This window comes from Hordeum vulgare, chromosome 7H (assembly GCF_904849725.1).
Source record: "Hordeum vulgare subsp. vulgare chromosome 7H, MorexV3_pseudomolecules_assembly, whole genome shotgun sequence".
NCBI classification, from domain to species: domain Eukaryota; kingdom Viridiplantae; phylum Streptophyta; class Magnoliopsida; order Poales; family Poaceae; genus Hordeum; species Hordeum vulgare.
Window position 1 is genome coordinate 107,362,884 of NC_058524.1, and position 72,089 is coordinate 107,434,972.

The 72,089-nt window shown below is 42.5% G+C and overlaps 2 protein-coding genes and 1 long non-coding RNA gene across 8 annotated transcripts; 2 read left to right on the forward strand and 1 right to left on the reverse strand.

Moving 5' to 3' along the window:
- Positions 1–36,934: 36,934 nt before the first annotated feature.
- LOC123409182 (heme-binding-like protein At3g10130, chloroplastic) lies at positions 36,935–39,360 on the reverse strand. Its single transcript, XM_045102150.1, has 7 exons — positions 38,970–39,360; positions 38,799–38,869; positions 38,569–38,670; positions 38,357–38,461; positions 38,072–38,207; positions 37,196–37,305; positions 36,935–37,108 (listed from the first exon to the last, which is right to left on the reverse strand). Exons 1-7 carry the CDS (start codon positions 39,343–39,345, stop codon positions 37,028–37,030), a joined length of 981 nt encoding a protein of 326 aa, XP_044958085.1. The 5' UTR covers positions 39,346–39,360; the 3' UTR covers positions 36,935–37,027.
- Positions 39,361–39,520: 160 nt separating this feature from the next.
- On the forward strand, positions 39,521–46,094 carry LOC123408425 (tRNA threonylcarbamoyladenosine dehydratase 2). Of its 5 annotated transcripts, XR_006612744.1 has the most exons (12): positions 39,521–39,694; positions 39,794–39,864; positions 40,130–40,208; positions 40,551–40,698; positions 41,008–41,220; positions 41,766–41,900; positions 42,024–42,155; positions 42,328–42,543; positions 44,951–45,075; positions 45,497–45,554; positions 45,667–45,852; positions 45,947–46,094. XR_006612744.1 is itself a non-coding variant. In XM_045101538.1 (11 exons), exons 1-11 carry the CDS (start codon positions 39,591–39,593, stop codon positions 45,775–45,777), a joined length of 1,392 nt encoding a protein of 463 aa, XP_044957473.1. In that variant the 5' UTR covers positions 39,521–39,590; the 3' UTR covers positions 45,778–46,094. The 5 variants fall into 5 exon arrangements, 4 of the variants coding, with proteins under 4 accessions (XP_044957473.1, XP_044957474.1, XP_044957475.1 ...); XM_045101538.1 differs by having other exon boundaries at positions 45,667–46,094; XM_045101539.1 differs by having other exon boundaries at positions 39,522–39,694; positions 39,794–39,852; positions 45,667–46,094.
- Positions 46,095–64,566: 18,472 nt separating this feature from the next.
- On the forward strand, positions 64,567–66,183 carry LOC123411782. Of its 2 annotated transcripts, XR_006613326.1 has the most exons (3): positions 64,567–65,283; positions 65,367–65,558; positions 65,788–66,183. It is a non-coding gene; the product is annotated as an uncharacterized LOC123411782 (long non-coding RNA). The 2 variants fall into 2 exon arrangements; XR_006613325.1 differs by lacking the exon at positions 65,788–66,183 and having other exon boundaries at positions 65,367–65,748.
- The last annotated feature ends 5,906 nt before the right edge of the window (positions 66,184–72,089 follow it).

Sequence of the window (72,089 nt, forward strand, 5' to 3'; positions counted from 1 at the left end):
TGATCTTCTTGTTACGATGATTTTCCACTTCACGCTGAAATTGCTTGAACTTTTCAAATGTTTCAGACTTGTGCTTCATCAAGTAGACATAACCATATCTACTTAAATCGTCAGTGAAGGTGAGAAAATAACGATATCCGCCGCGTGCCTCCACGCTCATTGGACCACACACATCGGTATGTATGATTTCCAACAAGTCACTTGCACGCTCCATTGTTCCGGAGAACGGAGTCTTAGTCATCTTGCCCATGAGGCATGGTTCGCACGTGTCAAGTGAATCAAAGTCAAGTGACTCCAAAAGTCCATCAGCATGGAGTTTCTTCATGCGCTTTACACCAATATGACCCAAGCGGCAGTGCCACAAAAATATGGCGCTATCATTCTTTACTCTAACTCTTTTGGTCTCAATGTTATGTATATGTGTATCGCTATCAAGATTCAATATGAACAATCCTCTCACATTCGGTGCATGACCATAAAAGATGTTACTCATAGAAATAGAACAATCATTATTCTCAGACTTAAAAGAGTAACCGTCTCGCAATAAACAAGATCCAGATATAATGTTCATGCTCAACGCAGGCACTAAATAACAATGATTTAAGTTCATCACTAATCCCGATGGTAGTTGAAGTGACACTGTGCCGACGGCGATTGCATCAACCTTGGAACCGTTTCCTACGCGCATCGTCACTTTGTCTTTCGCCAGCCTTCGTCTATTCCGCAGTTCCTGCTTCGAGTTGCAAATGTGAGCAACAGAACCGGTATCGAATACCCAGGCACTACTACGAGAGCCGGTTAAGTACACATCAATAACATGTATATCAAATATACCTGATTTTTCTTTGCCCGCCTTCTTATCTGCTAGATACTTGGGGCAATTGCGCTTCCAGTGACCCATACCCTTGCAATAGAAGCACTCTGTTTCAGGCTTAGGTCCAGCCTTGGGTTTCTTCGGCGGATTGGCAACAGGCTTGCCGCTCTTCTTCGAATTGCCCTTCTTGCCTTTGCCGTTTCTCTTGAAACTAGTGGTCTTGCTCACCATCAACACTTGATGCTCTTTACGGAGTTCAGACTCTGCGACTTTCAGCATCGCAAACAACTCGCCGGGAGACTTGTTCATCCCTTGCATGTTGTAGTTCAACACAAAGCCTTTATAGCTTGGCGGCAGTGATTGAAGGATTCTGTCAGTGATAGCTTCTTGCGGGAGTTCAATCCCCAGTTCAGCTAGACGGTTTGAGTACCCAGACATTTTGAGCACATGTTCACTGACAGACGAGTTTTCCTCCATCTTGCAAGCATAGAATTTATCGGAGGTCTCATACCTCTCGATCCGGGTGTTCTTCTGAAAGATAAACTTCAACTCCTGGAACATCTCAAATTCTCCATGACGCTCAAAGCGACGTTGAAGTCCCGGTTCTAAGCCATACAAGACTGCACATTGAACTATTGAGTAGTCCTCCTTACGTGCTAACCAAGCGTTCTTAACATCCTGATCAGCCGTAGCGGGTGGTTCATCTCCTAGCGCAGCATTAAGGACATAATCCTTCTTTCCAGCTTGTAAGATTAGCTTAAGATTACGAGCCCAGTCTACAAAGTTGCTTCCATCATCTTTCAACTTAGCTTTCTCTAGGAACGTATTAAAATTCAGGATGACACTTGCGTGAGCCATGATCTACAACACAAATATATTCAAAGTGGACTTAGACTATGTTCAAGATAATTAGAGTTCAACTTAATCAAATTATATGCTAAACTCCCACTCAAAAAGTACATCTCTCTAGTCATTTGAGTGGTTCATGATCCACTTACACTATCCCAAGTCCGATCATCACGTGAGTTGAGTATAGTTTCAGTGGTAAGCATCCCTATGCTAATCATATCAACTATATGATTCATGATCGACCTTTCGGTCTCATGTGTTCCGAGGCCATGTCTGCACATGCTAGGCTCGTCAAGCTTAACCCGAGTGTTCCGCGTGCGCAACTGTTTTGCACCCGTTGTATGTGAACGTTGAGTCTATCACACCCGATCATCACGTGGTGTCTCGAAACGACGAACTGTAGCAACGGTGCACAGTCGGGGAGAACACAATTTCGTCTTGAAATTTTAGTGAGAGATCACCTCATAATGCTACCGTCGTTCTAAGCAAAATAAGGTGCAAAAAGGATTAACATCACATGCAATTCATAAGTGACATGATATGGCCATCATCACGTGCTTCTTGATCTCCATCACCAAAGCACCGGAACGATCTTCTTGTCACCGGCGCCACACCATGATCATCCATCAACGTGTTGCCATCGGGGTTGTCGTGCTACTTATGCTATTACTACTAAAGCTACATTCTAGCAAAATAGTAAACGCATCTGCAAGCACAAACGTTAGTATAAAGACAACCCTATGGCTCCTGCCGGTTGTCGTACCATCGACATGCAAGTCGATATTTCTATTACAACATGATCATCTCATACATCCAATATATCACATCACATCGTTGGCCATATCACATCACAATCATACCCTGCAAAAACAAGTTAGACGTCCTCTAATTTTGTTGTTGCATGTTTTACGTGGTGACCAAGGGTATCTAGTAGGATCGCATCTTACTTACGCAAACAACACAACGGAGATATATGAGTTGCTATTTAACCTCATCCAAGGACCTCCTCGGTCAAATCCAATTCAACTAAAGTTGGAGAAACCATCACTTGCCAGTCATCTTTGAGCAAAGGGGGTTACTCGTAACGATGAAACCAGTCTCTCGTAAGCGTACGAGTAATGTCGGTCCAAGCCGCTTCAATCCAACAATACCGCGGAATCAAGAAAAGACTAAGGAGGGCAGCAAAACGCACATCACCGCCCACAAAACCTTTTGTGTTCTACTCGAGAAGACATTTACGCATGAACCTAGCTCATGATGCCACTGTTGGGGAACGTCGCATGGGAAACAAAAAATTTCCTACGCGCACGAAGACCTATCATGGTGATGTCCATCTACGAGAGGGGATGAGTGATCTACGTACCCTTGTAGATCGTACAGCAGAAGCGTTAGAGAACGCGGTTGATGTTGTGGAACGTCCTCACGTCCCTCGATCCGCCCCGCGAACAATCCCGCGATCAGTCCCACGATCTAGTACCGAACGGACGGCACCTCCGCGTTCAGCACACGTACAGCTCGACGATGATCTCGGCCTTCTTGATCCAGCAAGAGAGACGGAGAGGTAGAAGAGTTCTCCGGCAGCGTGACGGCGCTCCGGAGGTTGGTGATGATCTCGTCTCAGCAGGGCTCCGCCCGAGCTCCGCAGAAACGCGATCTAGAGGAAAAACTATGGAGGTATGTGGTCGGGCAGCCGTGAGAAAGTCGTCTCAAATCTGCCCTAAAAGCCCCATATATATAGGAGGAGGGAGGGGGACCTTGCCTTGGGGTCCAAGGGACCCTCAAGGGGTCGGCCGAGCCAAGGGGGGGAGGACTCCCCCCCCAAACCGAGTTGGACTTGGTTTGGTGGGAGGAGTCCCCCTCCCTTCCCACTTCCTCCCTCTTTTTTTTCTTTTCCTTTGATTTCCTTCTCTTGGCGCATAGGCCCCCTTGGGGCTGTCCCACCAGCCCACTAAGGGCTGGTGTGTCTCCCCAAAGCCTATGGGCTTCCCCGGGGTGGGTTGCCCCCCCCCCCCCCCCCCGGTGAACTCCCGGAACACATTCGTCATTCCCGGTACATTCCCGGTAACTCCGAAAACCTTCTGGTAATCAAATGAGGTCATCCTATATATCAATCTTCGTTTCCGGACCATTCCGGAAACCCTCGTGACGTCCGTGATCTCATCCGGGACTCCGAACAACATTCGGTAACCAACCATATAACTCAAATACGCATAAAACAACGTCGAACCTTAAGTGTGCAGACCCTGCGGGTTCGAGAACTATGTAGACATGACCCGAGAGACTCCTCGGTCAATATCCAATAGCGGGACCTGGATGCCCATATTGGATCCTGCATATTCTACGAAGATCTCATCGTTTGAACCTCAGTGGCAAGGATTCGTATAATCCCGTTTGTCATTCCCTTTGTCCTTCGGTATGTTACTTGCCCGAGATTCGATCGTCAGTATCCGCATACCTATTTCAATCTCGTTTACCGGCAAGTCTCTTTACTCGTACCGCAATGCAAGATCCCGCAACTTACACTAAGTTACATTGCTTGCAAGGCTTGTGTGTGATGTTGTATTACCGAGTGGGCCCCGAGATACCTCTCCGTCACACGGAGTGACAAATCCCAGTCTTGATCCATACTAAATCAACTAACACCTTCGGAGATACCTGTAGAGCATCTTTATAGTCACCCAGTTACGTTGCGACGTTTGATACACACAAAGCATTCCTCCGGTGTCAGTGAGTTATATGATCTCATGGTCATAGGAATAAATACTTGACACGCAGAAAACAGTAGCAACAAAATGACACGATCAACATGCTACGTCTATTAGTTTGGGTCTAGTCCATCACGTGATTCTCCCAATGACGTGATCCAGTTATCAAGCAACAACACCTTGTTCATAATCAGAAGACACTGACTATCATCGATCAACTGGCTAGCCAACTAGAGGCATGCTAGGGACGGTGTTTTGTCTATGTATCCACACATGTAAATGAGTCTTCATTCAATACAATTATAGCATGGATAATAAACTATTATCTTGATACAGGAATTATAATAATAACTATACATTTATTATTGCCTCTAGGGCATAATTCCAACAGCTCTAGCACAAGACACTCCTCTCTCCTCTCCTACAACAATTGTATCGATGAAAGCTTCCAAGTCCCATGGACGAGGTTCATGAATATCCCCAACAAAAGGCAATTTGCAAACATTGCAAAAATCCTGGAGTGACATGCGCTGGAGGTGGCGGCGCCTCCGTATCGTAAAACGCGATGAACTCTTCTCCTTCATTTTTTTTCCGGGCGAGACGGACTAAATAGAGCTGGATTTGAAGGCGGTGGAGCATTGTGGGCCCCACAAGCCTGCCACCCGCGGCGAGGGGGGGAGCGCCTAGTGGGCTTGTGGGCTCATGGCTCCACTTACTCCGCTGATTCTTGCGCCAGTATTTTTTATATATTCCACAAAAATTCTCTATAAATTTTCAGGTCATTCCGAGAACTTTTATTTCTGCGCAAAAACAACACCATGGCAATTCTGCTGAAAACGGCATTAGTCCGGGTTAGTTCCATTCAAATCATGCAAATTAGAGTCCAAAACAAGGGTTGAACTCGTTGGAGACGTATCAGTGATGGAGTCACAAGGGTTGAACTCGTTGGAGGAGCATTCGACAATGGAATCTCAAGCCCAGTTTTGGCTCGGGACGAGTCACCAAATTCTGAAGGCAACTCAGCAGTCGACCGCTGCTGTTTTTCATCGTCCTCCAAGTGGATGACGTGTGTAGCTGTCGATCGATGATGTTTGTTTATCCAGTCAACGAATTAAATTCAGAAAATAGACCAGAGTGAAGTTTTGTTATACCTTGTTGGGAAGTTACCACGTCTGCAACATCCATGTCCATGTGATCCTCTTCATCTCCAGGAGGTGACGTCACCGAAGTTTCAGCTCTGACAAGCAAATTCCACTCGTACATCAAAGGCATGAAATTCCACAACAACAAAAAAATTAAGTAAACACTCACGCTGAAGCGACTAGTACCACGATCCTCATTTGGGGCAAAGCCTTCCAAGGTTTGGGAGCGTCGGATTTGGGCTATTTGACAGCCTTCTCTGTCGACTCAGTTATTGTGGTTCTGTCACGCTTCATATTTTTGGTGCTTGACACCAGGGTCTTGCTTGGGGTAGCCGCCGGATCTTGACAATGCTTGGATCGAGACTTGTTGCATGGAGGAGACTGAATCTCCTCTTCACTCTCCTCCAAGCCATTTTTGTTGTCTTCACTGTCCTCGGCATAATCGTTGTCCGCGCTGCCACCTTCACTATCTCCACCGACATCAAGCTGCTCCCCGTTCGGCACGGGTGAATACATATTTGTCAACTCATGCAAGATATAAAAACAACAAAGTCAGTCGGCTGGAGATTCAATCACTCGACAAAGATATGAAAATACTCGGCAACGACATAACTGACCACATTCGGCGGCTTATTCTCAGTAGAGAAGGGCAGGACTCGTTTGGCTCCCAGCGGATTGTCGCAAGCTCCAGTGATGCTTCTAAGCCACTGCGTCACAGTTTCCTCGGATACCTCCTCTGTGTGTGACCGAGTGGAGCCCTTGGGACCTGAATAATGCCACATGGCATGGTCTCTTGCTTGAAGAGGTTGAATACGCCGCCTGAGGAATGTCTCCAATAGGTCTATCCCAGTCACCCCGCCACGAATCAGATCGATTAACGCATTCACCAGAATTCCTACCTGGACCTTCTTCCCCTCTAACACAGTCAGCGTTCTAGGAGCAGTAGGTCGCTCCAAAGTGAAGGGGGGAAGACCAGTCGACATATTCGGGGCTGCAACGTCCTTGCAATAAAACCAAGTCGATTGCCATCCCCATACGGATTCAGGAAGAGTCATTTGTGGGAACGCACTCTTACTCCCCTTCTGGATCCCCAAGCCACCACACAGTTGGATTACATTGGTTCTACTATCCCAAGGATTGGCTTTCTTTACTGACTGAGAATGTACGGTGAAGATATGTTTGAACAGTCCCCAATGAGGAGAGCAGCCCAAGAAACACTCGCACAATGTTATGAATGTGGCAAGGTATGTGATAGCATTTGGAGGAAGATGGTGGAGTTGAGCACCGAAAATGTTCAAGAATCCGTGGATTAATGTATGAGGAGGCACAGAAAAGCCTCGCTCGATGTGGGTGAGGAGGATGACTCTTTCACCTTTGCATGGCTCTGGCTTGACTTCCCCCTCCGGCAACCTCCATGATTTGGCAGCTATCAGCTCGTCGCTGACAAGGTTTAGGACATCCACCTCCTTAACGGTTGACGGGAGGAAATCCCCCTGGATCCATCCCGACGACCGCGCAGATCGAGCACCCAACAGCTTCTTGGCATTACCTCCTTTCTTGGCCGCTCAAGCTTCCTTCTCTTCCCTTTCGTCATCTCGACGGTGGTGGTAGAGACGGATCTAAGCGGTGCTTGTGAGCCAGAGGTGATGGAGAAAAAGAGAGGAACTGAGGAGGAGCACTGTTTCAACCCTAGCGCTGACTCATCTTATAGCCACCCGAGTGAGTTGCTCACATGTGGGTCCGCAGATCTCTTTCTATACCGATAAAAGAGGAAACGCGATACGTGGCGACAAATGCGGTGCAATAATCGAGGCATCGTGCTCCCACTTGCCCCAGTCGTTGCTTCATCACCACAGAGCGCACGCTTACCAAATTTTTGAATCCCGTGAAATTCGGACCTGACGAAGCGACCGGTCACATCAAAAGATCATGTTGATCACTCGGACCAGTTTTCACTTTCAAATTCACTTGCATGTGCTTCAAGGTAGAATCTATCGGGGTGAGCGACAAAGACTTCAATCGATGGACGCTTATGCTAAACCTTGTTGTGCACTCGGATGTGGCGCATCTTATCCGAATCAGCAACGACCCTTTTCCCACTCGAACCCCCATCCATTCGGGGTCTAATGATGGGGATATGTACCTAGGGTAGGGTCATAGGCCTGACCTACATGTCCTACCCAAGGACACAACATTAAGGACTTAAACATTTCAAGGAAGACTCCGACTGACTCCCCATGGGCCACTCGGTAGAACATCCACTCACAGACTTTCTCCCTCCACTCGACAGAAGTCTTTCACTCGGAAGAACTAGAAGCCAGTCGACTGCAGAAGTTCAGAAACCACTCCAGGGAGGCCAACAAGCGGGCATTCGACTCGTCGTCATAAGTAACATTTATTACGTATGTTATCTACACCTTTGTCTTTATTAATCGAACCCTTGGTTGCCTGGGCCTTGATGAGGGGTACCACACTCTATATAAGCCACCCCTCCCCTCTGGCACAACGGTTCGCACCCCGTGTAATACACACATTCCACACGACAAGAGCTCCAGAGCATTGAGACGTAGGGTTGTTACCTCCACGAGAGGGGCCTCAACTCATACATCGTGTGTACAAGCTTGCCGTAGCTAGGACTCTGCCTCTCCTTTCTTACCCCTCACCTCTACTGTCAGGTTCGTTCCCACGATAGTGACTGTGAATCATTTTTACCAGCTTCTCTCATGCAATGACAAATGAATAAGCACTCATCATGAGAATAACCCACTTAGCATGAAAGGTATTAACCGCCCGATAGCTCCATGAGAGGTACGGGCACACAAAACAGATGTTTATTTGAAGGTTTGAGAGGTGGTTGATACGTCTCTATTGTATCTATAACTTTTGATTGTTCCATGCCAATATTATACAACTTCCACATATTTTGGCAACATTTTATATGATTTATTGGACTAACATATTGATCCAGTGCCAAGTGAGAGTTCTTGTTTGTTGCATGTTTTTTGTTTTGCATAATATCCATATCATACAAAGTCCAAGCACGATGAAAAATTACGGAGAACTATGTTGGAATTTATGTGATTTTTGGGAGGTGCAATCAACGCAAACGGAGGCCCACAAGCTCCAGTAGACACCAGGGCACGCCTGGAGCCCCTAGCGCGGGGTGGTGTCTAGTGGGCACCCCTTAAGTCAGTTGGGTCTCTTATTCAGGCGCAAGAAAGCTAATTTCTGGATAAAAGCCCCTCAAAATTCATCTCGGTTGGAGTTACGGATCACCGGGAATTTAAGAAATGGTGAAGGGCTAGAAAACAGGAACGTGAAACAAAAGAGAACACAGAGTAGGATCCAATCTCGGAGGGGCTCCCGCACCTCCACCTCCATGGAGGCCATAGACCATAGGGGGAACTCTCCTCCCATCTAGGGGGATTCCAAGGAGCAAGAAGGAGGAGGGGGCTCTCTCCCCCTCTCTCCCGGTGGCGTTGGAGTCCCCCGGGGCAAGGAGCGTGATGGCGATCTACATCAACAATCTTGCCGCCGTCAACGCCAGCTCTCTCCCCCTCTATGCAGGAATGTAACACCTCTTTTCCCACCTAACTCTCTACTTAAACATGGTGCTCAACACTACATACTATTTCCCAATGATACGTGGCTATCCTATGATGTTTGAGTAGACCTATTTTGTCCTACGGTTAATTGTGATATAATGTAATTCATAAGAGTTGTTTGTTGATATGGTGTTGTCCTATGGTGCCTTCTGTGATGCGCACACGTGAAGGATACACGCTGGAGGGTTTATAATATATTAATGATTCGCTTACAGTGGGTGGCGAGAGTGAGAGAAGCTTACACCTGAGTAACGGAGTTGTGCGCGTATGGGAGTAAATAGGACTTGCTGTTTAATGTTATGGTTGAGTTTACCTTAATGATTTCTAGTACTTGCGGATGCTTGCTAGAGGTCCAATCCAAGTACATAAATTGTGTAAGTGTATGCTTCTCCCTCATTGCACATAATAAGTATCTATCATGATATGTTCAATTTCCCATGGACAATCTTTTTCTTGCGTTACACAAAAAGATTTCTACTAAATAAGCCCAAACTTTTATTTACTTGCTCTTTATTTTTCCCGCAAAATAGTTGCATACTTGTTCTAGGTAAAGCAAATGTTAAGTGTGCGTAGAATTGTATCGGTGATCGATAGAACTTGAGAGAATATTAATTCTACCTTTATCTCCTCGCTGGGTTCGATACTCTTACTTATCGAAAAAGGCTACAAACAATCCCCTACACTTGTGGGTTAGCAGTAGCACGTGCAAATTTACTTGAAATGATAGTGAAATACGATATATAGGTAGGTATGGTGGCGTCTCATGGAAGAAACTTAGCTCAAGGATTTGTATGCACAACTAGTATCCCTACTTAGTATGAAGTTTTAGCTAGCAAAAGGTTCTAAAAAAGCACCACATGTTGGAGGATCCATAACAATATAACTTCTATGAAAATATACCCATACATAACCATTACATTTTTCTTTGTTGTCCAACTTCAACAATTTGATCAAGGTTCTAAATAATTAATGGGTATTCACAATCATGAAATATGTCCAAGATAATATATTTGCATGTGAAAGTTCTCTTTATTATACTAGTCATTCATGAATTTCTTGTATGACCAATATCGTGATTGTAAAACTTCAATAGATTTTACTTTCTAAACCAAATGCGAAAATACTACTAAGAATAAAGCACATTGATAATTTCAGATTTATGATATTTCATTCATTCACAATTTACTCTTAGGATATAAGTGAAGCACACGAGTAAACATCAAACTTCTCTCAGAAGGTATAAGTGAAAATCAATGAGTAGTCAAACAATTAAGTAGTTATGTGAGGACTCTCTCTCAATAAATATTTTTAGATCTGAGATTTGTTTAAATAGCAAAAAACAAAAATATAATCCAAGAATAGCACATATCATGTGAACAAATCAAAACTTAGGGTCAACATAGGCTATCTGATAATTGTTTCATGAAGAGAGGTGGGATGTGTAGCATCCCCAAGCTTAGCTACTTGAGACTTCTTGTAATATTTACTGGGGGTTCCTTGGGAATCCCCAAGCTTAACCTTTTGTATCTCGTTCAATCCTCTCATATCATGGTTTTACCTAAGTCTCAAAAACTTCATCCACACAAAACTTGAAAAAAAACTCGTGAGATAGGTTAGTACACATAAAAAAAACCAAAACTTCATGAACTGACAATACATGTTGCATAATAATTTTCAAACCTTAGGTATTGTATACCATCATTTCCCCAATTTATATCTACCAATATAAGCCATGAAAACTCTAGGATAAGTAGATAACAAAATTATGACAACAATCTGTCCAAACAGAACAGTTTGTACCAATCTATTTAAAAACTTTACTTATGTATCTCCAAGAATTATTAACATTTAGGAAATGATAAAGAATTTGTATGAAAGTACTGTGTAAAAATTTCGGAAACTTTCCACATTCTTGTAAAATGTGATTATTTAAATACTATAAAAAAAGTTTTTGTTTTTGTGCAGCACACATCACACATGCAATTCAAGCATTCTCAAGGCAATTATTGGAACTTTTTTATTGAAAAACAAAATTATAAATAACATAAAACAAATACTAACAAAATAAAATGATGATCCAAGCAAAACAAATACTATGTGACGAATAAAAATATAGCTCCAAGTAAGATATACCGATAGTGTTGGAGACGAAAGAGGGGATGCCTTCCGGGGCATCCCCAAGCATAGATGCTTGAGTATTCCTTTATATTACATTCAGGGTGTCTTGGTTATCCCCAAGCTTAGTTTCTTGCTTCTCCCTATTTTCCTCATATCGGTATCTCACCCAAAAATTGAAAACTTCAATCACAGAAAATTTAACAGAACTTTGTGATATAGGTTAGTGTAATAAAGATAGATCATTCACTTAAGCACTGTCAAGACAAGGTTAATAATTGTTCTCACATAATACCTATTGTACTCTATCACCTCAATGATTTATATCACTAAATATAATCTATGGAAACACTAAAACACGCACCATGCATGCAAAATAGAATCTGTCAAAAACAGAACAGCCTGTAAAGATCTTAACTTAAACCATACTTCCCTTTCTCTGAAAATTCTGAAGAATTAGGAAAACTCACAGAATTTTCATATATAAACTGTGTAAATTTTTTAGAAGTTTTTGACGCTCCAGTAAAATTAGAGAAATTATGTACTTGACGTAAAAGTTTTTGGTTTTGCGCAGAATCAAACAAACAAGTATCCACACTATCCCAAAGGCTATACTTGGCACCTTATTAAAATAATAAGAAACAAAACATGATTAATAAAATATCTTAATCATGTGAACACACAAAAGTAGAAAGTAAAAGTGTTGTGTAGTCTCCTAACAAGTGTTTTTCTTTAATGCATTTTAGCTAGGCATGATGATTTCAATGATGCTCACATAAGAATAGTAATTGAAACATGCAAAAGAGCATCATGAATCACATGGAAAGCACATTTAAGTCTAACCCACTTCCTATGCATAGGGAATTTGTGATCAAATAATTTATGGGAGCAAGAATCAAGTATCGTAGGAAGGCCAAACAAGCATATGTTCAACATTTTCAACATATAGGGAGGAAATTTGATATATTGCAATTCCTACAGTCATATGTTCCTCCCTCATAATAATATTCAGTAGAATCATGAAGGAATTCAAAAATATAACTATCACATAAGTCATTATTTTCATGATACATAAGCATTGAAATTTCAACATCCACAAGCAAACTTCTTATCATTCATAATAGTGGTGGGAGCAAACTCAACAAAATAACTATCATGTGATACTTGATTGGCATAATCCAATTTAACAATCAAATCATGATGACAAGTTTCATGATTATTATTACTCTTTTTATATGATATATTTCATCATCATAATCGTCATAGATAGCAACTTTGTTGTCATAATCAACTGAAACCTCTTCTGAAATAGTGGAATCATCACTAAATAAAGTCATGACCTCTCCAAGTCCAGTTTTATCATTATGAAAAGATTCAACACCCTCCAAAATAGTGGGATCATTAGTATATATAGCTGACACTCTTCCAAACCTAGTTTCATCAGTATAATCATCATAAATAGGAGGCATGCTTTCATCATAATAAATTTGCTCATCAAAACTTTGGGGACTAAAAGTATCGTCTTCATCAAACATAGCATCCCCAAGCTTGTGGCTTTGCATATCATTAGCATCATGGATATTCAAGGAATTTATATTTATAACATTGTTATCATGCTCATCATTCAAGGATTTCACATTAAACATTTTTTAAAATTCTTCCTCTAATAATTGAGTACAATTTTTCAAACCATTATTTTCATGAAGGACATCAAAAAGGCAAAGCAATTGAGGCAACCTAAAATCCATTTTTTTGTTTTCTTATATAAAACTAAACTAGTGAAAAATAAGAAACTAAAAGATTTAATTGCAAGATCTAAAGATATACCTTCAAGCACTCACCTCCCCGATAACTGCGCAAGAAAATAGCTTGATGTCTACTACGCAACTTTATTGTTTTGGACGTTGTTGGGCCTCCAAGTGCAGAGTTTTGTAGGACAACAAACAAATTTACCTCAAGTGGATGACCTAAGGTTTATTAATCCGTGGGAGGTGCAGGATGAAGATGGTCTCTCTCAAACAACCCTACAATCAAATACAAGAAATCTCTTGTGTCCCCAACACACCCTATACAATGGAAAATTGTATAGGTGCGCTATTTCGGCTAAGAGATGGTGATACAAGTTTAGTATGGATAGTAAAAATAGGTTTTTATAATATGAATAAATAAAAACAGCAAGTTAACAAATGGTAGACAACGAGCAAAACGTTATATAAATGCTTGGTGATAAGGCCTAGGGCTCATACTTGAAAGGACGTGGATGTCGCCTAGAGGGGGTGAAAAGACTCTTTAAAATAATTACAATTTAGCATGAACAAATGAGAAATAAAACCAACGTTTGACTAGTCAAGCAGAAAACCTAAAACAACTAGGCTTACCTATGTGCACCAAAAACTTATGCTAAGCAAGATAACCAACTAAGTGATAGCAAGATATATAACATGAGATAATATGGCTATCACAAAGTAAAGTGCATAAGTAAAGGGCTCGTATAAGAGATAATTGAGCACGTGGAGACGATGATGTCTCCTGAAGTTCACACCCTTGTGGATGCTAATCTTTGTTTGGAGCGGTGCAGGGGCACAATGCTCCCCAAGAAGCCACTAGGGCCACCATAATCTCCTCCTGTCCTTGCACAATGCAAAATGTATTGATTCTAAACCCGTACAAATAAGGTTGGGGCAATCTCCACAACTTAATTAGAGGCCCAAAACAACACCACGAAGTTTCACCACAATGGATTGTGTCTCCGAGATTACCTCAATTGCTTGGGGCAATCTCCACAACCTAATTGGAGACCCATATGCTTGCCCGTAGCTTTACACCGGAATGATTGAGCTTTGAGGCACCAAGAACCATCTAGGGTGCCAAAGCACCCAAGAGGAACAAGCTCTAGGGTACCAAGAACCAAAGAGTAATACGTTTCTCAACTTTTCAGTTCCACGTATCACCGTGGAGAATTCAAACTGACGCAACTATTTCAATGGCAAGAACACACGAAGTGATCAAGTATCTCACACTCAAATCCCACCACCACAACAAAAGCTATGGAGGAATTTGAGACGAATAACAAGGATCTCACAAAGAACTCCAAGATCTAGATCCAAGAAGTTCCCCTCACATAGAGGAGAAAGTGATTGGTGGAAATGTGGATCTAGATCTCATCTCTCTTTTCCCTCAAGAGCTAGCAAGAATCATTGGAGGGATTAAGAGTTAGAAAGCTCGAAGAATCTCAAAAATGGGGGAAGAACACAAACTCAAAAGATAAAAATCATCGAGGAAGAAGATCCCCTTAAATAGGTCTCCCCAAATCCAATCGCTATGTGCACTAGTCATGCACAAGTGGTACTACAGCTTGCCTCAGCGGTACTACCGCTTTGCGGTAGTTCCAGGTAAAATTATGAAAATGGGAGAAACATTGAGGTGGTAGTGCCGCCGGAGTGGTACTACCGCTCCTTGCCAACGATACTTCCTCTTGGCATTGTAGGAAGGGCAGACTTAGCAAAATAGAGGAGGGAAGCACGGCAGCACGATGCGCAGTGGTACTGCCATTGTCTACTGCTCCTCTAATTTTCCTCTAGTGGAGAAGTTAGCAAGGGAGAAAAATAGGCAGAAGTAGAGACGGTAGTACAAAGCGTAAGTACTGCTTAAGTGGCACTACCTGTTGGGGAACGTCGCATGGGAAACAAAAATTTTCCTACGCGCACGAAGACCTATCATGGTGATGTCCATCTACGAGAGGAGATGAGTGATCTACGTACCCGTGTAGACCGTACAGCAGAAGCGTTAGAGAACACGGTTGATGTAGTGGAACGTCCTCACGTCCCTCGATCCGCCCCGCGAACAATCCCGCGATCAGTCCCACGATCTAGTACCGAACGGACGGCACCTCCGCGTTCAGCACACGTACAGCTCGATGATGATCTCGGCCTTCTTGATCCAGCAAGAGAGACGGAGAGGTAGAAGAGTTCTCCGGCAGCGTGATGGCGCTCCGGAGGTTGGTGATGACCTTGTCTCAGCAGGGCTCCGCCCGAGCTCCGCAGAAACGCGATCTAGAGGAAAAACCGTGGAGGTATGTGGTCGGGCTGCCGTGAAAAAGTCGTCTCAAATCAGCCCTAAAACCTCCGTATATATAGGTGGGAGGGAGGGGGCCTTGCCTTGGGGCTCAAGGAGCCCCAAGGGGGTCGGCCGAGTCCAACGGGGAGGACTCTCCCCCCCCCCCCCAAACCGAGTTGGACTAGGTTTGGTGGGAGGGAGTCCCCCTTCCTTCCCACCTCCTCCCTTTTTTTTCTTTCTCAGTTGATTTTCTTCTCCCTGGCGCATAGGGCACTTGTGGGCTGTCCCACCAGCCCACTAAGGGCTGGTGTGTCTCCCCCAAGTCCTATGGGCTTCCCCGGGGTGTGTTGCCCCCCCCCCCCCGGTGAATTCCCGGAACCCATTCGTCATTCCCGGTACATTCCCGGTAACTCCGAAAACCTTCCGGTAATCAAATGAGGTCATCTTATATATCAATCTTCGTTTCCGGACCATTCCGGAAACCCTCGTGACGTCCGTGATCACATCCGGGACTCCGAACAACATTCGGTAACCAACCATATAACTCAAATACGCATAAAACAACGTCGAACCTTAAGTGTCCAGACCCTGCGGGTTCGAGAACTATGTAGACATGACCCGAGAGACTCCTCGGTCAATATCCAATAGCGGGACCTGGATGCCCATATTGGATCCTACATATTCTACGAAGATCTTATCGTTTGAACCTCAGTGCCAAGGATTCGTATAATCCCGTATGTCATTCCCTTTGTCCTTCGGTATGTTACTTGCCCGAGATTCGATCGTCAGTATCCGCATACCTATTTCAATCTCGTTTACCGGAAATTCTCTTTACTCGTTCCGTAATACAAGATCCCGCAACTTACACTAAGTTACATTGCTTGCAAGGCTTGTGTGTGATGTTGTATTACCGAGTGGGCCCCGAGATACCTCTCCGTCACACGGAGTGACAAATCCCAGTCTTGATCCATACTAACTCAACTAACACCTTCGGAGATACCTGTAGAGCATCTTTATAGTCACCCAGTTACGTTGCGACGTTTGATACACACAAAGCATTCCTCCGGTGTCAGTGAGTTATATGATCTCATGGTCATAGGAATAAATACTTGACACGCAGAAAACAGTAGCAACAAAATGACACGATCAACATGCTACGTCTATTAGTTTGGGTCTAGTCCATCACGTGATTCTCCCAATGACGTGATCCAGTTATCAAGCAACAACACCTTGTTCATAATCAGAAGACACTGACTATCATCGATCAACTGGTTAGCCAACTAGAGGCATGCTAGGGACGGTGTTTTGTCTATGTATCCACACATGTAAATGAGTCTTCATTCAATACAATTATAGCATGGATAATAAACTATTATCTTGATACAGGAATTATAATAATAACTATATTTATTATTGCCTCTAGGGCATAATTCCAACAGTCTCCCACTTGCACTAGAGTCAATAATCCAGCCCTCACATCACCATGTGAATTACATTGTAATAAATCTAACACCCATACAGTTCTGGTGTCGATCATGTTTTGGCCGTGGAAGAGGTTTAGTCAGCGGGTCTGCTACATTCAGATCCGTGTGCACTTTGCATATATTTACGTCCTCTTCCTCGACGTAGTCGCGGATGAGGTTGAAGCGTCGTTTGATGTGTCTGGTCTTCTTGTGAAACCGTGGTTCCTTTGCTAAGGCAATGGCACCAGTGTTGTCACAAAACAAGGTTATTGGATTCAGTGCGCTTGACACCACTCCAAGATCCGTCATGAACTGCTTCATCCAGACACCCTCCTTAGCTGCCTCCGAGGCAGCCATGTACTCCGCTTCACATGTAGAATCTGCTACGACGCTTTGCTTGGAATTGCACCAGCTTACTGCACCCCCATTAAGAATAAATACGTATCCAGTTTGCGACTTAGAGTCGTCCGGATCTGTGTCAAAGCTTGCATTGACGTAACCTTTTACGGCGAGCTCTTCGTCACCTCCATACACGAGAAACATCTCCTTACTCCTTTTCAGGTACTTCAGGATATTCTTGACCGCTGTCCAGTGATCCGCTCCTGGATTACTCTGGAACCTACCTGCCATACTTATGGCCAGGCTAACATCCGGTCTAGTGCACACCATTGCATACATGATAGAACCTATGGCTGAAGCATAGGGGACGGAGCGCATATGCTCTCTATCTTCATCAGTTGCTGGGCACTGAGTCTTACTCAATCTCGTACCTTGTAAAACTGGCAAGAACCCTTTCTTGGACTGTTCCATTTTGAACCTCTTCAAAACTTTATCAAGGTATGTGCTTTGTGAAAGTCCTATCAGGCGTTTTGATCTATCCCTATAGATCTTAATGCCTAGTATGTAAGCAGCTTCTCCTAGGTCCTTCATAGAGAAACTTTTACTCAAGTAACCTTTTATGCTCTCCAAAAGCTCTACGTTGTTTCCAATCAGTAATATGTCATCCACATATAATATTAGAAACGCCACAGAGCTCCCACTCACTTTCTTGTAAATACAAGATTCTCCAACCACTTGTATAAACCCAAATGCTTTGATCACCTCATCAAAGCGTTTGTTCCAACTCCGAGATGCTTGCACCAGTCCATAAATGGATCGCTGGAGCTTGCACACCTTGTTAGCACTCTTAGGATCGACAAAACCTTCGGGTTGCATCATATACAACTCTTCCTTAAGGAAACCGTTAAGGAACGCCGTTTTGACATCCATCTGCCAGATTTCATAATCGAAAAATGCAGCTATTGCTAACATGATTCTGACGGACTTAAGCATCGCTACGGGTGAGAAAGTCTCATCGTAGTCAACTCCTGGAACTTGTGAAAAACCCTTTGCCACAAGTCGAGCTTTATAAACGGTCACATTACCGTCAGCGTCCGTCTTCTTCTTAAAGATCCATTTGTTCTGAATAGCCTTGCGGCCCTCAGGTAGTATCTCCAAAGTCCACACTTTGTTCTCATACATGGATCCTATCTCGGACTTCATGGCTTCTAGCCATTTGTTGGAATCTGGGCCCACCATTGCTTCTTCATAATTTGCAGGTTCATTGTTGTCTAACAACATGATTGATAAGACGAGATTACCGTACCACTCTGGAGCAGCGCGTGATCTCGTCGACCTGCGTGGTTCAACAGAAACTTGAACTGGAGTTTCATGATCACCATCATTAACTTCCTCCTCAAACGGCGTCGCAATGACAGAGGTTTCCCCTTGCCCTGCGCCACCATCCAAAGGGATGAGAGGTTCGACAACCTCGTCAAGTTCTATCTTCCTCCCACTCAATTCTCTCGAGAGAAACTCCTTCTCGAGAAAAGCTCCGTTCTTAGCAACAAACACTTTGCCCTCGGATTTGAGATAGAAGGCGTACCCAACTGTCTCTTTTGGGTAACCTATGAAGACGCACTTTTCCGCTTTGGGTTCCAGCTTTTCAGGTTGAAGCTTTTTGACATAAGCATCACATCCCCAAACTTTAAGAAACGACAACTTTGGCCTCTTGCCATACCACAGTTCGTATGGTGTCGTCTCAACGGATTTTGATGGTGCCCTATTTAAAGTGAATGCAGCTGTTTCTACTGCATAACCCCAAAAAGATAACGGCAAATCGGTAAGAGACATCATAGATCGCACTATCTCTAACAAAGTACGATTACGACGTTCGGACACACCATTACGCTGTGGTGTTCCAGGCGGTGTCAACTGTGAAACAATTCCACATTTTCTTAAGTGATCACCAAACTCGAAACTCAGATATTCACCCCCACGATCAGACCGTAGGAACTCGATCTTCTTGTTACGATGATTTTCCACTTCACTCTGAAATTGCTTGAACTTTTCAAATGTTTCAGACTTGTGCTTCATCAAGTAGACATAGCCATACCTACTCAAATCGTCAGTGAAGGTGAGAAAATAACGATATCCGCCGCGTGCCTCCACGCTCATCGGACCACACACATCGGTATGTATGATTTCCAATAAGTCACTTGGACGCTCCATTGTTCCGGAGAACGGAGTCTTAGTCATCTTGCCCATGAGGCATGGTTCGCACGTGTCAAGTGAATCAAAGTCAAGTGACTCCAAAAGTCCATCAACATGGAGTTTCTTCATGCGCTTTACACCAATATGACCAAAGCGGGAGTGCCACAAAAATATGGCGCTATCATTGTTTACTCTAACTCTTTTGGTCTCAATGGTATGTATATGTGTATCGCTATCAAGATTCAATATGAACAATCCTCTCACATTCGGTGCATGACCATAAAAGATGTTACTCATAGAAATAGAACAACCATTATTCTCTGACTTAAAAGAGTAACCGTCTCGCAATAAACAAGATCCAGATATAATGTTCATGCTCAACGCAGGCACTAAACAACAATGATTTAAGTTCATCACTAATCCCGGCGGTAGCTGAAGTGACACTGTGCCGACGGCGATTGCATCAACCTTGGAACCATTTCCTACGCGCATCGTCACTTCATCTTTCGCGAGCCTTCGTCTATTCCGCAGTTCCTGTTTCGAGTTGCAAATATGAGCAACAGAACCGGTATCGAATACCCAGGCTCTACTACGAGAGCCGGTTAAGTACACATCAATAACATGTATATCAAATATACCTGATTTTTCTTTGCCCGCCTTCTTATCTGCCAGATACTTGGGGCAATTGCGCTTCCAGTGACCCATACCCTTGCAATAGTAGCACTCCGTTTCAGGCTTAGGTCCAGCCTTGGGTTTCTTCGGCGGATTGGCAACAGGCCTGCCGCTCTTCTTCGAATTGCCCTTCTTGCCTTTGCCGTTTCTCTTGAAACTAGTGGTCTTATTCACCATCAACACTTGATGCTCTTTACGGAGTTCAGACTCTGAGACTTTCAACATCGCAAACAACTCGCCGGGAGACTTGTTCATCCCTTGCATGTTGTAGTTCAACACAAAGCCTTTGTAGCTTGGCGGCAGTGATTGAAGGATTCTGTCAGTGATAGCTTCTTGCGGGAGTTCAATCCCCAGCTCAGCTAGACGGTTTGAGTACCCAGACATTTTGAGCAGATGTTCACTGACAGACGAGTTTTCCTCCATCTTGCAAGCATAGAATTTATCGGAGGTCTCATACCTCTCGATCCGGGCGTTCTTCTGAAAGATAAACTCCAACTCCTGGAACATCTCAAATGCTCCATGACGCTCAAAGCGACGTTGAAGTCCCGGTTCTAAGCCATACAAGACTGCACATTGAACTATTGAGTAGTCCTCCTTACGTGCTAACCAAGCGTTCTTAACATCCTGATCAGCCGTAGCGGGTGGTTCATCTCCTAGCGCAGCACTAAGGACATAATCCTTCTTCCCAGCTTGTAAGATTAGCTTAAGATTACGAGCCCAGTCTACAAAGTTGCTTCCATCATCTTTCAACTTAGCTTTCTCTAGGAACGTATTAAAATTCAGGATGACTGTCGCGTGAGCCATGATCTACAACACAAATATATTCAAAGTGGACTTAGACTATGTTCAAGATAATTAGAGTTTAACTTAATCAAATTATATGCTAAACTCCCACTCAAAAAGTACATCTCTCTAGTCATTTGAGTGGTTCATGATCCACTTACACTATCCCAAGTCCGATCATCACGTGAGTTGAGTATAGTTTCAGTGGTAAGCATCCCTATGCTAATCATATCAACTATATGATTCATGATCGACCTTTCGGTCTCATGTTTTCCGAGGCCATGTCTGCACATGCTAGGCTCGTCAAGCTTAACCCGAGTGTCCCGCGTGCGCAACTGTTTTGCACCCGTTGTATGTGAACGTTGAGTCTATCACACCCGATCATCACGTGGTGTCTCGAAACGACGAACTGTAGCAACGGTGCACAGTCGGGGAGAACACAATTTCGTCTTGAAATTTTAGTGAGAGATCACCTCATAATGCTACCGTCGTTCTAAGAAAAACAAGGTGCATAAAAGGATTAACATCACATGCAATTCATAAGTGACATGATATGGCCATCATCACGTGCTTCTTGATCTCCATCACCAAAGCACCGGCACGATCTTCTTGTCACCGGCGCCACACCATGATCTACCATCAATGTGTTGCCATCGGGGTTGTCGTGCTACTCATGCTATTACTACTAAAGCTACATCCTAGCAAAATAGTAAACGCATCTGCAAGCACAAACGTTAGTATAAAGAAAACCCTATGGCTCCTGCCGGTTGCCGTACCATCGACGTGCAAGTCGATATTTCTATTACAACATGATCATCTCATACATCCAATATATCACATCACATCGTTGGCCATATCACATCACAATCATACCCTGCAAAAACAAGTTAGACATCCTCTAATTTTGTTGTTGCATGTTTTACGTGGTGACCATGGGTATCTAGTAGGATCGCATCTTACTTACGCAAACACCACAACGGAGATATATGAGTTGCTATTTAACCTCATCCAAGGACCTCCTCGGTCAAATCCGATTCAACTAAAGTTGGAGAAACCGACACTTGCCAGTCATCTTTGAGCAAAGGGGGTTACTCGTAACGATGAAACCAGTCTCTCGTAAGCGTACGAGTAATGTCGGTCCAAGCCGCTTCAATCCAACAATACCGCGGAATCAAGAAAAGACTAAGGAGGGCAGCAAAACGCACATCACCGCCCACAAAAACTTTTGTGTTCTACTCGAGAAGACATCTACGCATGAACCTAGCTCATGATGCCACTGTTGGGGAACGTCGCATGGGAAACAAAAAATTTCCTACGCGCACGAAGACCTATCATGGTGATGTCCATCTACGAGAGGGGATGAGTGATCTACGTACCCTTGTAGACCGTACAGCAGAAGCGTTAGAGAACGCGGTTCATGTAGTGGAACGTCCTCACGTCCCTCGATCCGCCCCACGAACAATCCCGCGATCAGTCCCACGATCTAGTACAGAACGGACGGCACCTCCGCGTTCAGCACACGTACAGCTCGACGATGATCTCGGCCTTCTTGATCCAGCAAGAGAGACGGAGAGGTAGAAGAGTTCTCCGGCAGCGTGACGGCGCTCCGGAGGTTGGTGATGACCTTGTCTCAGCAGGGCTCCGCCCGAGCTCCGCAGAAACGCGATCTAGAGGAAAAACCATGGAGGTATGTGGTCGGGCTGCCGTGAAAAAGTCGTCTCAAATCAGCCCTAAAACCTCCGTATATATAGGTGGGAGGGAGGGGGCCTTGCCTTGGGGCTCAAGGAGCCCCAAGGGGGTCGGCCGAGTCCAAGGGGGAGGACTCTCCCCCCCCCCCAAACCGAGTTGGACTAGGTTTGGTGGGAGGGAGTCCCCCTTCCTTCCCACCTCCTCCCTTTTTTTTTCTTTCTCTCTTGATTTTCTTCTCCTTGGCGCATAGGGCACTTGTGGGCTGTCCCACCAGCCCACTAAGGGCTGGTGTGTCTCCCCCAAGGCCTATGGGCTTCCCCGGGGTGGGTTGCCCCCCCCCCCCCGGTGAACTCCCGGAACCCATTCGTCATTCCCGGTACATTCCCGGTAACTCCGAAAACCTTCCGATAATCAAATGAGGTCATCCTATATATCAATCTTCGTTTCCGGACCATTCCGGAAACCCTCGTGACGTCCGTGATCTCATCCGGGACTCCGAACAACATTCAGTAACCAACCATATAACTCAAATACGCATAAAACAACGTCGAACCTTAAGTGTGCAGACCCTGCGGGTTCGAGAACTATGTAGACATGACCCGAGAGACTCCTCGGTCAATATCCAATAGCGGGACCTGGATGCCCATATTGGATCCTACATATTCTACGAAGATCTTATCGTTTGAACCTCAGTGCCAAGGATTCGTATAATCCCGTATGTCATTCCCTTTGTCCTTCGGTATGTTACTTGTCTGAGATTCGATCGTCAGTATCCGCATACCTATTTCAATCTCGTTTACCGGCAAGTCTCTTTACTCGTTCCGTAATACAAGATCCCGCAACTTACACTAAGTTACATTGCTTGCAAGGCTTGTGTGTGATGTTGTATTACCGAGTGGGCCCCGAGATACCTCTCCGTCACACGGAGTGACAAATCCCAGTCTTGATCCATACTAACTCAACTAACACCTTCGGAGATACCTGTAGAGCATCTTTATAGTCACCTAGTTACGTTGCGACGTTTGATACACACAAAGCATTCCTCCGGTGTCAGTGAGTTATATGATCTCATGGTCATAGGAATAAATACTTGACACGCAGAAAACAGTAGCAACAAAATGACACGATCAACATGCTACGTCTATTAGTTTGGGTCTAGTCCATCACGTGATTCTCCCAATGACGTGATCCAGTTATCAAGCAACAACACCTTGTTCATAATCAGAAGACACTGACTATCATCGATCAACTGGTTAGCCAACTAGAGGCATGCTAGGGACGGTGTTTTGTCTATGTATCCACACATGTAAATGAGTCTTCATTCAATACAATTATAGCATGGATAATAAACTATTATCTTGATACAGGAATTATAATAATAACTATATTTATTATTGCTTCTAGGGCATAATTCCAACACTGCCGTGGTATCAAGCTGTACTACCGCGTGGTCATAGAAAAATAGCCCTCGCACTAAAAGTGCCATGACTTCTGCAAATGAGCTCTGAATTGAGAAAACTCAAGCTTGTTAGTTATCTTAAGAAGAGGCAACATGAAAATTCCAATGATATAGAGATGTGAAACCCCTATGAATGAAGAACCGTCAAAAACTCCAACATCGAAAATATCATGGAAGATGCATCTGGACTGCGTTTTCGATGAACTCGAGCTTGTCATGAAGATGACCATAAGCTCTAAGACCTTCAAAGATAAAAGCCAACAAGAACCAAGAAAGACAATGATGCCAAGAATGTAATGGCTTGATCTCTCAATGAATGATGCGATTAAGCTCCTCATTCGAGATCCCCCTTGATAGCACGACAATCGATCCTATAACTCGTCTCCCAACTAACACCATGAGATCAGTAAAATAGAAAACCTATCAAGGGAAAACCTTTGCCTTGCGCATAGTACACTTGAGCTAAATGATTATGATGTTGTCCTCCTCAAGATGGAACACCTTTCTTGATTCCGCCTGCTCGATGAAGACTAGTAGATTGCTCCCCCATACTCCACTATGGGTGTGCCACTCTTCAGCACATCTTCACAAGTCCATTGCCACCACAATGAATGGCAAGCATCAAGCATGATCTCTTCGTGATGCTCCACTTGAACTTGTACACCGCAATCTCGATGATGATCGCCACTTGATGTCATCCTCCATGGGTCATATGAGATCTTACTCTGGACGCAAGCCCATGGAAACATACTTAACCCCACATAAAACTCTCATGTAGACCATGGGTTAGTACACAGAGCATAATGGATAATGCTTACCATACCGTGGGATCACTTGATCTCTCTCGGTACATTTTGTACGCTTTGTGTGTTGATCAACTCGATTCATTCTTTGACTTATTCTTGATCAACCTAGTATATTATCTTATCTATGACCAATATTTGGATAAAACCTTGGATACCACCTTGGTCACCATATAAACTCCTTGAAACCATTAGTCCATAGGAATTTTCATCAATTAACAAAATCACACATGGGGAAATATGCTCTAACAATACTTTCACTAGTGCAACCTCTCAACAATGCTAACATAATAGAATCATATGATCATCCCTCAATGTGCAACAAAGAACCACTCCAACGTTCATATTCAGCGAATAACATAATATGAAATGGTTGTAGGTAGTAGAACCACCTCAAAGTTATTATTTCCTATCCATCCATTGATTTATTCCTATAAAAGTCACAAACATCCCTAGAGTTCGTACTAGAATAACAACTATGATACATAACAATCAACCCTAATGTCACCTAGATACTCTAGTGTCACCTCAAGTATCCGTGGGTTAATTTTTTGACATGCATAAAAAATTCAGATTCATCATATTCAATCCAGCACAAAGAACTTCAAAGAGTACTCCCAAGATTTCTATGAGAGAAAGTAGGACAAGAACATGTATCAACCCGCATAGATTACCCCATTATCACCACGGGAATCCGAAAGTTGAGTACCAAGACATACATCAAGTGATCTCAAATCCAATAACCAATCCGACATAAAAAAATCTCAAAGGGAAATATTTAATTCATCACAACAACATAGCAAAGGATGAACACCATATGATCCAACTATATTAACAAAGGTCGTGATACATCAAGATTATGACATCTCAAGAACACAAGAGAGAGAGAGAGAGATAAATAGATAGAGAGAGAGATATCAAACACATAGATACTTGTACATAACCTTGGTCACGAGGGTGAACTACCCCCTTCCCATCATGGCCTTTGTTGGGATGCTGAAGATGGCCACCGGTGATGATTTCCCCTTCGGTAGGGTATCGGAAAGGCTCCAGATGGGTTTTCCTTCGATACACAGAGTTGTTGTGGTGGAATGGAAGTTCTAGGTTAACTTTTATTTTGCATTTATAGGAATTTTCGGCATTGGAATCACGTTAGCCAGAGCCACGTGGGCCCCACAAGCTAACAGGACACGCCATGCTGGATTGTGGGCCACATGTGGCTCACCTTCAGTGGTTCTTCACTCTGGTATTTATCATATTGTCCACAAGAAATCGTGAAAAAGTTTTGGGCGATTCCCAGAACTTATATTTTTGGAATAAAAACAACACCACGGTAATTCTACTCGAAACTACGTCAGTCCATGTTAGTTCTAAATAAATCATATAAAATGCATCAAAACCACATGAATGCATTGTTAACATAGGTGAATATGGCATGAATACTTCATAAATTATCGATATGTTGGAGATGTATCAAGAATGATGTGAATTTTCTTAGCAAAATAAAAGACTCATTGAAGAAGAGTTTTTCAATGAAGGACTTAGGTGAAACGGCATACGTATTGGGAATCGGAATCTATAGAGATAGATGAAAATGTCTGATAGCGCTTAGCCAAAGAACATACATTGACAAGGTATTAAAAAGGTTTAATATGGAGAATGTCAAGAGGGGACTACTCCCAATGTCACCTGGCACAATGCTGAGGAAGAATCGGTGTCCTCGGACTCTTGATGAGCTTGTACAAATGAATGATGTTCCATATGCTTCGCAGTTGGTTAAATTTTGTATGCCATCCTATGTACAAGACCAGATGTTTCCTATGTGCTAAGTGTTAGCAACAAGTACCAAAGTGATCCAGGAAGGGACACTGGGCCACAGTCAAAAATATTCTTAAGTACCTCATAAGGACCAAGGATTTGCTCCTTCTGTAGGGAGGTGATGAGGAGCTCATTGTAAGTGGTTAAAATGATGCAGGCTTCATGGCTGACCCAGATGACTTCAAATCTCAATCAGGCTATGTTTTATTTTCAACGGTGGCGCAGTTGACTGGAAAAGTTCCAAACAAAAGATTGTGGAAGATTCTATGACGGGGGCGGAATATGTTGCGGCTTCAGAAGCCTCCAAGGAGGCAATCTGGATCAAGCAGTTTTTTAAGATCTTGGTGTGATTCCAAGTCTCTGGACCCGATGTAGATCTATTATGATAATAGTGGCGTCATGGCTCACGCAAGGGAGCCATGTTCCCACCATAAGACAAGACATATTGAACGCAAATAAAAACTCATTTGACATCATGTTGAAGCGGGTTTAGTGAAAGTACGCAAAGTTCATAGGGATCTAAATGTGTCAGACCTAATGAAAAAGCCGCAGCCACAAGCAAAGCATGAGCAACACTGGATAGCCATTGGTATGAGGGAAGCCATGTAATTAGATTATTGACTCTAGTGCAAGCGGGAGTCTCTAGGAGATATGCCCTAGAGGCAATGATAATAGTTATTTTATATCTCCAAGTTTGTAATAAATGTTTGTGTTCCATGTTATAACTGTAATGATTCTCGTGTCTGTAATAACCATGAGGTTCGAAGGGAAACTCATGTGCATGTGTGCTATAATAAACGGTAAAATGAATTCTTCGTCATGCCTTTGAGACTAGCTCAAGTATTGCATGCCGGTCCTATTTTCCTGATCATGGGCATCACTATGCCGACAATTTTGAAGGCACAATGTTAGAAGAACATCTGTGTTGAATCGACTCGTATTGATGTTATGCTATGAGATACATTCGTCACAAGTAAATGGTTAATAAGACACAGAAATTTAGCATTTGCATAATTCCTTAGACCACGAGAGTATCGAGTTCCTTCGTGCTTGCTTCGTGAACTTTGTTGTGACCTTGATACATTCCTAGCAAATCTCTTGGGCACTTCTTCCATTGCTAATGCTTAAAATAAATTGATCTGAGCATTCCTCGAAACCCTCTAGCATCTCCAATAGCCAACAAATTTTCGGTGTCCTGCACATTTGGTTCTGTCACATACTCTACTCCAAATACATACACGATGACACGGGAAAACTTGAAAGTTGTCTTGACGCATGTGCTCTCCCCCATCCAGACCATCTCACAAATAGCATCTGGGGCAGAACCAAGTGTAAGCATCCTCAGAGCAGATGTGCATTTCTGCTTAGCACAAAAAGAAAGTTTGTTGCGGCAATCCCTTGTGGACTTGAATTAGTAATTGTAAGCCGCCACTTCATACATAATGTGCTGCATGCGAAAACGGTGATGAAACCATGCATGGATCATCCGGAAAAGTTGGGTCCGGAGCAAAGTAGTCCCTCTGCACTAGTTGTGCACTGGAGACACTATCCCGACTGAACACTCATCTTCCTTTGATTGAGCCCTTGAAATTAAGAATATGCTCCACCTGTCAATTAATTTCTCCTTGCATGCACATGAGCCTGATCATGTCCACTTCTTCGTATGACGCCGACGAATTGAAAAACTCTCTTGAATCATTTGATCTAGCTCCATTGGTACATACTCCTTTACCCGACGAAGCATCGAAATTCATCATTTTCCCTAAAAAATGCAAGAAATTGGGTCACACAATGTGTTGAACACATCGAATGCAACGGGCAACCCGAGAGTTGTCAGACGTACCGTGATGGCGTCTAGGCCGGCGGCGACGTCCCCGAATACAAGGACGGGAGAGAGGACTGTTGTGCTAGTGTTGTCGGCGCATATGCTCAAAACGGGTGCACATCGCGTGTGGCGGCAAAACAGTGAGACGGGCGTCGGGGAGGACCAAGAAGAGAAGAGAGCAAATGGGGTGGAGGGGTGGATTTGGTGCAATCTGTGGTTTGGTAGGCTTGTTGGGCGGTGCAACCAGGCGCCCTCATGTCCGTCCTAGATTTGGGCTGGATATGAGTTTTGTCGGTCAGCCCGGGCGTGTGAGGCACCCGTCTAGATCGCATATTCGTGATTGGGCAATCTGTTTGGACGTTTGAGGTGGGTTTAGGGTGCCCGACTGTAGATGTTCTTAGTTTACACTCTTCTTCCTTGATTTCAAGCCTACCATTCAAACTCCCAACCTCTTCAAATTCAAAGATAATTTCTATGGGAGTAAGTGTGGACTATATTATCTTTTGAAGTAAAAGTGTAAGATTCATCGCTCGACATTTTTTTTTGTTATTTTTTAAGGGCATGCACCTTCTAGATGGACTAGATGTGCATGAAAGCATTCAAGGTATGAATGAGCCAATAAATTGGTGAGGGCTAGCTATATGAAGATCGTCTACTTCATGAAAATCTACCTTGAGTGAGGCTCGACCTTTATGGTCGATATCGTGAAGATATACCCCCTAATGAGTCTTGACCTTTGTGGTCGATAGACTAAGGTGGTATAGATGGGTATCTGCTAAATGGGCCTTTGGCGGTCAACACTACCGATACCTTTCACCTATACTTAGTCATGGGCAGCCTGATCTGGCCCGGCCCGAAAATTCCAAACTAGGCCGGACTCGGACCCAGAAATTGAGCCCGGTGGTCGGGCCGAGCCTGGCTGAGACTTATGAAAAAACCGTTTTAAGCCATAGTCGGGTCGAGCCATGTCGGGCCTTCTCTGGTTTGGGCTGGGCCCGAGCCTGATTGTATTCACTGCTCCTCTAAACTCTAAACGTGCCTACAAGAGCAAATCGGACCAACATGAAATTAAGGAAAAACTACTGGTTCGCCGTTGTTTCAAACGAAAATATTTTTGTGTTAAAAAACGAAAATAATTATGGAATAGAGTGAGCATGACATCCTTTTTTTTTGGTTAAGTAGAGCGAGCGTGACATCATGAAAGCTTGAGAACAAATACACGCATATTCCCCTTTATATTTACAACAAGTTGACGAAACACTTGGGTTCCCGGCCAAGGGATCGGAATGCAGTATATCACGGATAAGTACCACGGAGTTCATGACCGCGCACACCCTCGTGTGGTTGTTGGAATGTTGATAACCATAAGTTCGCTTATGCATACCAGCATACGAAAGCCTGAAGTTCAGTTCTCCACGTAACTAATTTAACCATGCGCTTATATCTCTCTTTCTTTCTTTTTGCTGGGGAGTCATGTGCTTATCTCTCAAACCATCACAATGGACTGTTTCAAAGAATTTGAATCCAGAGTCAGCGTATGCAACATGAGACGATTGGCGGATGAGCCACACGGATTGATGTGTGCTAGTCAAGTTGGCAGGAGGGTGTAATGTTGAACGAACATGCAGTTTTAGACGCGTATGTACCAGCATATGTGCATGTGCTGTGTTAAAAAAATCGTGCAGTTTTAAACATCTGTCAAAAAAATGGTGAAAAGGGAGATGCTTTGTCAGGCTGAACTGAACCGGTCCGGTATGTGCCTTTAACGACGGCCGGTCTGAAAATGTCGTCAGTGAGTCGTTGCGGGAGAGGGATAAAGCGAGCCAGGGCGCTATCTGGAAGATGGGCGTGAACGCAGCCGCGCACTGGCAAGTAGACACCCGCCCTCCCTCGCCGCTGGCTAGCCGCATGCAGTTTCTCGGGCAGTTTTCGTCGTTGCGGACGACGACATCCATCCGTCAGTTAGCTGAATTTCATTCATGCGGCATGGATTCACGTAGTAGTATGACCATGTCTTTTCTCTTTCTGGACCCAGGGCGGCAACAGGACAGATGACGATGGGCTTGTGGTCTATCCTATTCTGAATCTTACCTTCCCAGTGTAGCTCTTCCCCGGCTGCCAAAATTACGTTTCCCTTCGAAGCTGGCTTTGCCTGCCTCAGTGGCCACCGGCCGAAGCCACAAGCGGCGTACAGCGCATAGTGGTGCTGACCAGAATACCTTTTTTTTTTCTCGACCCTGTTATCTTGTGTTTCTTGCTTGCTTTTTGTTATAAGAATGAATGGATCAGGTATAAATTCAGGACTCATTCATGGCACTTTAATCTATGACCTATGTGGTGTCCATGCCTCCATGGCACTAGCTGCACCCACATATATCTTGTAGGCTCGGAAATGGCTTTGCCCTTTTATATATACTAGCTGCTTTATTTGCTTCATTCGTGCCATGACTTCTTTTTGCAGGGATTTTATCAGGTTGGCGTTTGTGTCAGGCAATGTTATTAAAAGGAGATCTAGCATAGTTTAATCACGTAAAAGGGACCCTGATTTGTAACTTGTAAGCATGAACTGTCACGCGCCATCTGTTACTATCACGATGGACCAGTTTACCTTGGAGAGACGCCGCAATGTACGTATGTGCCAGGCACCAGGCTGCTGCCAAGTGCCCGTCAACTCTGCTAAAAAACTTGCGACCAGAAACGTCTCCATCCTTTCAGCAATGGTTGAGAAACTTGACCGCCCTTCCAGGACCAATATTTAAGTAATTGTTTGATTTATGAACATGTCTTCTCCAATTTAATGAAAGAAGCTATCTGTGGACAGACGGCTCATAACTGGTTTGGAACCCAGGAACTTCTAAATTAACAATAACATTTTTTTATTTCAAAACGGAGCTACAAGATTTGCTTCATCTATTAAATAAAAAGAGAATAGAGTTTTGGATAACACCCAGATAACGGAATGACAGTTACTTGCACAAAATTTGTCCCAAGTTTTTTGCACCCGCAATAACCCACGGTAAGAGCATCTCTAGTAGAACCTTCAAACCCTTAAAAATAATCAATTTTTTACAGTTTTCATCGAAAAAACGGCGTAGACTAGAACCCTTAAACCCTTAAACTCGTAAAAAAAATTAAAGGTCGAACCCTCAAACCCCTTCCCAGCCTGTAGAAGTGAGGGTTGGGGGGGGGGGGGGGACTGCCCCCAACCCGCACTCATTTTCCCTCCTCGCGCGGGCCGCGCGAGAGGAAATAGCTCGGCCGCATCTCGCCCCGCCGCCGGCCCGCGCTCCGGCCGCCGCCCCTCGGCCCCTCCGCGCTCCGGCCGCCGCCCCTCTGCGCCCCGCGCCCCCGTCGTGGCCTCGCCGACCCGCCGCCCCGCGCTCCAGCAGTCGTCCCTCCGCGACTCCGCGCCCCGGCCACCGCCCCGCCGCGCCCCGGCCGCCACCCCTCCGCGCCCGCCGCCGTCCGCATCTCGCCTCGTCGCTGCCCCTTCGCCCCGGCCGCCGCCCCTCCGCTCCGGCCGACGCCCCGCCGTCCCCACGCTCCGGCCGCCGTCCTGCCGCCCCTCCGCGCCCCGGACGCCGCCCCGCCGCCCCTTTGTTTTACTTTTCTATGTCCTATTTGATTCAAACAATTGTTGTTATTTGCTCAAACATTGTTGTAATGATTTGAATGATTATTGTTTTATTCGGTGTTGTAATAATAACTAGAATGATTATTGTTTTATGTCAAATGTGATTGAATTTGTGATATGTCATATGATGAAATGTGTGATATATGAATGACAGTTTTAAGGTTTGGTGTTGGGGCAAAGACTAGAACCCTCAAACCCAACCCTTATAACGTAAGGGTTGGGTTTGAGGGTTCTAGTCTTTGCCCCTGTTTTTCAACCCTTAAAAGTGTTAAAAATATGAGATTCTCAACCCTTAAAACTGGTTTTTGTTTTAAGGGTTTTGAGGATTCTAGTAGAGATGATCTAATATCCTCAAAACCTCCAACAGCGAACTGAAGAAGGCAAACGCTTCCACCAGGCGGTCGCGCGCGGGCCACGCGCCTCGCTGGCAGGTGCATGCAACATTTCTTCGTTAAATTTGCTGCAATCGTGTTTTTTTTATACAAACGTTTTTCATGCAGCTTTTTTTCTCGTTTAAATTTGTTGCAACCAACGTTCATATTTGCTACAAGCTTTTCTATTTACTACATTTGTCCAGTAAAAAAGCTGCATATACGTTTGGTTGCAACTCGAGTTCGTGAATTTTTGCTACAACCGGCGTTTTGACTTTTGCTACAACCGTGTTATTTTTTGCTACGACCGGCATTATTTTTTGATGTAACCGTTCACTAAAAAAGTTGCATACACGTCACGTAGATTTTTGCTACAACCGACATTTGACTTTTGCTACGACGCATCATCTTCTTCGTTTTTTTGTTACGATCACGTAGATATTTTTTTGCTACAATTTTTTTTGTTGCAACCGTTGACGAAAAATACTGCATAACGTCGAAATTTGTTGCATGTAGAAAAAAATGTTGCATGAAAAGATCTGACAGCCCCATGCAGATCTGACGGTCACGCTCCGACCGACGCTAGCGCTTGCGCCGGCGCACCGACGCGTATTACTGCCCACTGAAGAATCTTTCGAAGGAAAAGAGGAGGCAAAAGAAGCACGTGAAAAGAAAGCTCAATAACACCGAACGAGCTATATATCAATGGATTAACAGACTCACTCACATGCATATGTCAACCCTCCTGTCTCATTGTCCGGCAAAATATATATACATCGATGGAGGGACATATACCTAATCACGACGACCGATTAATTAGTGTCTCTCGATAGGTAATGAAATTAAATTAGCGTGGCCTAACAGCTCCACGAACGTACGTACGTGCACGAGGTGGTGGCTCCATCCACATTGGGTCATTGGCCAAAGCGGAGCCAGACCGCCCCACCGTGACGTGCATCACGATAGCAATCAGCACGGCCGGATCTTAGTAGTATATATACTTCCTTCATTCCTAAATATAAGTCTTTCTAGACATTCTATTGTAGAACTACATACGGATGTTTATAAACATGTTTTAGAGCGTAGATTCATTCATTTTCTTTGTATGTAGTCATCAAGTAAAATCTCTTAAAATACTTATATTTAGGAACGAAGGGAGTAATTATCAAGCTTGATCGATGGAGTATTGCAGAATAGTGCATCACGATCAACGTGCGTTACACAAGTTGCAGCATGTGGCTGGCCGGCATGGTAGTAGTGGGATAGCAGCAGGAGAGAACACGGGAAAGGTACGGTGGACGCAACCGGCGCGAACGAACCCAGCGGCGGAAAGCCGGGGAAGCGGGCTCGTGAGCAAAACGATGGATCGAGACGAGGGCTATGCGGCCACTGGGCCGGACAATGCATGGGTAGGCATCGCGGACGTACGTGACTATACGCGCGCGGACGACGGAGCTTTTGCCCCCGTCACGGGAAGGCCGGCCGGCATGAATCGGGCTGCGTGTGCTGTGTGCCGCTCGTGCTTTCTGGCCACTTCCGGTGCCAGTTGTGATGCCGGGTTCGATCGACGACAGCCGCTGCGGAAAGAATCGCTGTCGCTCATGTAGGAGTATCGAGATAGAGCGTCAATATGTTTGTGATGAAATATAATTTTACCACCTGTAACAATTTTGTGCATATGAGACAACATTTTCGCATAAAAACTAACTGTCAGAATATACCATCTAGTAAAAGACATGGCTTGCATTTTGCATCGGACAAAATATCCGGCTTACCGATGCGCTACACTTCCTTAGCGAGGGTTGTGGCCAATTTGTTGTAAGCTCATCTTTTTTAGTTGGGTTTTCATTTCTTAAGGTACTCCTTTCAATTCATATTGATCGTCATCGATTTATAACAAAGTTAGAGTATCTATAGCTGGACTTCTCAACCCTCCTCAAACGTCCGTGAAGACCGTCCGGCCACTATCTGGTCACAAAAATTCAACCGCACGAACCTCTTAAACCGACCTCATATGCTCGGGCTGACCGGCACCCCAATTTTAAGCCCAAATATGGGATGGATATGAGGGCGCCACGTCGACCTGACGGCTTGGCCCCATGCGGACTTGTCGGGAAACCCGACAGTCTGACGGGCGCCTCGACCGTAGGCACGGTGTGAACGCCGTGTGATGTTGCTCTGGCTCCCCGCCCGAGGTCGGGGCTGGCTATTTAAGCCGGCCGACGCCCCCAGCCCTAGCTCATCTGCCTCCTCCTTCTCTCCGCCGCCATTCGAGCCCGTCCGCCTCCTCTCGCAGTTCCCTCTCCATTAGGATGGTCCGACGGCTCATCACCAATTATGCCCAGCTCACTCCGGATCGACGCCTTCAAATCGAGGCGGAGATCGAGGCTTGCCGCGCCACCCGCATCGCTGTGCTCCAGACTCGCCGGAGACAGAGGAGGAGCAGTAGCAGCAGAAGGAGGAGCAGTCGGAGGCCATGGAGGAGGACGACTCGGAGGAGGAGGCCCCCGGCTTGAGCACGACGGCGGCAGAGACGGAGTTCGCCGTCGCCCAATCGGAGGAGATGGCGAAGCTGCAAGCCATCCCGACTCCATCCGGGATGAGGCCGAGGTGGAGGCCAACCGCCAGCTCATCCGACAGAGGCAGGCGAAGGACGACGCCCTCTTCAACGAGTTGGACACGGATATTGAGGCGGAGGAGGCCGTATCGGAGCAGCCGGAGGGGGCGGTGCTGTGGCAGACGACCATTTATTCGCAGGAGGGCACGGAGATCGTTGACATCTCCGACGAGGAGTAGATAGGTTCTATGTAGTACATAGGTTTCATATCTTGCATGCTTTTGTATGAATTTGAGGATCCTAATATGAGATGTCTGGATGTAAAATGAACTATTTGAGACGTGATCCGCGGACGCGTCCGGACGGATCCGCGGATGTTTCTAGAGTAGGATTTGAGGGATCCAGGTGTAGATACTCTTAGTATAACTTTATATAAGACCTCACTCATAAAATAATTATAAGGGTCGTCAATTAATATGAATCGGAGCGAGCAGTTTTTTAGGATGCTCCGGCAAAACGAGTCAACTTCCCATACAGCTTCACTGAAGCCAGAATGCTAGCTTGTGATGTTAGGACGATGAGCACAAACAATGGATATGGATGGACTTATTCAAGCTTATAAATTGTAAGAGCTGAATAGTCCTTTTTTCTGTTTAGAGAATTAACCCCTCTTCTTGGATGAAAGCAATTGTTGTAGCCCAATTCATGCTGGAGGAGTAACCTAAACCAACACTACATAAAACGGAACATTTTAGTCTTGTTCGTAATACATATCTTAGGCAACTAAGAGCATCTCTAGCAGACCCCTTAAAAATGATCAAACCCTTATATTTTTTTCGTTTTAAGGTTTTAATAAAAAAGTGTCAGAACAGATATCGTCAAAAGTGATCCAACTCGTAAATTTGTTTAAGGACATAAAAAATCCACGCCCGAGACCCTTATATTTGAAGGCTGCAAGGCCAAATTAAGGATGTCCCGTGTACCGTTCAAACCTTATCGAAGCAAACATGCTGCCGCGGAATTTGCTCAAAACTCGCCGAAATTCATCAACATACACCGAAAAAGGCCGCTGGACGTTGGAGTCGACCGCCGCCAGTTTGAATTGGAGGAGCTCGACCTTGCCGTGGCCTCCCGCGACCTCAGCTTGGCTGTCGAAATCCTTCCGCCGCGACTGTCGAAGGGGCACGATTGGATCGGCTTGACCGACAACAAAGTAGGGCGTAGTTGGCGGGCGACGGGGCAAGACCGGCAGGGCTAGGCATGGCCGACGGGGATGGGGCGTGGCCGGCGAGCGACCGACTAAAGGAAGGGCGGCGCCGGCTGGGCTGGAGGAAGGAGCTCTTCTCTGGATTTGAAGAAAATTTGATTTTAGGTTCGTTTTTTATAGTATTTATTCGGCCGTAACTAAAATGAATTTTTAAAATGCCTTTTTTTCTGACCCTATGCCAATTTTACAGTTTGTGGTTTTAAGGGGTATGATAAAGATGCTTTAAGACGCTTGTAAAGGAATGCCACCTATAAATCTGTACTGTGGGCGACATGAAATATAATTTAACCAAATAATACCATTTGCGATTGTCTAAAAAAATAAAAGCACATACGCAACTAGAATAAATCAGTCGATCTTTTTACATATTTCAATAAGGACTACATACGAATGTATATAGACACATTTTAAAGTATAGGCTCACTCATTTACTTGGTATGTAGCCCGCATTGAGGAAGCATGTCACAAAGTGATACTGTTAAATGCTGACAATAACTACTGTTTCAGTGAGTGGAAAAAGTGACCCATCAATGTAAAAAACAAAAGCGTATAAAGAACAGGGGAGCTGACAACTTTGCTGGACCAGTATAAACTGTAAAAGGCTCAGTATAGATCACGAAATAACTTAGCGAAAACGTCTTAAACTGAGCTTTGACACATAAATCAGTCTTCTACATGAATGCTATCATACATTCATACCACAAGTTAAGAGACCAAAGTTTAACCTATAAGATTTTACTCTTTACTAATGTATGTGATAAATGAGATATGTACATATACTATACATACTGCACTAGCGAGAATGTTAGGGACAATGTACATCTGCATACAACCTGAAATTTAACAACTTATTTATTAGTCTTGGACATCAGGAGGTACTATCAAGCCCCTCGACCTCTAGTGCTACTTCATTGCGCCTTGCGAACGGAGGTGTGAAAGGGGGATTATACTGCAAAATCAACAAAACCCGATTGTTAATCTATACATCAAAGTATGAACCAATCCTTGTTATCTAGGACACCGAAACAAGCTTTACCTGTGCAATTTCCACGACTGAATCCTCTTTTACTCGATACTGGGTATCTTTCTGGAGAGCTTTCCGCAATCTGGATTCCCTTTGGCTTATGTCATCATCTGTAACCAAACCTGTTTCCACATTTGAAAAAAAAAAATCACTGTCAGTGTGGTGCATAAACATTTCAATATAATAGATAGAGTCCATAACTAGGCATACCCATACAAAAATAAAAAAGTAATGAAGATAGGTCATTGCTACAATTTTCCTTGAAAACATAAAGATTTCCAGAACATTTGAGAGTTTTAATATCTTACATGAATTAGTAGAATGAGAGGGTTAATTTTTTTAGGTTCATAATACCATCGGAATACTACTTTGATATGTCTCTATCGAAAACACAAGTTAAAAGATGGAGTAATGATACCGAATTTGTGTCTACCTTTATACAATGTTCTGCTAAGATGGAAGGGAAAAGTAGGTGGACCTTATTTTGAACGGACAACCTCAAATGGTCAGGAGGTTTCATTTGTGATATCATCGAAGTATGCTCAAACTAGGTGTAGCAGAATTCAGGATTGAGGAAGGAGCTACAATTCAGATCTTTCTTAATTGTTTCCGATGGCTTACACAGTACAGCTAGTGCTAATGCAGGACACTCAGGGAAAATTTTATCTGCCCTTTTTAACAAATTTTCCAGCAAAGAAAATGAGTACAAGACGTGAAACTTCAACGGACTAATGTCACACATGGGAGAAAGACTGTGGCAATAACCACCAACTTGCTTCAACATTTAAATAGACTGTTGCTCAATAAAAGTCAAAGCAACCGAATAAACCCTTCATATTTGAAATAAAAATGCAAGTTGGAATGAAGAAAAGAGGTTATAAGCTGGACCTGGAAAGGCCGCAACCGCTACAATTTTGCTGGGCACCTCCTTGATAGTCACAGATGGGTCTTTTGCCTGCGGCAAGTCTGGGCCATATTTTGATGGCATCACAAAAGACATCTTCCACTTATTTTCATCAGCTGACTGCAGGTGACAAACATATGAATGAAAATACAGCGAGGCAGTTTTTAATAATGTGCCAACTCGTAAGCACATTGAATGCTCATCAAGCAAATAGAGACAAAGTCAGAACTTAGAAGAATGGGCTCATGAGAAATTCATATAGAACGTGCCTTCTTTGTTATAACTGGGGTGGTCATTTCCATAGTTTCACCGCGAACTTCCTCCTTACGAGTAAAAACAGGGGTCGTCATTTCCATTTGTTCGGACCTTGTGTTCTGAAATGAAGCATATACCATCATAAATTTCCCTTCGGTTGAAGCATTTAATCAAATGAATTCCTTTGACAGAACAACACAACAAAGGGAGGAAGCATATGAATTACCTTACCGAATAAGTAAGACGCCAGCACGTTGAACGATTGAGACGATCCGTTGAAATCAAACCCAGTTCTTCCAGGCATCGTCGTCTCAGCGACATAGTAGGACTGATGAGAATTAACAACAGAAGAGGGCGTTACTCATTAAGTATCAATACTGACCGCGCTTCCTCAATGCATGTTCCTAGCTAGTACACTATAGAAGAGCACTTCGGTGGATAACAACAAAGCATCACCTCCACCTGTCTGATCTCGTACTCCTCCTCGCGCTTCAGGATGCGGAACGGGACGGTCTCGAGGTCGGGAACTGCGAAGGAGGAATTTCAGCAAGCAAGTACCCCAAACCCTGCCGTTTTTGGGCAAAATGTAGCGTTCCGCTCTGGTGGGGAATTTCGGCGAGCACTGACCGGACATGAGGGCCTCCTCGAGGGTCCGTGGCTCGAAGCGGCCGGAAGGGAGGGCGTACTTGGCGGCCTCGGTGACGAGTTCGACGGCGCGGCGCTGCGAGGCGGCGAGGGCCTGAGAGACGAGCGCCAGCACCAGCGACCCACGGGCCTCGGCGCCGCTGCTGATGCGGGTTCCGGCCGCCACGACCGTCAGCGCGGGCCGCCGGCCGCGGGGACGCTTGCCTCGGGCTCGGACGGCGCGCGGCGGTGGCCGCGCCGCGGGCAAGCAGGGGAACGCCATTCGATCAGTCTCGGGCGGCGCTGTGTCGGCGAATTTTGCTGTGGTGGTAATGAGCCGGTGCTCTGGCGCCGGAGGGGGAGCGCGGGGCCGTGGCATGCGCCTCGCCACAGCACGGCGTGAGGCCGTGAGGGAGGCAGGCGAGGCGAGCCCAGGGAAAAAATGTTTTCTTCAAACAAAGCCCATTAACTGAGCAGGCCGGGCCGGGCCGAGCCTGAAGGAGGTTTGCTCACGAAGCAGATCAGTTAGTAGCGGGCCGCGCCGGCTCGGTCGCCTCCAAGACTTTCCTCTACCTTCTGATCGGCCGAGCAGGGGTTAGGGTTCTAGGCGGCTGCGCCGGAGACATGGAGGAGAGGGCGAGGCAGCTGCTCCTCCTCGCCGCCGTCGCGGGCGCTGGCGCCGTAGTAGGCGGGCTCTCCGTTGCTTCCGTCTTCAGCTTCCTCTCCAGGTAACGGACGGAGCCCTCCTCCTCGCGACCCCCACCCCAATCGCGAGGGAGCATTCGCCGCACAGTCGCTTCATTGTTGCTCCTGTTGCTGGGTGGCAGGGCGAAGCGGAGAGAGGGATACGTGCGCAAGCTGTTGGAATCCAATGGCGGTGCTGGTGGTACGCACGCTGGTAACCTCTGGTTAATGCTTTTCCGGTTGAATAACGTGTAGTAGTAAACTAGTGATTGTAGACTGCTGAGAATCCAAGGCGTCCATTTAGCTCTTCAGTGATGCACCAAGTATATTATTAGGGCTTATCATAGGAACAGATTAATAATTATGTTGCTGTGTGGTGATTGGGTGCTGAACAGTTACTTGTTTGCCGAAATGCCGGTATTGAACTTTGCACTTGTTCTATCAAGTACTCTTGTCTTAAGAGCGTTTATTGGGAGCAGGCAGTACTGGACCGGGAGCACGTCTGCATGCTAGCTCGGATCTTCTCTCTGATGAAGTTGTCGCTGAGCAGCTTACAAGGTTCAGATTCTTACTTGATATTGCGCGGCTGATGAATTCCTCACAATTGTTGCTAGAGCTATAGCTAATAATGAATATATAACCTGGAAAGAGCTATTTTTCCTGCTGCCAATATATTCGACCTCGTACCTTTCGATATTCATGTCAGCAGAGCAGAAAGTGATATGTATTCTCACAGCACAGACATTGTAACTTCCGTTCTTTGTACATTGCAGATATGCCTTATCCATGATCCACTTTCTCTGATCTTCAGACTACCTTAGTACCCAAACATTTTGAAATGCTCAATCTGTTCATGTTTTGATTGCGGTTACCAACACCTGTTTACTTCTTATATTTTAGGAATATACAATTTTTTGGAGTCCAATCTCAGAAGAAAGTTACTGAATCTTTTGTTGTAGTCATTGGTCTTGGAGGAGTTGGCAGTCATGCTGCTTCCATGCTCCTCAGATCTGGGGTTGGCAGGTTGCTCCTAGTAGATTTTGATCAGGTATATGTTTTCAGATGTCAACCTGGAGTTGTTTTACTTCTTTGTTAATACATTTATATTCAGAGCTTTTGAAATTTTCATTTGAACCACAGAGAATCATCATGCCATCTAGTAGACGCACATCAGTATCATATAAAATCAGGATACATCATAACTTATTTCAATGCACTAATGCATATCAAGCATATTGAGTGCCGAGCAGGCTTTTGTGGTAGTATGAAATGGGCATTCTTACATTATGTTTCTGTAAATGATATCCTACATCCAAAATAGATGGACATTAACATGCAACTCGTGATATGTTGAAAGGTCTCACTCTCATCACTAAATCGGCATGCTGTGGCAACCAGAGAGGACGTGGGGACCCCAAAAGCATCATGCCTCAAGAAGCATTTCTCATTGATATATCCAGAGTGTCAAATAGAAGCAAGAGTGCAGTTGTATGATTCATCAGCTGAGGACGAAATTCTTTCTGGACAGCCAGATTTTGTTCTTGATTGCATAGATAACATTGATACTAAGGTAAACAAATATTGCTTAACTAATTCTGATACCAAATCTGATGTTGATTTTTTTGTTAGATAGTTGGCTTTCAGCATTCCACACATTTTGCGGTTTTCTTCAGTATTCAGGTGTATGTTTTATTTTTCATGTTGATATGCTCTAAATCCTACCGTGTGTGTTCCTGTTTTAGTTTAATGAGGAAATAACTGAGAGTCCTCCATGCAAACACTGCCTTCAGTTTCATGAAGGAATGATCTAGTAGCATAATCACAAATTACTTGACTAATTCTGGAAACAAATTGGTCACCAAGGTGGATGTTCCTGATCCCGCTGCATTATAATGATTAATCAACTCAAAGTTACCCTATTCGGTACTTTAAACCAGTTTCTTTAGCGAAATGTTACTTGGCTCAGTCTTCATCTTGTTAATTAATTTGATACTCCCTCCATCTCATATATCAGACCTTACTACATCCAATATACAATAAGGTCTTATATTATGGGATGGAGGGAGTATTATGCTTTGTGCATCATTATGAGATGTTGATAATATTGATCTTTAGGTGTCTCTCCTTGCGGCTTGCGTACGCAGAGGGTTAAGGGTACTTTCTGCAATGGGGGCTGGAGCTCGAGCTGACCCGACCCGAATCCGTGTTGCGGATTTGAGAGAATCAAGCAATGATCCCCTTTCTCGGGCGGTAAATATTGACAACTTGTTTTAAAGACTAAAATAACTGTTCAGACCCTTTTGAAGCTGCTAAGTCATCCACATCGGATGTGCTGTAATTGTAAATAAGGTGCTCCAATTTTCTTTTCTGCAGGTACGGCATCGGCTGAAGAAGGATCATGGAATTGAAGGTGGAATACCAGTAGTTTTTTCAATGGAGAAGCCCAAGGCAAAGCTACTTCCCTTTCAAGGTTCGAAAGAAGAGGAAACTCCATCAGATTACCAGGTCAGCTCCTTTTATCTGTGCACCAGCCACCAGGGTGCTACCTCATGGATTAGTAGTGTTTATTTTGTTATCATGCATGACAATGATTTAATTAAATTCCTGTAAATCATCTAGTTGCCTATATATTAACAGTGCAGATAATACTGACAACATGGCATGCATCTTCATGCAGATTGTGCCAGGATTCAGGGTTCGCATTATCCCAGTACTGGGAACTATCCCTGCAATATTTGGTCAAGTTATGGCCTCCTATGTGGTTACTCAGCTTGCCCAGTTTGATTTTCAAACTGAACCAATTGTTAACCTGGATTTGGATCATTACCGCGTTCTTCACCATCGTCTTCTTGAGCACGAGGAGCTGATATATGGGTCAGCCGAGCAAGTTTTGGTATTACTCCCTCCCTCCTTTTCAGATTGTGGGGTCTATTTTTTCATCCAGTTTCACATTCTGATTTGTGCGTTGACATTTATTGATTTTTTTTTTTGTGTTTGCCCTTATTTAAAACATTTTCTTCTGCATATAAGTAGTACCCTGATAATTATGTATTATCTCTCTTCTTTGTCCTATGTACTTGCGCATGGGCAGCATGGTTCACTTCTCTTTCTCTTGGTTTCATAAGCTTATTAATCCTTGTGCTTACTCAAACTACGTCTTATAGTTTGCAATGGAGAACTGAGACAAAGTCCCCCACGTCCTGGACTTAGATTCAGACTGTGCAGAGATACCTCACTTCAGAGGTCTATAACTTCCGCATTCATACTCTGAATTTGATGAATCTTTTTTTAGTCAAAATCTTATCTCGTGTACTTCCTAACCCTATTGGCTTCACCTCAAATTAGTTTTGACCACGACGCTATCACAAAAACAGTCTGATGCATCAGTACAATCCTAGTCAAAATCCAAGTCAAAAGGTGTGGCGTCAACTACACTTGGGCCCATAGACCTGGTACGACCTATGGTAGGGTTTTTGATGCCTTGGGACATGCTTCCACCCCCTTGACCGCCACCCCTTAGTCCTATATAAATAGATCAACCTCGTAGTGTTTTGTTTCGTTAAAAGTAATCATCGCCACAACTTCGTGTACTTTGTTTATGACCAACGACCAGTTCAAGACTCGCTATCAAACCCCAACTTTATCATATTTTTGAGATAATTGATCTTCATATATACTTGCAATACTCATATTGCTTTTTATTATAGTTCTTGCTTGTTTTTTGATTGCTTGCAAGGTTTATACTTTTGTTGTCAGGCTGGCCGTACTTCCAACATCTTAACCTTTAGGAGATTTTGCTTTAGTGATTTCTAACAGGCATCATCGTAGCACATTTGTAATTGGATTGTCAATGCCGCTCGGGATCTTTCGATAAAAATCACACTGTCGATTGGTCGACCACAGTGAATATTATTCTCCGTCCTCGTGTTCGCACGAGGTGTAGATGGATATGCAATGGGAGAGCCCGTGCGTAGCGTACATAAATTGGATCAATGGACGCTTCGTTTCGCCGCGTGGCCGGCTCAAGAAATTAACTCTGATACGGTTCTTTGCGCTTCCAAAAAGCTACTACCTCAATTTGAAGTTTGATGCTTTGTTTCACCAATCATGATAATTGACAGCAGTCTGCCATGGTACTCCGACTCAGCGTGATATTTATTCGGCAAAGTCGTTCGTGACCTTTGGATGAGAATCACACTTTGCCGATTTGGATGAAGAACGACTTTGACGATCCGACTAAAATGTGCGACGGTGTTGATCACACCGAGTGGGAGTACCACGGCACACTGCTATCAATTATCATGACCGATGAATTGAAGCATCAAGCTTCGTAAACTGCGGAGCTTTTTGGAAACGTGAAGGACCGTGCTGGAGTTAATTCCTTCAGCCAGCCACGCGACAAAACGAACCGTCCATCGATCCAATTTATATACGCTACACAGGGCTCTCCCATTGCATATCCATCTACACGTCGTGCGAACACTGGGACGGAGAATAATATACGCCGTGGTAAACCAATTGACAGTGTGATTTTCATCGAAAGATCCCGAATGCCATTGATGATCCGACTACAAACATGCGACAACTTTGCGCATTAGCAATCACTAAACAAAATGCTAGAAGTACGGTCAGCCTTACCACGAAGGTCTAATCTCTGCAAGCAATCGGTGCAAGAACTATGATAAAAGGCAACCTGAGTATTAGGAATATATATGACGATAAGTTATCTAAAAAAGATGATAAAATTGGGGTTCTAATAGCGCTCTTGGCCTAGTCGTTGGACACGAACAAAGTACACGAAGTTGCAGCGATGACTACTTTTAACGAAACAAAACACTAGGAGGTTGATCTACTTATATGCCAAAGGGTGGAAGCAGACATCAAAAACCCTACCTGAGGTTGTACAATGCCCATGGGCCCAAGTGGAGGTGAGTCAACACCTTTGACTCCAAGCTGTTGCATCTGACTGTTTCTGCGATATTGTCGTGCTCGGAACGAATTTGAGTGTTAGTTCAATTGGGAAGGGAACGAGATAAGCTTTCCAGCAACAAAAAAATCCACCTAATACGGAGTCTAGATGTGAATGTTATAGACGTATGAAGTCAGATATGTCTGGGCAGTCCGAATCTGGGTCCAGGATGTGGGGGACTTGGTCTCTAACTTCACTCCGTGAGAGGACTTCTTATCCATCACCATTTCTTGTTTTTTTGTATCCATGGTAGCCATGTCCTCATCACTTGTGAAAACATGATTGTGACGTCTCATTGGAAATTGTTTTAAGTATTTTTATTTGTTAAAAGGTTGATGCTGAAGAGGTGATGTACATTGTGAAAGAATTGTGGCGTGGCCGCAGTGCTAGGGACCAAAACATGAAGGATACTGGCCGGAAAATGTGGAGATCTGTCAACGAACTGATGCTTGTTCGGTACGCTTCTCTGTTTAACTGATAGTGTGGTTTTACATGACAATTATCATTGTTTTCGTGGTAGTTATGTATTTATGTAGTGACATGGTACAGTAAAAACATAATTTGGTATGCTGTAACAGGCATATTCCAGTTGCTAATGACTTAAGTGAGATGAACTGTAAGCTGATCCCGCGAACTATTATGCTAAGTAGAGCTCATGACCTTGTAACTAGTAACTTCTAACATTAACTTAGTGTTATGCCAACTTCATTCTGTGTTAAGCTTCCATCATCTCAATATCAAGTTGCAATAGCAATCTTACTGAATGGGAAATGGACTTATTATATACTTAGCCTTCCATTATTAACGTGTTAATAAAACTGCCGTTTTAAACAAATTACATGTTTTTTTTTGGCTTTGGTGCTTTATTTTGTTATAGGTGGGACAAAACGAAGCCCGCTGGTGTGTCAAACTTAATACTTCTCAAGTTCAGTGAGGTAAGTGATCTGTACTTGATAAGTGACATTTGAATTCAGATGTTAATGCGCAAGCATATGTCAAAGACAAAAGGTATCTTGTTGTTACGCTTCACCTTTTCTTTCCCTACAGGCGGATGCACATGAATCCACCACGCTTGATCAGCTAAAAGATGAAGAACCTGAATTCTACGCCATGGTTTCACGTGTTCTGAAACGAGCCGAAACGGAGTTTGCTTTATGAGCTGGTCACCGATGTTACTGGATTTCTACGATTGCTATACCGTCATAAGCCGTGCAATGCTACTGGACTAGTCAGGTAGGTTTCAGTTTTGCATGGTCTGATCTTGTGTGATAGTGACGAGGAGCAAGTAGATGATGCACACTTCCCTGAATTTTTGTTTTGGCCATAGAACTAGGACTTGTTGGTGATGCTTTGATTTCTCTGGAAGGATCCTCCTGTAATCGTCTCCCCGGGATTTTTTATGCGTTTGAGATTGTCTCATGTAAACCAAATCAGAGATTATATTGAGCATACGATATGCGGCATATTCAAATGAATTCTAAGAGATTCGAGCTGTGGATGTCCAACAGGCTCTTGCAATCAACGCCAGACGCTGCCGGGTTCGCCAAGGCGGCCCGTTGTCCTGTTCAGTAGTAGTACTACTTTTCAAGGCCATATTCCTTTATATCCTGTCGATGGAAAAAGCCAAGACAAAGACATATCCCCTTTCACTCTGCAGCCTTTTCCAAGACAAAGCCATGTGTGTTTAATGTAGTCAATGTGGTCCTTTTCACTCCCACTTTGAGACATATGGATCCATCGTTCCTTTCCAAAAATGTAGCATTAGAATTGTGCTGACACCTGACAAGTATAGTACCGTTGATATGCAGGCCTAAAGAATTTATTCCATCCAGTTAAGCAGGATAGCATATTTGTAGCTAAAATTGAGTTCGGTTTTGATCGCTTGTATAGTCATATCACTATCGCCCGCCACCGGTGGCAAAACCACCCTTGGCAGTACAATACTTGAGGAAGTGGTTCTAACAAAAGCCGATCAAGACAAAATTCAGCGGTATTAAAAAAAAAAAGGTTTGAGATGTCATTGCAATGTCGATTTTTGAGAAAGTCGCAATAAATAATTCTGATAGATGTGGAGGTTTTGTCAAGGTCCCTTCTTCATTAACCCCTGTTTCCAGGTGAAACCCTAGGTCTTATTTAGCCACGTCATGATCGGATCTTCCCCTAGAGGAAAGTGTTGAGAAAATGAATCCTCTTCCTCTTCCATTAGATGGCTCTGAATATATATACAAGGAGAAGAGATGCAACGAAGAGGCACCTGTTCAGGAGAGATGGCAGTTACAAGGGAAGATTACCCCATAAATAACACATGTTAATTAAACTCTAACACTCCTCCTAATCTATCCTTGTCCATCCAGAATCATCCTCTTGATTAGGGGCTCTTCTAAAAACCCTGTGGGAAAAATATGAGGAGTATAGTGTTTGATATGTTGCCAAAACTCCTTCAAATCCAGTGGAAAAAATAAGGAAAAAATGTCGTAACATATAATGGTTATTGTCTCCTTTAACTTAATATGAGAAAACTCATAGAATCAAGAGAACAATAAATATGCCATCTATACTGTCCTAAAAAACCCGATGGGGAAAACTGAAAGTATAACATATGCTCCCATGTTGACATTACCTCATTAAAGACCTTCATGAGAACCTATATAGTAAACTCAAGGAGGGGAAAGAGTATAATATGATGCATTGAATAGGAACAATTTAGGAAGATACCCCCCTTGATTCTTGCAAATTTTGAAGCCGTCACATACCAATTCCATGAACATATTCCTGGATTGTAGATGTTGGTAGAGACTTCGTGAACAAATCAGTCACATGATTTGATTTGCTAGATATGCAATATAGCGATGTTGCTTATTGTGTAACCTGTTTGCATCCGGGCAACACAAGAAACATTATCGTTGAGACAATGGTTGGTTGTAGCCATGAGGTCTGTTTCGAAGATTCTTCATGACATGGCTACAACACCTAGTAGGAACACTAAGCTTGTCTATGATCTGACATAGCGGGGATCTGATCAATGTATCCAATGATATTGGTGTTCAGATTTCTCTGAAACTTAAAAAATCAGGACAAGATGTTTGATGCCTTTGGAGATATCAATAGATATTCTTGAGTCCCAACCAATTGTGTTTGGTGGATCCAATGGCATTATGAAACGCTGAGTCCCAATATCTCATTTCCATCATCTCTTGGTCTAAATAGATCATTCTCTACGTCTAGAGAATGAAATAACATGAGAGCTATGGATGGATAATATTTGTCCACAATGAATTTCTCCAATATATTTTGGATATAGACAACATAATATACCATAATTTATGAGCGAAGGTGCTCAAGTTGTAGTAACGAGCGGTATTTTGGTTTACCCAAATCCTTCATTTTAAACTCCGTCATTTAGATGATTACATGTGTCATTATTGCAGACAGATAAACTAGGATAACCATCATTGTAGGAGTAATCCTTGTGTATAAGGAACTCACTACGTCGGTTGTACCATATGTACCGACAACAATAAGTCGTATGGTGACTTATTGATTTTTATACAATATATGTTGCATTTTGCATTTCGATTCAGAAGTGAAATTCCATCGGGAATCAAGCATATATGTCTGAATCTAGTGATTCCACATGGATATGTGATCAATACATCTATCAATTGCAGAAATAAATGATTTTGTACTGCCAAATGATATAAGTTATCGGAAAGAGATTTCACCTCTGGAGAATAGTTGGGTATTTGCGTGAACCCTTGTGCTACAATATTTGCTCTTTGTTTCACGAGCTCGTTTTTCTCAATTATGTCTCTAGAAGAAAACTGGTGTAGGTATTGCTTATGAATGCCTTCTCATTATTGAGCAAGATCATTTCTACCTAGATTATACCCTTTGCTTGAGTTCAGTCCGAGTGTTGTTCACACTTTGCCATGGCCATGGTCTTTGGACCTGAATCATGTGAAAGGTTTGGCAATCTAGTTGAGAAATGTATGTCGAAAATTGTAGATTTCCGGTTATATGATTCTCTAGAATCTATATATCAATATAGACTTGATGGAAATATCGTTACCCATGATGTCTGCTCACAATTTCCCAATGCGATTGAGTCGGGTATTTCGATGTCCCGGTCATTATGTGCACTATGACTTAGGTTGGTGGAGGTTTCCCATCCACTGGGTATCTACTACCCATTAGGTGTCTGTCAACGTGAAGTTGACTTGCATTTACTGATTTAGAGGCCTTGATACCATTGCTTGCGAGAAGCTGAATCCTGATATACCATCATCGTACTTCTCCCCATGTTGCTCTGAACGGGGAGTTGAGTTGTTTTAGTTGTTACCTCTACTCTTTCCGACGTATTTTTGCAGGATTGTAGGATTGTGTGACACCTTTATAGTCAGTAAATGAATCTGACAGGTTATTTGCAATGACCTGCAAATCTTCTGTACGCATGGTTCATATCTTTGAGTACGTGGATTTGAGGCAGAAATGTGTTGAACATTCCACTAATTTCCTGGCATTCTTTATGGTATTTGAAATATCCCCCTAATGCATGGAAATATTCCTCATGAAGCAGCATACTAGCCTTGAATAACTCCCCATGCGAGGGGCTTGAGGTATTGACGGAAATACAGTTATTCCTCACATAGATCCCAACTATATGTTGAAGGGCCACTAATGTATGTCGGGTGGTGATATCGTATGCAACCGAATTATCGCAAATGGAAAATACTCGATAGATTTCCACGTACCAAAGATAGAGGGGAATAATATTATGCAGTTCTGTCATGAGCATGTAAAACTACATGACTCCAACGTAAAGTTGGCAAGTTGCAATTCCAAAGTAAAGATAATGCAATGAGCTTAACTCTTTGGATAAAGGATTCTACCGAACCATTTTGAGTATAGACATTAGGAGAAATTGCTAAACTTCAATCCGAGGACCATAGAGAAGGCACTCAAGAAGAATTCTGCAATGTTATCCATTTGATTTGCTTGAAATTGATGTCAGGATACTGAGCCAATGGTTTCATGTGGATAAACAACACTTGATACCATCGTATAGATGTGTCTTTTAGAAACATGGAACACCTGAATAGTCTAGTCAATGGATGAGAAGAGCCACTTACCTCAACTTGATGCATTCAAGGAGTCTGAGTGGTTCAGCATAGACTTTAAGGTGCGCGAGCCTAAAAATAGGTTCCCCGTGTCACATGTAGTGCACAAAAAATCCAAATATTGTTAGAATTTAGCATCAAAATAATCATAAACTATTGGAATTGCTCGTAGTTTCAGTTTCAACCCAATATCTCGATGACCAAGGCGAGTATGCCAAGTTTTTTCATGTACAAGACATTTTGGAAAAACTATCTTGGGCGCAACATGTGCTACGAGTTTTGTAGTATGTGTAGTACAATCCAGATGATACATATAGAATGTGCTTGCCATATCCGTTGCATATGGTAAAGGTAATGTATTCCTCTTTGTTGTCATCATAAGTTTCGGTATGGAAAGTATTTTGACGGATACCTCTATATTTTAGTAGGGTACAAGTTAAATCTAGGAAGCAATAAAGCATTCCGACGTTACTCGAGTACCCACAGGGATAGTAAATATGACTCGAGTTGAGCCAACAGATACCTCATCGCGTCTAGCGATTTTAAAATATCTTCTTTCTCTCAACGAGAGTGGAAACATTGAACTTCCCTGAGTATAGAGTTTGTGGTACATATGACCACAAGGAACATATCATCCTTCATCGGATTAACTCCCGTAGAAATCTATATATAAACATGAAGATTCTCAATATGAAAATCACTCAGATATATAGAATACATACAAATGTATTTGTACCAAAGTGCTGATACAATATATTGTGATATACAATATATGATGACAACAAATACTTATGTTGTTAATACAACATTATAAATGGACATAAATAAATACGGATGACTCAAGAGATTGAGAGACTAGCTGAATTTTTCAAACATGTTAGTTGAGTCATCTTCAACCTTCATGCTCTCTCTGCTCATAGGGTCCCGTGACACATGTTGATGTCGGGTTGAAAGTTGAAGTGAGCTTGAAACCTTTGCCCTTGAGTTCATTGTATCCCAGGAATTGCTAATACAGAATAACCTGATGCTGAGATCTGAATCTAATGCCTTATAATGTATAAGACAACATTTTTCTGTTAGCGGTGTGATCCTGACCAGAAGTGAATCCTGGATTGCACACATTATCCCATGAGACACAAGAGCAATCATGATGTCCATGGCCCATATAGGGCAGTGGTGGCCATTGAGAGCGAATGCCTCAAATTCCATAGCCATATGTTACCTCTATGGGTAAACGAGAGATAATTAATTTATGGTCAGTAAATTAAAGACCATCATGGTTAATACTGTAATGAACTTAGCAAAATTAATGGGTATTTCAAGAAGTTATCTTGAAACCATTAATGTGAATCTCAAATTACTAAGTATGACACCTTGAAGATAATCTCGAAAATGGAGTGGATCTCGTAGTACTAGGGAGTATAATGTGATGAAATCAGTAGATACTCACTCATAATGCCTTATGTCATGACTTAGTGAAATATGTGGGGGGACACTTTGTAAAGTAATCATAGTGTCGAAGTGACAAAATGCATGCTTTAACAGTAGTGGTGATAATTTACAAAGCAATAGATCTACACACTACCTTGCGATCCCAAAAATATCAATTTGAAAAACAACACTCGGAATTTGCATGTCAATTCTTGCTCGTATCAAGCCAAAGGCTCAATTAAAATGAATTGATTTTTATTTGCAAGAAATTAAAAATCTCAGTTGCAAATAACGGATGTAAATAATCTCGACATGTAGAATAACATGGAAATTTATTACATCACAATTTATTCTGGAATACAATGTACTCTACACATATACACTACTATTGTAATGAATAGTAATGATGTTGCAAACTTGATGCTCAAGTGAAAAACTTGAATTGTATAAACCTCATATTAAATGATATGATCTTGTATCAAATTGCAAGATAATTCACCATGATGAATTAATATGTTTCGCGAGAGAAAATTAATCTCAATCGCAATACGATTGTTTTGCAAAAGAAGAAAATTCTCAATCACAAATCAGTACTGTAGATGTACTGAATTTGTCTTTGCAAGAGATAAAAAATCTCAATTGAAAATAATATATGTCATTAATATCAACACGTGATAAACGTGGAAATGTATTACATCAACCTAGGATTTGGAATACATCGGTAGTCAACAGAAACAGTATTAAAATATATATACTGATTTTAACATGATTGAAATCACTTCTAGAACTATTTTTTACGTCACTGATATGCTAATATGCAAAATCAAAGAGACAAATCTATCAAGCGATGTTGGTTACCTAAATCCCAATCGCATGCATATGCCACGCAAGGGTGTCCTACCCTGGTCAGCCCGTGTAGACGAGGGAGAGGCTCTCTGTGTAGATAAGCGAGAGGTGAAAAGTGATAATCCCCAAGTGCAAGGAATCATCGTAGCAATTTCCAAAGGTGGAAGTGATAAGTATGGAGTGTCGAACCCACAAGGAGCTAAAGGTAAGAGCAATATTCTCTCAAGTTCTATCCGCCACTGATACAACTCTATGTACGCCGAACGTTGCTTCCAACTAGAAACGAGAAATAAAACTACATTGTGGGTATGAAGAGAATAGCTTTGCATGACATCGGCGAACTGAAATATAAAAATAGGTGTTGTTATCATAAAGTTAGAATATATTACAATATATTACAAACAGCGAGTGTGGAATAATGATGGGTCGATGTGCGGAATTGTCCTAGGCAATTGTTAACAAGATCGGTAATCATTATTGCAATTTTATATGAGGGAGAGGCATAAGCTAACATACTTTCTCTACTTGGATCATATGCACTTATGATTGGAACTCTAGCAAGCATCCGCAACTACTAAAGATCATTAAGGTAAAACCCAACCATAGCATTAAAGCATCAAGTCCCCTTTATCCCATACGCAACAACCCACCTACTCGGGTTTATGCTTCTGTCACTCAAGCAACCCACTATAAGCGAATCATGAACGTATTGCAACACCCTACAACGGGAATCCCCCACGCTTGCGCGACACGGATAGAACCATAGTACAACACCAATAATAAAGCATGCAACTCAAACCAATCTAGATCATCAATCAACCCATAAGACAAAGGGAATCTACTCAAAACATCATAGGATGGCAACACATCATTCGGTCATAATATGTGGCATAAAGTACCATGTTCAAGTAGGGGATTACGGCGGGGTGCGGGAGAGTGGACCGCTAAAAGAAGATGAGGATGGTGATGAAGAAGGTGATGTTGATGAAGACGATCACCGTGGCGATGGTTCCCCCGGTGGCACTCTGGCACCACCGGAGAGAGGGGGAGACAGTCTCCCCCTTGTGCCTCCTCCTCCATGGCCTCCCCCAAGGTGGGGAGAGGTTATCCCTCTAGTCCTTGGCCTCCATGGTGATGATGGCCCCTCCGTCTTCCTCCTTCGTGGTCTCCGGTGATGGTGACCCCCTCCGGCAGGGTGCCGGAGAGGGCCAAGATTGGTTTTTCATGGCTCTGGAGGCTTGCGGCGGCGGAACCCCCGATCTAGGTTTCTTTCTGGGGTTTTTGGAATTTATAGGAATTTTTGGCATCGGTCTCACGTCAGGAAGTTTCCCGAGGAGGTCACAAGCCACAGGGGCGCGACCTAGGGGATGGCCGCGCCTAGCAGCCTTGTGGCCTCCTCATCCACTTCCTGGCCCAGGTCTTCGCTTTAGTATTTTTTATATTTTCTAAAAATATTCTCCGTAGATTTTCAGGCCATGCCAAGAACTTTTATTTCTGCACAAAAAACAACACCACGGTAGTTTTGCTGAAAACAACGGCAGTCCGGGTTATTTCTAATAAAATCAGCATCCCCAAGCTTAATCCTGCTCATCCTCGAGTAGGTAAATGATAAAAATAATAATTTATGAAGTGTGAATGCTAGCATGATGCATAAATTTGATCAATGATAGTTCCAAACACTTTTTCTAGCATCATTATAAACCATAAACAGTAGCTCATCTCATAAAACTTCTCATGATGAGATAACAATCTATTCACATGTTAAAGTGTAGACCATAAAGTTTCTTGAAAACTAACAAACTATGCTTTCACTCACCAAACAATTGCAATTCATCTTATTTTCACGAAGGGTCTATGTAAGAGCTTTCATTTAGCAAATTCCACATACTCAACGATCATATAGTCTTCCATGATTATTGACACTCAATGTTGGAAATATGCCCTAGAGGCAATAATAAATTAGTTATTATTATATTTCTTAGTTCATGATAATCGTTTATTATCCATGCTATAATTGTATTAATTGGAAACACAGTGCATATGTGGATACATAGACAAAACACTGTCCCTAGTAAGCCTCTAGTTGACTAGCTCGTTGATCAAAGATGGTCAAGGTTTCCTGACCATAGGCAAGTGTTGTCACTTGATAACGGGATCACATCATTAGGAGAATCATGTGATGGACTAGACCCAAATTAATAGACGTAGCATGTTGATCGTGTCATTTTGTTGCTACTGTTTTCTGCGTGTCAAGTATTTGTTCCTATGACCATGAGATCGTATAACTCACTGACACCGGAGGAATGCTTTGTGTGTATCAAACGTCGCAACGTAACTGGGTGACTATAAAGATGCTCTACAGGTATCTCCAAAGGTGTTCGTTGAGTTAGTATGGATCGAGACTGGGATATGTCACTCCGTGTGACGGAGAGGTATCTCGGGGCCCACTCGGTAATACAACATCACACACAAGCCTTGCAAGCAATGTGACTTAGTGTAAGTTGCGGGATCTTGTATTACGGAACGAGTAAAGAGACTTGCCGGTAAACGAGATTGAAATAAGTATGCGGATACTGACGATCGAATCTCGGGCAAGTAACATACCGAAGGACAAAGGGAATGACATACGGGATTATATGAATCCTTGGCACTGAGGTTCAAACGATAAAATCTTCGTAGAATATGTAGGATCGAATATGGGCATCCAGGTCCCGCTATTGGATATTGACCGAGGAGTCACTCGGGTCATGTCTACATAGTTCTCGAACCCGTAGGGTCTGCACACTTAAGGTTCGACGTTGTTTTATGCGTATTTGAGTTATATGGTTGGTTACCGAATGTTGTTCGGAGTCCCGGATGAGATCACGGACGTCACGAGGGTTTCTGGAATGGTCCGGAAACGAAGATTGATATATAGGATGACTTCATTTGGTTACCGGAAGGTTTTCGGGCATTACCGGTAGTGTACGGGGAATGACGAATGGGTTCCGGATCTGTACCGGGAGGGGGGACCACCCACCCGGGAGGGCCCAAGGACCTTGGGGGTGGTGCACCAAGTAGGTGGGGTCAGCCCAAGGCTGTCTTGCGCAAGAGAAAGAAAAACCAAAAGAAGAGAAAGAGAAAAAAAGGAAAGGTGGGAAAAGAGAGAAGGACTCCACCTTCCAATCCTATTTGGACTAGGATTGGAGGAGGACTCCTCCTCCCTTGGTGGCGCAGCCCTTGGGGCTCCTTGAGCCTCAAGGCAAGCCTCCCCTCCCCTCCTCCTATATATATGGAGCAATTCGAGCTGATTTGAGACAATTTTTCAAGGCAGCCCGACCACATACCTCCACGGTTTTACCTCTAGATCGCGTTTCTGCGGAGCTCGGGCGGAGCCCTGCTGAGATTAGATCACCACCAACCTCTGGAGCGCCGACACGCTGCCGGAGAACTCATCTACCTCTCCGTCTCTCTTGCTGGATCAAGAAGGCCGAGATCATCGTCGAGCTGTACGTGTGCTGAACGCGGAGGTGCCGTCCGTTCGGCACTAGATCGTGGGACGGATCGCGGGACGGTTCGTGGGACGGTTCACGGGGCGGATCGAGGGACGTGAGGACGTTCCACTATATCAACCGCGTTCACTAACGCTTCTGCTGTGCGATCTACAAGGGTACGTAGATCGGAAATCCCCTCTCGTAGATGGACATCACCATGATAGGTCTTCGTGCGCGTAGGAATTTTTTTGTTTCCCATGCGACGTTCCCCAACACTCAAAGCATATTTTTAGAACAAATAGCGTCCATCGAACATAGAGAGAGATAGGGGCTTAATGTTTCGCCTCCCGACTTATTTATCATATAGATAATTGTCAAAAATAATAATTCATGATCAAATATATTTGTGTGGATATATATGTCTAGATCATTCCCCAACACATGACGCTTGCCAAGATAAAAAGGCAAAATATAGGAAGTGGTGAGGATCACCATGACTCTTGCATAAAGGTAAGTACTAGAACGTAAAAGATAGGCCCTTCGCAGAGGGAAGCAGAGGTTGTCATGCGCTTTTAGTTTTTGGATGTGCAAACCCTTAATGCAAAGGAATGTCACATTGCATTGCCCTTTGTGATAGGAACCTTTATTATGCAGTCCGTCGCTTTTATTTCTTTACCATCACAAGTTCGTACAACGCTTATTTTCCCTTACAATAAAAGATCATACATATTTAGGAGCAAATTTTATTGCTTCTTGCACCGATGACAACTTACTTGAATGATCTTACTCAATCCATAGGCAGGTATAGTGGACTCTCATGGAAAAACTGGTTTAAGGGTGTTTGGATGCACAAGTAGTATTTCTACTTGATGCGGAAGTTTTGGTTAGTATGAGGTGGAAGCAAGCACCACATGTTGGAGGATCCATAACAATATAACTTCTATACAAATATACCTAAGCATAACTCATTATGTTGTCTTCCTTGTCCAAATTCAACTAATTTGCTCAAGTTTGAAAATAATTAACGGGTATTCACAATCATAGAAGATTTCCAAGATAGTATATTTATATGTAAAATCTCTCTTCCTTCAATATTCTTCCATGAATTGTTCAAGTGACCAATGCGGTGTTTGCTAACTTTCAATAAATTTTACCACCTATGCTTCTTATATGTGAAGTCATTACTCCCCATGTGATAAGTATATAAAGCATATTTAATTTCATATTTATGATATTCAATTAATTCAACCATTTACTCATAGGATGTAAGTGAAGCATGAGAGTAAATGACAAAACTACTCCAAAGCATATAAGTGAAGATCAATGAGTAGTCAAACAATTAAGTAGCTATGTGAGGACTTTCTCTCTCTCTTAACAAATATTTTCAGATCTGAGTATTTTATTTAAACATGAGGCAAAATAAAAATAGCACTCCAAGATAGGACTCATAATGTGAACGAATAAAAATTTAGGATCAACATAGGCTAACCGATAGTTGACGAAGAGAGGTGGGATGCGTAGCATCCTCAAGCTTATATGCTTCAGAGTTCTTGAAATATTTACTTGGGGTGCCTTGGGCATCCCCAAGCTTGAGCTTTTGTATCTCATTCAATCCTTTCATATCATGTTTTCACCTATTCTCAAAAACTTCATCCACACAGAACTCTAAAAGAACTCGTGAGATAGGTTAGTACACATAATAATAAATCAACTCTTCATGTACTGCCAAGACAAGTTGTATAATAATTTTAAAACATCGTCTATTGTTTACTATCGTTTCAACAATTTATATCTACCAATACAGGCTATGGAAATTATAGGATAAGTAGATAAGAAAACTATGACATCAATCTGTCCAAACAGAACAATTCGTATCAATTTATGAAAATAACGTACTTCTGTAACTCAAACAATCACTACAAGAAATATGTCAACTAACGACCTTTTGTCAGTGACCCTGGAAGGAATGGTCATATATCTATGACCATTTGACATCATTTGGTCGTAAGCTGTCAGGAGGGGTCCTAGCCCCAAAAACCAACGACCATTTTCATCAGAAAGGTCATCACTTGCTTACTGGAAAAAGTCATAAAGCGGACAACACCTGGCACTGCCTTATTTCTAGGTGATAATGACCAATATGAATGGTCGTTACTAGGCTGGTGACCAGCGGTGGTGGTGCTGACGCCACGACCACCTCACCCATCGGTAGTTGTTGTTGTTGCTGTTGCTATCTACATCAGAGTGCTGAATTGAGATGTTGCGTGTTGCTAACCAGTCAACCATAACATCCTGCCATAACATCAGTGAAGCAGCAAAATAGAAGCAGCCATAACATCCTGCCATAATTAACATCAAAAGTATAAGACATTCTAACACAGTTCACAACAACAGGCTGATAACACAGTGCACAAAAGTACAACAGACAACGACGACGATAAACCGAGGATCATGGAGGGTGACGACTAAATGGGACCTAGAGCCTTCAGGAGGGCTGCATGCTCTGCCCTGGTCTTGATGTCTTGATCAGCACTCCGCGATAAACCGCGTGCATGCGACATCAGGTGTTCATAAACCCCATCCCTGGGCTTTGGCTTTGTGGTGCAGTATGGGCATCTGAACATTCCCCTCCTGAAGTAGGTTGCCTTCCCCTTCTCCCTGATCTTTTGGGCTTCCTTCTCAATGAAGGACTCTTTGTTGCCGTCCTCCACATCATCTCCAGAGTTATACTGCACAAACAAATTAATTGCGCACACATTATGCATTCATATAGGCATTATGGAGCCAGAACACACACTTCTGATTCAGAATGATGCAATGAACAAACATCAGATAATTCCCATTTACCAAATTTTAATGAACAAACAAAGAAAAAACTCATGTACAATAATCTAATTAAACAAACAACATTAAAACACTCTCTACATCAATTTCATTAAAAAGCCCACCAACATGCATTCATAAAGTGCTTCCGCTGAACTAAAATAGTTGGGATTACCTCGTACGATTCGTCGTCGTCGTAGTCAGAGTCATACGGGCTCTTGAACCCAGTCTTGGCGAGCTTCCTCTTCATGCCCGCAACTTCCTTTTCCTACAATATAAGTAATTCGATTAGTACAAACTATGTAACACAGTATTCAAAAGGTCAAGCATTCAACAGTGTGCTTCTAATTACATTCATAGTGCTGCTGCATCAGCCACCCTATTCTCTGCACTGGGTCTGTCCTTTGTGCATTTCACTTATACAATCTTTCGATCCTTCATACAAAGATTTAAATGTCCTTTTGAAAAATCAAACTGTACTCTGTAACTATATGTTATGTATACACTTCTTTTGTCAGGACATGTGCTGGATGTCACAATGAAACCATCCATTTAAACTGTCCTTTCAAAAAATCAAACTGTACTCTGTAACCATACAAAGATTTAAATGTCCAGTATTGACTTTACCAACAAAAACATGCAGTTCTCCATGTCAGGAAACCATCCATACCATAAAACTTGTTACAAGGAGCGCTTTCATCCCAAATGTGATGTCTGCAAGCAATTTGTAAGTATCACTTTATATAGCAGAACATTGCACTATTGGGCTGCTCAGTCCCCGCCGTGCCCCGGTGAGGGGATAACCACAACAAATCTATCAACATATCCGGCACATAATAAAATCTAAGCACATGCAGCAATCAAGATCCCAATTCAAAACCTAACTCTTATTAAATCCTTACTAATAATCCCAATAAAATGCAAGAGAGGGGGCAGACCTAGGAGAAATTTAGGAATAATGGGTGTTCGTATATATCAAGCACATGACTTAGGTGAAATCTTTACTAATAAGAGAAAGATTCCGTTGATTCAAGCCAACAAAATGCAAAAGTTCGCCAACACATGCAAAAACAGAGTGTGTTCTACTCTCTGAATATTTGAAAGCAGAAAACCCTATCTAAATAATCTCCTGCTTATCAACATAACTATGAAAGCAGGGGAACGGGAAGCATTACCACATCCACATGCACAAATCAAGATTGAAATTAAAGAAATCCAAGTCTCAATATATAAATATATGTAGCATTCAAGCACGAATCAACTATAAAAAACCAGAAAACCCTATCTAAGAAACCCACCTCATCGTCGGCAGCACCGCTCGAGGTCGTGTCCTCCTGCTTCGGCACCTCCGCAACGGCGATAACGATTGCGGTCGTGTCCTCCTGCTTCGGCACAGGCACCTCCTTCTCTTCCGCAGCGGCGGCGGCAGCGGTTGCGGTCGTGTCGACCTCATGCTGCTTCGGCAGATCCGCAACGGCGACGGCGCGACGAGCGCCCTCCATTGGGAGACGAGGCGACGAGGGAGACGGTGCGACGAGGGAGACGAAGTGGGAGACGAGGCGACGTAGTGGGAGACGAGGCGACGAGGGAGACGAAGTGGCAGTTCCCTCTTTATATGATGTGATAGTTCCTGCAACATCCCGTCCGCCACATGCCGACCGGGACATCTTACAAAAAAAAACAAATGGCATAGACACCTTCAAAAAAAAAAACAAATGGCCCGCTCGAACCTGGTCGGCACGAACCGGTTCGGTCGGTCTTTGTGTCTCGCTCGAACCTGGTCGACCGAGCCAATCTACTCTGCTCGCGCTATGCCCCCCTCGTCGACCGCCACCACCTCCGCCGCGCCATGGTTTACGAGGATGAGAGTAGCAACGACCTATCGAGCTTGGACATCAGCTCTTCCTCAGATGACATCATGTACCGGGTAATTTGTAGAGCTAGGGTTAGGTTTAGGGTTTCGGTTTCTTCACATTGGGGATTTATCTCTGTTTCTTGGTTCTTCTTTAGATCCCTGCTAGCATCGACGACAAAGACTACATGGGCATCGAGAATTTTTCCCTGGATGTTTGCTTGGAGCATGGGCTGCTGCCTGAGCGTCGCGTATCATTCGAAGGATTTGAGTCAGGGAGAAGATTTTTAGTGTGTGCTCAGCCGGTTAGTTCTATCTTCTTTAGTGTTAGACATGCATGAAGTTGCTTCTGTTTTTTCTATCTGGCTCAAAAGATTCAGACTATCAGTGTTTACTACATCACCGTCATTGTTTGTTTAGCTCAAATATTCAGACTGTCAGTGTTTACTACATCACTGTCATTGTTTGTTTAGCTCAAATATTCAGACTGTCAGTGTTTACTACATCACTTTCATTGTTTGTTTAGCTCAAATATTCAGACTGTCATTGTTTATTACATCACTGTCATTGCTAGTTTAGCTAAAAGATTCTGGCTTGTTACAGCACTGTCATTGCTTGTTTATTACAGCACTGTCATTGCATGTTTATTACAGAATTCTGGCTTGTTATTTTCTGGTTATTTTGTATTGCTGAAGTACTGGTTATTTTGTATTGCAGCCACCTCAAAACTGTGGTTTTGTTGGTTGGGTAGACCAAGAGTGGCCTCCCACAATGCAAAATGCATTGTTAAAACTGTGGGAAATGTTGGAAGACAACAAGAGTGCTAGGAGGGATGATAATTTGGAGAATTCACTGAAAATTCACCACCTCACAGAGGAGAAAAGAAATCTTGATGCAAACTATGACAAACTAGTAGAAGATGTGAATCAACTGCTCAACCTTGCAGAAGCTCAAGGCGGGGTCATTAGGACCCAGAAGGCAAATCATTTGAAGGAGAAGGACAAACTTAATGATGAAATTTTGGTGCTCAACCTTCACATTGATGGTCTGAAGAAAGGAATTGAGAATCTGATTAAACGCAGGGATGAGCTGAAGATCCAGATTGCTGATCAGTTCAAGGCATTGGAGAAGAACCAAGAGAAGTTGAAGATGACCAGGGACATTTTGGATGGATGAGCTGATCAGATGAAGATGAAGTCCACTATGCTATGGTTGATGTGTTGTTGTGTTGCTCTTTTGTACGAATGTTGTAATGCAAGATGATCAGAATCTCTATATTATGTATGATTAAGTGACTCCACTATGCTATGTTTGTAACTGTACTATGCTATTGTTGGTGTGTTGCTCTTTTGTAGCAATGTTGTAATGCAAGATGAGAAGAATCTCTTAATTATGAATGATTAAGTGACTTTATCTTTGTTCAACCCAAGTATGTTGATAGATTGGTTGATCTTACTCGTTGTATCTTATTTGTTCATAGATTGGTTTAAGTGACTTCTTATTTGTTGCAAATGTCTTTAAAGTGCCCATGAAAATTATGTGAAATCTGCTAGCTAAAGAGAACTAGACTGGTATATGTTATTTGTTGTATTATGTGAAATCTGCTAGCTAAAGAGAGCTCTTAATTTGTTGTATTATGTGTTTAAGTGTCCATGACAATGAAGTGTCCTAACCTGTTGCTATAAACAGATCATGACCATCAATCACACATAAAAAGACATCATGACCACTAGTTGTTGATCTTCTGGCATAGTTTGTTGAAATGGTCTCATATTTTGCATAATGGTTCATGTTCGAGTGACAAACAATGTTGATTAAGGAAGTTTTCATCTTCCTTGTATGAAAAATTCATTTTTCATTTTTCAAGTGCCCGAAATGAGTTTTTTTGTGAAGGACCTACCATATATTTGTTTCAAAATTGGTCCAAATCATTTTTCTAACATACTAGGCCATATTTAATGTACAATTGACAAAATGGTTGGGTGTCAAAACCTTTTATCCGTCTCTCGTGAAAAAGACAAATCTATGTCGAATCCGCTGGAAGCGGGTCAAATTTGAACTGCGGTTGCCTTATAGTTTGCTCTTTATTTTTTCCAACAATCATTTCTAGGTACACAAGTATCTATTTAATCATAGAAACACCAAAAGGTTTCCAAGATTCAACTAGTAGGTAGGAACGGTCATGCCCGCTGTTTCGACTGCATTTTGAAACGGCCATGAAAAATTCAAATAAAATAAAAAAATGGGAAACCTTTGCATTATGTCATCATATGTGATAAAGTTACCATGTAAAATAATAAACTTGTAATACGACAATTATTTTTAAAAAGTATTCACACAAATGAGCTATCATGTGAGAAGATTCATGGCTTTCAAGCCACATGATCAATCTCATGGCCATATTCATGGCATAGTTTGTTGAAATGGTATCATATTTTGCATAATGGTGCATGTTGGAGTGACAAACAATGTTGATTAAGGAACTTTTCATCTTCCTTGTATGAAAAATTCATTTTTCATTTGTCAAGTGCCCTAAATGAGTTTTTTTGTGAAGGACCTACCATATTTTTTTTTTCAAAATTGGTCCAAATCATTTTTCTAACATACTAGGCCATATTTAATGTACAATTGACAAAATGGTTGGGTGTCAAAAGCTTTTATCCATCTCTCGTGAAAAGGACAAATCTATGTTGAATCAGTTGGAAGCGGGTCAAATTTGAACTGCGGCTGCCTTATAGTTTGCTCTTTATTTTTTCCAAAAATCATTTCTAGGTACACAAGTATCTATTTAATCATAGAAACACCAAAAGGTTTCCAAGATTCAGCCAGTAGGTAGGAACGGTCATGCCCGCCTTTCGACCGCATTTTGGAACGGCCATGAAAAATTCAAAACAAATAAAAAAAATGGGAAACCTTTGCATTATGTCGTCATATGTGATAAAGTTACCATGTAAAATAATAAACTTGTAATACGACAATTATTTTTAAAAAGTATTCACACAAATGAGCTATCATGTGTGAAGATTCATGGCTTTCAAGCCACATGATCAATCTCATGGCCATATTCATGGCATAGTTTGTTGAAATGGTCTCATATTTTGCATAATGGTGCATGTTGGAGTGACAAACAATGTTGATTAAGGAAGTTTTCATCTTCCTTGTATGAAAAATTCATTTTTATTTTTCAAGTGCCCGAAATGAGTTTTTTTGTGAATGGCCTACCATACATTTGTTTCAAAATTCGTCCAAATCATTTGTCTAACATACTATGCCATATTCAATGTACAATTGACAAAATGGTTGGGTGTCAAAATCTTTTATCCATCTCTCGTGAGAAAGACAAATCTATGTCGAATCAGCTGGAAGCGGGTTAAATTTGAACTGCAGCTGCCTTATAGTTTGCTCTTTATTTTTTCCAGAAATCATTTCTAGGTACACTAGTATCTATTTAATCATATAAACCCCAAAAGGTTTCGAAGATTCAACCACTAGGTAGGAACGGTCATGCCGCCGTTTCGACTACATTTTAAAACAGCCATGAGAAATTCAAAAAAAATAAAAAAAATGGGAAACCTTTGCATTATGTCATTATATGTGATAAAGTTACCATGTAAAATAATAAACTTGTAATACGAAAATTATTTTTAAAAAGTGTTCACACAAATGAGCTATCATGTGTGAAGATTCATGGCTTTCAAGCCACATGATCAATCTCATGGCCATATTCATGGCATAGTTTGTTGAAATGGTCTCATATTTTGCATAATGGTGCATGTTGGAGTGACAAACAATGTTGATTAAGGAAGTTTTCATCTTCCTTGTATGAAAAATTCATTTTTCATCTATACTACTAATAAACAAATCCAACACATTCATTGCTAAGTGCACCCAGCCAACGTACACAGAACCGCACGGACAATTGCAGCCTTACGATCAGACCCACTTAATTTGATCTAACTGTTAAAATAGCAACTTAGCATCACCAAAAGTACATCTATCAATTTCACGAGGCGGACAAAAACTCTACCGTCGACCGATCCACGTACACATCGACCTTTGTTCGCCCGTCTATCACTGCACGAGAAAAGGAAGGAAAACCCGGCATCCTCGGATCCATACACGCCTAAATCTACTGCTCCATCTCCTGTTACCATCCCCGTTGCCTTCCCTGCCTCCGCCGCCTGCGCTTCTACATCTTGCAGCATCCCGATCTACATCACGACGCGACACCGCCATGGGAGCAAGGGGGTCAGGGCAACGCCGCTGCCGAGGGGCGTGAGGGAATCAAGGCTGCGCTACGCGGACTCATCCGAGCACTCAGCCCCCCTGCTTTTGTGGATTCTCCGCTCCGGATGACCTGATGGGTGGCTGATGGCGTGATGCTTAGATGGATTGATGCGTACGTTTGAATCGTTTTCCTTTTCTCTTCTCTAATGGGTGGCTGATGGCCTGATACTTTGATGGATTGATGCGTGCTTGAACTGGCTGATATGCGCCTCTGTGTATGCAAATTTTTCAATTTAGATTTTTGTAGAGACTGGTTCGGCTTGTAATAGCAGATGTATGTTGGTATGTATTGAAAGCCTTTTCTAATCCGTTCATTGTAATGCTTAAGCCTAATACGATAGTACTACTTGACCACTAATTAAGCATTTGCTTTGTCTAGCCTGGTGCAAATTAAATAAATTGTACTGCCATTCATTAGTTTACTACTCAGTCCGGCGTGAACGTAGTAGTAAAGGTTGGTTCTGAGCATAATGCACACAAAACTGCCCTATGTGTTCCTTCTCTATTTTACAATTCTGGCTAGATATATTTGTCACTAACATCTGGAATATTGTGTATCCTCTTGCATCATTATTGGTGTAGCTTTTATATTTCATTGACGAGTTTAAGCCTGCTTAGTGAAGATTATGTAAATGATAGACTGTTCCCACAAGATTATTTTAATATCACAGTTATATCGCATGCTTCATTGTACAAGATCCTTTTTTCACATTTAATTTTGTTACTGGCCGCTAGAAACATGGGATCTATCAAGCAAGAAAAGGTGGAGATGAGGAGGTTGTGGATGAAGATGCTCCTGTAGAGTGAAGAGTATGAAGCAGAAGATGCGGCCCAGGTATCTTCATGTACTAACTATTTATTACAGCATGCTGATGCATCAAAAACTTCATTAAGGTGAGAACGGTTTCTATGACAAAGGTTTAATGAGGCAATGGGGGAAGAGGTTGTGGCTGGGGTCAGTACCATGGCTAGAGTCCGGACATCGGCCATCCAATCAGCACCCCCCCATCGACTCACATTGATAAGCATCCAGTAGTGTCAAAGCCGCCTCCTGGTCTGCTTATGCCGGATGACACAAAAGGATTTTCCATGGGGCAAGGGAAACTCCAGGTTAGCCCCGCAATGTTGTCTGATATTTAGTGGTACCCTGTTCTTGGGTAGAGTTGTCAAAATAGCGCTTATATGACCCATTTTGATGCGATCCCATGAAGAGGAAGGATAGTAATACCCTGATACATGTGTCATGTATACTGCATTACGTTCGTATTTTAGTAATTCATATATGTTATGGTTCATGTCATCTTTAGTGCTTATAACAACTTAATAAGCGAATGTGCAGGTTATCCAGGGTAAATGACTAGATTACGTTTCAGGATTACAACTCACAAATGAGCTTGGATGCCTTCATCTTACAACCAGAAACTCTTGTTTTATGATCATGCACACATTGAATGCAAAGTAAAGTTTTTTTACCATCGACGTTAAGATTCTTAATATGGAACCATGACCATTTTTTGTAATATATGACTGAGCATTAATGGTACAATCTTCTTTGCTCAAGTAATTCAAGGTATGTTTCATTGCTCATTTAGGATGGCCACTGAACCTCTTTATGAACCAAGGAAGACACATTCTCTATGCACAAAGAACTTAGTGCTACTATTTGTTTGTGCTATTTCAATTGAAAACATTGACGCTCCGTGACATGCCACAATTCGATCTTTTGTGCTTGTATTGGTTCATATGTACATGTCGTGTGCACGAATAACAATTTGAATGAACAATTATTTATATTATTTCATGACATGCAACAATTTGGATGACCATCATATTTGACCAATTTTATGTTAATCTTGACGTGTGTTGCACGTGCATACTTACTAGTTTTTCAAGTGCCCGAAATGAGTTCTTTTGTGAAGGATCTACCATATATTTGTTTCACAATTGATCCAAATAATTTTTCTAACATACTAGGCCATATTTAATGTACAATTGACAAAATGTTTGGGTGTCAAAAGCTTTTATCCATCTCTCGTGAAAAAGACAAATCTATGTCCAATCAGTTGGAAGTGGGTCAAATTTGAACTGCGGCTGCCTTATAGTTTGCTCTTTATTTTTTCCAAAAATCATTTCTAGGTACACAAGTATCTATTTAATCATAGAAACACCAAAAGGTTTCCAAGATTCAACCACTAGGTAGGAACGGTCATGCCCGTCGTTTCGACCGCATGTTGAAACGGCCATGAAAAATTCAAAAAAAATCAAAAAAATGGGAAACCTTTGCATTATGTCATCATATGTGATAAAGTTACCATGTAAAATAATAAAATTTTAATAAGACAATTATTTTTAAAATTGTTCACACAAATGTGCTATCATGTGTGAAGATTCATGGCTTTCAAGCCACATGATCAATCTCATGGCCATATTCATGGCATAGTTTGTTGAAATGGTCTCATATTTTGCATAATGGTGCATTTTGGAATGACAAACAATGTTGATTAAGGAAGTTTTCATCTTCTTTGTATGAAAAATTCATTTTTCATTTTTCAAGTGCCCGAAATGAGTTTTTTTGTGAAGGACCTACCATATATTTGTTTCAAAATTGGTCCAAATCATTTTTCTAACATACTAGGCCATATTTAATGTACAATTGACAAAATGGTTGGGTGTCAAAAACTTTTATCCATCTCTCGTGAAAACGACAAATCTATGTCGAATCAGTTGGAAGCGGGTCAAATTTGAACTGCGGTTGCCTTATAGTTTGCTCTTTATTTTTTCCAAAAATCTTTTCTAGGTACACAAGTATCTATTTAATCATAGAAACACCAAAAGGTTTCCAAGATTCAACCAGTAGGTAGGAACGGTCATGCCCACCGTTTCGACCGCATTTTGAAATGGCCATGAAAAATTCAAAAAAAAAATAAAAAAATGGGAAACCTTTGCATTATGTCATCATATGTGATAAAGTTACCATGTAAAATAATAAACTTGTAATACGACAATTATTTTTAAAAAGTATTCACACAAATGAGCTATCATGTGAGAAGATTCATGGCTTTCAAGCCACATGATCAATCTCATGGCCATATTCATGGCATAGTTTGTTGAAATGGTCTCATATTTTGCATAATGGTGCATGTTGGAGTGACAAACAATGTTGATTAAGGAAGTTTTCATCTTCCTTGTATGAAAAATTCATTTTTCATTTTTCAAGTGCCCGAAATGAGTTTTTTTGTGAAGGACCTACCATATATTTGTTTCAAAATTGGTCCAAATCATTTTTCTAACATACTAGACCATATTTTATGTACAATTGAAAAAATGGTTGGGTGTCAAAAGCTTTTATCCATCTCTCGTGAAAAAGACAAATCTATGTCGAATCAGCTGGAAGCGGGTCAAATTTGAATTGCGGCTGCCTTATAGTTTGCTCTTTATTTTTTCCAAAACTCATTTCTAGGTACACAAGTATCTATTTAATCATAGAAACACCAAAAGGTTTCTAAGATTCAGCCACTAGGTAGGAACGGTCACGCCCGCCGTTTCGACCGCATGTTGAAACGGCCATGAAAAATTCAAAAAAAATCAAAAATGGGAAACCTTTGCATTATGTCATCATATGTGATAAAGTTACCATGTAAAATAATAAACTTGTAATACGACAATTATTTTTAAAAAGTGTTCACACAAATGAGCTATCATGTGTGAAGATTCATTGCTTTCAAGCCACATGATCACTCTCATGGCATATTCATGGCATAGTTTGTTGAAATGGTCTCATATTTTGCATAATGGTGCATGTTGGAGTGACAAACAATGTTGATTAAGGAAGTTTTCATCTTCCTTGTATGAAAAATTCATTTTTCATTTTTCAATTGTCCGAAATGAGTTTTTTTGTGAAGGACCTACCATATATTTGTTTCAAAATTGGTCCAAATCGTTTTTCTAACATACTAGGCCATATTTAATGTACAATTTACAAAATGGTTGGGTGTTAAAAGCTTTTATCCATCTCTCGTGAAAAAGACAAATCTATGTCGAATTAGCTCGAAGCGGGTCAAATTTGAACTGCGACTGCCTTATAGTTTGCTCTTTATTTTTTCCAAAAATCTTTTCTAGGTACACAAGTATCTATTTAATCATAGAAACACCAAAAGGTTTCTAAGATTCAACCACTAGGTAGGAACGGTCATGCCCGCCGTTTCGACAACATTTTGAAACGACCATGAAAAATTCAAAAAAAAAACAAAAAAATGGGAAACCTTCGTGTCGCATCATCACATGTGACCTGCCAACTAGAAAAGATATATAAATTTGAGTACCGATGTCTTATTGAACTATTCGGTATGATTTTAACCATTATTTCTATAATGTTTATAAAAAGAAAAAGAAAAAGTCTGCCCCCAAACCCAAAAAAAACTAGTGAAAATTTTCCCTCCCACCCCACCAAAATTTCCCTCCACTCCCTCTCCCACTACCACGCGGGACGCACCACTCCCTCTCCCACTCCCCTCTCCATTCCACTCCCCACTACCCACGCGGGATCCATTCCACTCCCAACTTCGCCGCCCCTCCCCTGCTCCGCACCGCCCCGCCGCCCCTCCCGTGCTCCGCGCCGCCCCTCTTCCCTCTCCCCGACGACGACTACATCGACGATGTTGACGGCTACATCTACATCGACGATGACTACATCGACGACGTCGACGGCTACATCGACGACGTCGACGGCTAAATCTACATCGATGACGACGGCTACATCTACATCGACGTCGACGGCTATGACTACATCGACGACGACATCGGGTACATCTACATAATCAACAGTCGACAACGATAGGTACCTCTCCCCTCGACCCATCTCCCGTTGATAGATCACCCTCATGTGTTCTTCTAGGGTTTGATAGATCCCCCTCATGTGTTCTTCTAGGGTTCATGGGGCTGGATCAATTGGGATGGTTCGGTACATTCATGGGGTTAGGGTTAGGGTTCATGGTGTTAGGGTTAGATTCATGGGGTTAGGGTTGTAGTTGTCATGGGGCTGGATCAACGGGGCTGGATCATGGGGTCCTGCATTTGTGATGGGTAACAAATGGGGGTACATCCCCCACCTGGTCGATCTAGGGTTAGGATTCAGTCAATCTAGGAGCTCATGGAGGTTCTTGTTCATGTTCATGGGATTTATTCCTAGTGGTTCGTTCTATCCCCCTCTGGTTAATTAGAGTTTCCATCAGCAATACTTGCTTGTATCAGTAGCACTTGGAGAAGAAGCTACTAGGGTTGGTATCAACTGTACTTGCTTGCTTGCTCCTCTTCAATTTTCTTCCTTGCTTGCTTGTTTCTATCAGTAGCACTATGCTTGTTTCTATCAGTAGCACTATGCTTGTTTCTATCAGTAGCACTTCTTTTGCTTGCTTGCTTGTATTAGTAGCACTTATGCACTTTGCTTGCTTGCTTGTATTAGTAGCACTTATGCACTTTGCTTGCTTGCTTGCACACTGCTTGCTTCTTTATTCACCAAATGTTGGGCAACCAGTTGCTATGAATGCATATGTTTGCCTCCATTAGGGATACAATTGAGTAATTACTTTTCTTATAGACGATTGCAGGTACATGGATAAAATTGCAAGTTAAAACATAAAAGTAATTGTTGTAAATAGTTAATGCATTGGTTCACATATATAGTTTTCTTCAACTATCAGTTTAGTACATTACTACCTCCTGTTTCACATGTTTTAATACTGATGCATTGCTACACTTGTATGTGCATGCTAGTCCAAGTGCTTCAATTTAGTTGCTTGCTTCAACTGTCAGTTTAGTACTGATGCATTAACTGTATGTGCATTGCTACACGTGTATGTGCATGCTGGTCCAAGTGTTTTACATGTATTAGTACTGATGCATTAACTACATCACTATATTGTTGATCCAACAAGTTTGCTAGCTTCACATGTATTACATGTATGTGCATGCTCGTCTAAATGCTTTCCTTTATTGATATAAGTGCATCATTTTACTTTATCCCTGTTGTATCTGATTGTTGTTTATTCTATTTTGCAAGCACCACCTCAAGATCATCCATGTCAAGGATGACAAGGTCAAACCCGAGGCCAACCAGTGGTATGCAAGTTGCTCCTTGTGGTTATACTGTCAGATTTATAAAATGGGTCTTAATATGCTAAGTGAACTGTAATATGCTAAGTAAAATATCTTGGAGGCTGGTGATGTAAAATACTGTCATATTTTATTGTGCAAATGTATTGCTGTAATCTGAATTAGCTAGCTTAGTTGTGCCTGTGTGCTGTTACGTACTCTTACTTAGCTGAATAAGTAGGATTAAATGATAATAAAATATCATAAGATATGTTTGGCTATCTGTCCATGCATTCCAACAATTAACGTAATAATTATGTTTACTTTGCCTTGCAAAGATGAGCATCCTCTCACCGAGTACGAGAAGGTTAGGGCTAGAAATATGATGAGGAACAATCGGATATTCCAGTCCCTTGGCATTGATGCAATAGCGTCAATGATTAGGAAAACAAATGATGTATAAGAAGGTACAACTAATGGGGTTCAAGAAGGTAGTGGAGTTATCAGTGATGACCCAGAGTACAATCCTAAGGAGGATGAAGTTGTAGTGCACAAGACTGTTAAGGTGCAAACTCTGTCTTGCTTGGAGGGTTCGGGTTCTTGTATGCTCTGTGTTTCCTTATGCTCACATATTTATCTTGTGATCTAATTTTTTTTTCTGTGCTATTTATACAAGTCACTGAAGACAGCCAGCAAGAAGAGGAAGAGCTCAAAATCATCTGCTGTAATGCCTCTAGGAAGGGTGATGGCCCCACCTCCAGGACAAACAAAGAGGATCCTGGAACCTGATGAACCTGATAGAGTCACAAGGCAGAAAGCAACTATGGCGGCTGCGACGGACCATCAGGAAAGTCCGCTGGGCATGGACTTTGAGAGCTTGGTGGAAATGCGTGATGAGTTTTTGTGAAGCTGTGCACCTGTGAAGTTGTCAATTATTTAAGTGATTGGTCATTCTGGTGATGAAACAATGTCTTGCTCTATTTGAACCTGATGAAGTATTTTGTGAAGTTGTAAATTATTTAAGTTTTGTTTGGGCACTAAAGTTAGTTTGGACAGCAAAAAGGCCGAGGCCCAAACAAGAAATAGACCAAGAAGGCTTGGGCCTAAAAAAAGAGTAGGCCAAGGCCCAAACTAGAATTTGTCTAAAAAGGCTTGGGCCTAAAAAAAGAGTAGGCCAAGGCTCAAACAAGAACTGGACTAAAAAGAGTAGGCCAAGGCCCAAAAGAAAAGTGGACTAATAAAAAACCTACTCAGTAAAAGATTCAATCCCAGAAAATAAAAGGCCAAATTATTCGGCCCGACCCATGTAGACGACCGGAATGGACCGGGCTGAATCTTATTTACGACCTTTTCATTTGGTTATGATTCTGCCACGCCAGCCTGCCATGGTGGCTCTGACGTGGTGTGGGCAGACTGCTAGTGACCAAATCATTTTGTCGTTAAACCTACGACCTTCTGTTTGGTCATAAAATCCTACGACCAATCCAGAAAAAAGGTCTTTATAGTTCACTAAAGACCCTCAGCTTTAGACCTTTTGTTTTTGGTCATAAA

Bases quoted from the DNA above. Each gene is read 5' to 3' on its own strand.
- LOC123409182 (XM_045102150.1), bottom strand. From the start codon at position 39,345: ATGCCACGGCCCCGCGCTCCCCCTCCGGCGCCAGAGCACCGGCTCATT. The intron at 38,671-38,798 runs GTGATGCTTTGT...AATTCTCATCAG, and splicing joins ACGAGATCAGACAGGTGGAG to TCCTACTATGTCGCTGAGAC. The intron at 38,462-38,568 runs GTAATTCATATG...GCTTCATTTCAG, and splicing joins CGTCTTACTTATTCGGTAAG to AACACAAGGTCCGAACAAAT.
- LOC123408425 (XM_045101538.1), top strand. From the start codon at position 39,591: ATGGAGGAGAGGGCGAGGCAGCTGCTCCTCCTCGCCGCCGTCGCGGGC. The intron at 39,695-39,793 runs GTAACGGACGGA...GCTGGGTGGCAG, and splicing joins GTCTTCAGCTTCCTCTCCAG to GGCGAAGCGGAGAGAGGGAT. The intron at 41,221-41,765 runs GTAAACAAATAT...ATTGATCTTTAG, and splicing joins TAGATAACATTGATACTAAG to GTGTCTCTCCTTGCGGCTTG.